The following is a 72,089-nucleotide window of genomic DNA, read 5'->3' as shown; positions in this document are numbered from 1 at the left end:
GATTGCATCTGAAGATCTTATACAGTTAATCGAGGCCGCCTGCCCCTGAAATTTCCATACCCGGTCTCGGATTTTATCTACCTGACACCGGAGAATCTAAGGAACGTAATTAACATGTTCTACCCTAATTTTTAAAGATAATTCAACTTAAATTAACTTCTGAAATTTCAAAGAAGGGCGTGAATTTGTTTTACTTTAATTTTAGTTATTCGTTTAAGTATTATCGAGTTTAAGTAAACGAATTAATTTTCCCTCATCAAGAGGGAAAATTAATTCGCAGTATTAATCGAGTTTAAGTAAACGAATTAATTTTCCCTCATCAAGAGGGAAAATTATCTTAATACTGCGATTGGTTATTATCAGGATAAAATTAAATAGAAAACTTAGAAGTAGATCGAAGATACGAATTGAAGTAGAAACATCACTTTTATTCGAATAAAACGTAGTTTAAATTCCAGATAAATGAGACACACAGAAAAACGGCTTTCGTTTTCGACAGAGATTATTTTAAATTTAATAACTAGAAATCGTGTAATTCTGTCTGCAAATGTTAGATACATCAAGCAATGTCTACAGTTTATCGTCATAAAAATGAAATATAATTACAAATTACATTTTTATAATTACAAGCAAAACGTTCTATGTAACAACGAACTAACACTAAAATTAATTAATAATTTATTTATTTATTGTACAGTAACTGTGAGATATTTCGAAATAAACATTTCTCAGATACAAATAATAAGAAAAGGAACACTTAAATTTCTATTTATGATACTTAAATTTCCTGTATTTGTTCATAACATTTCCAACTTTAAAGAGGTTTTATGCAAATAACAAATGATTTTCTTTTTGGATCGTATTCAATACGCTTTTGGTGAGTGTCGTGGGTCTCAGACATACTTATAAAAGGAATATGTAAGATATAATTAATGTCATCTAAAAGTGAATTATGAATTATGTAACTCATTATTACTATTCTGAAAACAGATCTACAGATAACTACTTAATATTGTAAACGTTTATAAAAATTAGCTTGTCCTGAAATATTTGTGCTAAATTGCACAAGTGGTATGTAACTGCTACAACACCATTTTGCTGTATTAGTGTGGACAACAATGGCGAAGACGTATCCCACATGTTTTCTTTTCTTTATCGAATTTGCTAATTTGACCGTTACAATATTTACGACACTACTACGTATGATAGTATGTGAAGAGATAGTAACAATATGAATATTTAGAATTAATTTTTTTGGTTTCGTAATCAACTAATCTTGATCAGGAGTATCGTCTCCATCACTATTCGTATCTTATTTAGTTTTTAGGTTTTTCCAAAACCAACTTTTCCGATAAATGAATCAGCACAATCGTCATTAGTATTCTAAATCATGATTCATTATTTCCACAAACAGACTTAAATACAATATTTTCGGTTTTTACAACACTGTTTAATTATCAAGATTCAGAAGACTGTTATAATGTTCTATTGATTAGTTCGCAATTATCATTTCCTTTCTATATATATGAAAAAACTTATATTTAACGTTTCTAAGAATACGTATGCACAGATTTATCGCATTGTGTGGCTATTTTCTTTTTTCTACAACAGTATTATTGCATTCTATTCAATTGTTAGTATTTTGAAAACGCAAGTATAATACCCACGTTGTAATTGAGAACTGAACGAAATGTTGACGATAAAAATTTATAATGACGATTGTCTATTAGAATGCAACAGTGTGAAACTCATTTTAGTAATGGTTTAAATTCGATTAATTTTCCTTGTTCATTTCTCAACTTAACACATAACATAAATAAAAACTCGTTAATACTTCAGTTTTTATTAACACGTTTTGTGCTTTACATATACTACAATGTGCATCATTTACTAATTGCCATTGCGATTACACTAATTGTATTTAGATTCACATTGCGTTATTCATGGGCATAAATCAGTGAGTTCAATGGGGGCCCTCGTTGAATGTTTTGTTTTGTTTAATGATTGGTATTCCTATCAAACATCGTACAATGGTATTACAAAGCACGAAACATTATCACAATTATGAAATTCAATTATTTTTATCGTTGAACGTGGAGCAGAAAATGCATTGTTATTTTCGATACAATTTTGAACATTTTATTCAAAACACGCTGGTTTATTTATTGTGTTTTATGTACGAGAGACTTTATAAGATATGAAAGGAATATCGGGTGTATAATTTTGGCGAAATCTGTTTTATTCCAATATGGCATCTTTTTGAACTTCAACTGAAGAAGGATCGAAATTTATTAGAGGTTTTAATTATGTTACTCTTAATAAACAAACATAAGTTTGAACTGTTGTAAACACTTTGTTTCTGACATTGAAAACTATACGCGATAAACTTAGTCGATGGCTTTTATGATTTGTTATTCGAAAAGCCAATGGTAAAGGAATTTGTTTTCATACAACATGGCTAGATGATATGCAATTTACCCGGGACTCGTTACAGAATTGCTAAGTTTCTTAAAAGTTACTATTTTTTACGGAAATTCAGTGCAATTCGAGATGACTTTTTGTTCCATATTTTCTAGTAGAAATGATGTAGTTTGCCACAAAATGAAGAGAACGATTCGGTCTTCTAGAAAATTATTTAATTGAACGTTCCAGTTATTAGACCTTGTTCAAAATAAAAAAATGATTTTTCTCTTTTGAAGTGGAGCAGACTATGTTTGCAAAAAGTCACTTTTATTAGTCGTGTAGTAGATTTAAACTTACAACTGACAATCGGTCCATAGGCTTTATGTGGCGAATGTTAACCTCGAATATGTTTGCCCATATTTCGATTTTCAAAATTCTCCTTTCGACGTCACATCTATATTGTCAAGTTCCACAAAATAATGTTTAATAATCGTGCGTAACGTTTTAACTTCGATCAGAGACAAAACACTTCCTGAGTTATGAAGAGCTCTGCTCTATAAGATCCACCAATAAGACAATAATAAGTAGAATGTATTACAAAACAATAACTCTAAGTTTATGTTTTTCATTATAAATAATTAAATTCTTTTTAAAAACATTAATTTCTCTCAATTAAGTATTCGTTCAGATTTAAAATACCAGAAAATATGGAATGAAGAGAACTTCCCATCTATAATAAAACAGACGTTTTTAGAAGTGTGACAACTATTTAAATAATAAAAGTAAATTAATCAGTGTAACTCACTTTAATGGGAAACTTTTTGGTCACTTTGAAATAATTTCTAGCAGACAAACATAAAGATTCTTTACCAAATCTCTTCATGAAATTCAGAATCTGTTTGGTCAATTATTAATAATATTGTATGTCAATTATACAATAATAAAATAAATAAATAAACCAATAAGATAAGACAGTTTTGAACCAAATATCTATTTCGAATAAATTTTTGAAACCGGATATTTTTGAATTAGGCATGCTGTAATACTGAAGTGGCCCTAAAAACTGGAAGTGTCGCAAATCCGATCCCTTCCAGTCTCAAGTTTCCAGATATTTGGTCCAGTACCGTACAATTAAACTGTCTGACCTTTAATTTCTGTACTAATTTGAGATCACAATCAGCGAATCTTCTAATATCCTGAAAAGACGTCTGCATCTGAAAAACAAAATAAGGCATTTGGTACAATTTCACAATGAATCAAATACATACTCTTGATAAAGTACATTACGCTGGATGTGAAAGCAGATGCAAATACTCCTATTAAAATAGACATAAAAGTTGCTATGACACAAATAATGCCGATGTAGACTTTGAAAATATATTCTATTTTGGAAAACACGAAAATGAAATAAAGCAGACTTGTTTCCATAAGTATACATCCATATATAGTTGTTATAACGTAATTAAATGGACCGTTGAATTGGTCGGTAAAAGTCCAAAGTTCGTGGTGTTGTACCATAATTTCTTCCAATTCCGACTTCAAATTTGGATTATACTTTCTCAATTGATATAAATCCTTTAATACTCTCTTGAATAATCCCATTACCGTAGTCATAATGACGATAAAGTATGCACTGTGATTCACAATATTACCACAGACAAAAGTAATCCAGATCCCGACTTCAACGGTGCAGAAAAGAGCTTCGTATTTGTAATCTTTATTTCTTTCTATTGCGGGATAAATGTAAAACACATTGTAAACGTGACCACAAAATGTGTAAATTACAATGGAAGTTATAACAATAATTTCTGCGAAACTTATAACAGCAAAGATTTTATTTCCGGGGAATATAGAATTTGTTAATTGTATTTTTGAGTTTAGTTTAACTCTTTTTACAATACTAAATATTAATGCGGATGAAAATGTGAAAATTGCAACAGCCAGTTTGATGAAGTTATTTTCCATAGTCGAGTACCAAGAATGGCAAGGTGTTTTATTCGATAGGTGAGGGATTGTCATTGCAAAATTGAGAACGAAATGTATCCAATAAATTGCTTCAATAAAAGAAACATAAAATTTCCACAAAAATTTACAAAAACAATTGTAACTCTTGATGGCTCAAGAACAAGGATTGAAAACATTGCATCCGTAAACCAAAGAAATTGACGTAAATGAAGGCAGAAAACATTGGAAACATAACTCTTCATTTAAATTAACAATGGTGGATGTAACAGTCGATATTACGGTTGACATATTTTTATGTAGCTGTAACAATAGCTTTCATATAAATATAATGATTAATATCCTCGTCTTCTAATAATGTTATTATGGTTTAAAATTTTTCGTTATATCAATAGTTTTTCGAGTGAGTTTCAAGAATAAAATAGTTTTTAAACAATGGTTAAACGTCTTTCTCGTATGATTAGTTCTTAACAGCAAATTCTGAATAGTAAAACAAGAGTCTTGTTCTTTTGTATACGAATTATATTCGATGTCTGCGTTAGCACGACAATAGTCTTTCGAAATCTGAAGTTACTGTTGTACGTGAATTAAATGCGTTCTTACGTAAAACACTTATTATGTGGACGCCAAACATACAAAATCGAATTATATTAAGATGGAAATGAGAAATTGCTTTCTGACTATAAATATCCTCTATAGACAGTGATAGTACTAAATTTAATATGTCATAAAATAAATGAAATCGATTTTTGTCTTCTTCCATTGTATTTCATATGTGTATTTTTGAGTCTTATTTCATTTCGATAAATTTAAGATGGTTTTCTAAAGTATAATTATCTAATTATTTCACTTGTAATTAAAGGTAACTATATAGAATAGCTACGTAATGTTATTCTCGTTCATTATCTATAATTACAAGTAAAATCTTTTGTATTTATATTCTAAAAGAATATTTTAAACTGATTAAAATGGAATACATTTCCAAACAATCGATTTCGGTTATTTTATGGTATATTGACTATAGTACTATCGATGTCTATAAAATATATTTATAGGCAAAAAGCAATTTGATATTATGAACTTAATAGAATTAAATTTTTATTTTCGGCATCATTTTACAATCCATGTTTTATGTAAGAGCGCATTTAATTCGTATAAAATAGCAATCTCAATTTCCAGAATGTTTTTACAATATTTCGTTCTTTGACAGAATATTTCAGATGATTATCTCAGATTTCTCTAAAATAATTTAATTTAGATACCATTCCAACTGCACTTTCATCTATGCTTTTCTATTTCCCATAATTATATAAGTTTAATTTATAATAGTCAAAAAATTGTTTTTTGGATATTAAGCACGAACAATAAATTTTATTATATACGATTTTATTCACATAATTTTCTGGTATTTTGGATTGTTTAAATTATACATTTTATGAATATAAAGAATATTTCATGTTGCATGATTAGTATTACTGCGAATTTTATTATTGGATTACTTCATTGTTGTATAAAATAATAATAATAATAATACCAGCAATAGAAAATAAATAATAGAAAATAATAGAAGTAATAGAAGTAATAGAAAATAACAAATAAAATACGCTTATTAATCTTAATGTTACGTTAACAGTTTAACGTAGTTAGTGTATACAGTACATCAGCTCATGCATCACATGCTGGACGTCTTTCAACTTGGGCACCTGATTGCCTTTCTTTGTGCTACAAAATAATGATAATTGTTTAGTATATATTTCCAGTTACGTATTTTAATATACAAAATTTATAACCTGCAAATAATTTGTAATTATTTACATTTTTACAGTAACAGATTATTCGTTGTTATTTTTATTGTGAATTGATAAATCTCGATTTAAAATACCTTTTACTTAATAGAAATATTTGGCTTAATGACATGAAAATCATATCGTTCGTACCCGACTTTAGGTTATCGAATTAATCGAATAGCAACGAATATCCAGTTTCTGGAAATCAAAATACTACCACAAAGTGGGTGTCGCCTTGACGTGGCTTTGTGGCTTAACGTGTGAAAATTTTATCGAAGTTCTAAAGATAATGTTTTCGATAGACAAAGAACACCAGATACAAATTTCACAAGTATTTTCATGCAAGTTTCGTAAAGCGGTGTTTTGTCACTTTCTAAAACCACACAGAAACACGCGACATTAAATGTGTTAATACCTTCGCTTTATACAGGCGAAACTAGACACACGTTAAACACAAAATGAAGTGCACTAACTTTGGAGGAAATCACAAATATATCGATTTGACCTATAACTAGATACGTGACATCGAGTAACTCGAGTCTATGTTTATCGATGTAGTTAGCCTGGACGAGCAGTTTGAGCATTGATATGTCACAAATGAAAGATTATAAGTGATTTATCGTTGAGAAAAGAAAAAAAAATATGATAAAAAGTACAGATAAAAAAGAAAAGTGTAATAAAGAAATTAAATTAAAGAAAAGGAAAAAATAAGAAATAAAAGAATAGTTACATGAAAGTTGAAGATATCCGATGGCACAAAAGGAAGGAGTTGAGCCTGTTTAATCGAGCATGGTCAGTAGCTGGTATTCAGGTCTGTATCGGACGTGATCCCGGTCTGATACCACTATGTTCCACTATGCTGAGCCCCTGCGGAAAAACCGAATCGCCCGAGCAAAAGACAAAATTGCTTTGTCTCTACCAACCGTTATGCCTACACGACGTTAGTGCTTTGGTCTCCACGTAGAATACGCAAAGTGATACTTGGGATTACGTCAAGTTCTCCTTATATAATATAAGTTGTACCCCCTATAATATAAAATAATTATTTTCGTCTTAAAGTATGCGATCAAAAAAGTTTGGAAATCGCTGAATTAGTATACGTAGAGTTGACATATTTTCGGAAGTTTCCTAAAATATATAAAAAATTACTAAATTCTTTTTCTGCTACTGTCCCATTTAAGCGAAAAATTGTTCCAATTAAGCGTTCACATTATGTATTCCCGTTATTAGAGCTAGGTAACGTGGCACCATCTAGTGAGAATGAGGGACGTTCGTATAACTTTTCTGTAGTTCAACCGAAATTCACCAAAATCTAGAAATATAAAGCAAATATTCCAAAAAAAGCACCCAAAATTGTCGAAATGCTGTTTTGTTATTAAGCGTCAAAGTGGAAAAAGTGGAAACTTTCGTTTTCTTAAATATATCTCTTCTCAGATTGGATTGTATTCTTTTGTAGAATACAATCCAATAATTTTTTGTAGAAAAATAATTTTCTACAAAGGACAACGTTATACCGAGCATTTTCACACGAAATTCACGAGAATCTAACGTGGGAATTATTTTTAAAAACCCGGACAAAAAAGTGAAAATGATACCCTAGTAGCCTGTGCTTCGTTCAGGCAATAACGTTTATGTATTGTACTTTTAAAATCTTACGTATTGCACTTTCAAAAAAGTGCCCGAAAATTTCAAACTTTCTATACTTTTGTGACTTTTAAGAAGTCTAAAAAATTAAAAATTCCAAAACATTGATAAAAATGAAATAAAATTCTTTCAACGGGTCAAGAAAATCAAACAAGTATATAGAGAGAAAAAAAGTTTTTTTTTAATTACATCATGTTTATCCCTAAATGCATTTCGCCAATTTTCTTTGGCCTCTTCAGTAGGGCTTACCTAAGTACAAAAGAATGATCATTCAAAGAGTGTACAATCATAAAGGTCAGACACCGTCTCTTATTGGTTGTTTACAGTCCCTATACCCGATTAGATTTACCCAGCATTCCGCGGGCAAGACACCATTATTCAAATTAACGGCGTTATTCTGTCTGACGATTGTAAAGTGTTCTTTAAATTTTCTTTTTACACGATTTTTTCTTCATATACTATTTTAACATCATTAAGATCGATATTACAATTATGAGTGTTACAATGCAAAAATACCGGTGAGGTGTTAACCTTGAGTTTTATTGCAGCCAGATGTTCGGATAGTCGAACTTTTAACTTCCGTTTTGTTTCTCCCACGTAGAAACTTGGATTTTTACACGTGCATTGCAGTTTATACACCATTCCTTCTTCTTCCAACGGATTTTTTTTAATACTGTCTATTTTCATCAGTTCTGACAACCTATTTTTTGGGTAGCGGCCAATTTTATTAAGTTCTTATAAAAAAATTTTGATATTTTTCATATATTCCTTTGGTATATAGAAATGATATGTACTTTTTTACTTCCTGTTTCTTTTTAACTTGAAATCTGTTCAATATAAAATCATCATGCCACTTTTTTAACAGTTTGCTTGGGTATCTATTCAATAAATACTTTTTGTTTACCGATTCGATTTCTTTTATTCTTACGTTAGATTTTGTCGTTCTAGAATAGATTTTTCTTATTTCCATAATGTATATATTTCGTTTTTGGCTTATCGGGCAATATGATTTAAAATTTATAACTTTTCTGGAGTTACGTGGTTTTCCATATTTTTTATATTCTAGGTGGTTATTAAAGCGTTTAATTGTTATATCCAAATAATTTATTTGTTTATATTTTTCAATCTCATAGGTGAATTTAATACCTGAATTAAGGCTACTTGCTTGTTCTAGTATTTGGTCGGGTGATGTTATTTTACTGTCATATATAAGTATTAAATCATCTACGTATCTTGCCAGAAATTTTATTCCTATAAGATTTGATATGGCTATGTCCATGTCTATCATAAAGATCTCTGCCAATTTCGGGCCAATGAGTTTGAGTTTGAGATGATCTGTAAGGATTTAAAAAAAATTTCCATGATGATTTTATATTGAACAGATTTAAAGTAAAAAAGAAACAGGAAGTAAAAAAGTACATATCATTTCCATATACCAAAAGAATATATGAAAAATATCAAAATTTTTTTATAAGAACTTAATAAAATTGGCCGCTACCCAAAAAATAGGTTGTCAGAACTGATGAAAATAGACAGTGTTAAAAAAGATTTGTTGGAAGAAGAAGGAATGGTGTATAAACTGCAATGCACGTGTAAAAATCCAAGTTTCTACGTGGGAGAAACAAAACGGAAGTTAAAAGTTCGACTATCCGAACATCTGGCTGCAATAAAACTCAAGGTTAACACCTCACCGGTATTTTTCCATTGTAACACTCATAATTGTAATATTGATCTTAATAATGTTAAAATAGTATATAAAGAAAAAAATCGTGTAAAAAGAAAATTTAAAGTACACTTTACAATCGTCAGACAGAATAACGCCGTTAATTTGAATAATGGTGTGTTGCCAGCGGAATGCTGGGTAAATCTAATCGGGTATAGGGAATGTAAACAACAAATAAGAGACGGTAACTGACCTTTATGGATTGTACACTCTTTGAATGATCATTCTTTTGTACTTATGTAAGCCTTACTGAAGAGGCCAAAAAAAATTGGCGAAATGCATTTAAGGATACACATGATGTAATTAAAAAAACTTTTTTTCTCTCTATATACTTGTTTGATTTTCTTGACCCGTTAAAAGAATTCTATTTCATTTTTATAAATGTTTTGGAATTTTTAATTTTTTAGTCTTCTTAAAAGTCACAAAAGAATAGAGAGTTTGAAATTTTCGGGCACTTTTTTGAAAGTACAATACGTAACATTGTGAAAAGTTCTGACTCCATTTGTTTTTCTTAAATTCCTTACAATAACTTTTATGTTTAGCAGGAATTCTTAGTACGGTTTTTAAGGAACTGACTCGTCAAGGTAACTTTGAAATATATATCGATGACTTAGTAATACTTTCCGCAGTTGCCGAAATTGGTATGCAAGTACTAAAGTTAGTAGTATGGATCAACAATACTGTTATATTTAATTCAGAAGACATAGAAAGAAAAAGTATTAGGCTAAGTGGCCAGTAATACGGCAATAGAATGTTTACAAATGAGTTTAAATCACTGACATTTTCCGTGGAAATATCTGCCACCGAAATTTAATAATTCGTTTAAGTATGCCTTGACAGAGATAAGGTTGAAAAACATTAATTTAGCTAAAGAGATATTTTTACACGTTTAACTTCTTTTTTTCTAACCCTACAGTTGACTTGAAATATTGCATTTGATAAATTTATAAAATAATAATGTTCTCAAAAAACTTCGGAATGATAGAATAGTACTTAAATGTCTCTGGTTTTTGCATTAAATACGAAAACATATTTATTGTAAAATCGTCACAATGCAGGATTGCTATTTTAATCATACTTTTAATTTACTTCATTTAAAATATATTCTATTCACCTCAAATTAGTAGTGTCCTGCTCCTATACATCATACAGTCCATTTACAATAGAGTCGCACCTGTCTAACACCTTTTGGTGGAAAATATTTGAATTGAAATAACATGACTCCTGGATTGCATCTGAAGATCTTATACAGTTAATCGAGGCCGCCTGCCCCTGAAATTTCCATACCCGGTCTCGGATTTTATCTACCTGACACCGGAGAATCTAAGGAACGTAATTAACATGTTCTACCCTAATTTTTAAAGATAATTCAACTTAAATTAACTTCTGAAATTTCAAAGAAGGGCGTGAATTTGTTTTACTTTAATTTTAGTTATTCGTTTAAGTATTATCGAGTTTAAGTAAACGAATTAATTTTCCCTCATCAAGAGGGAAAATTAATTCGCAGTATTAATCGAGTTTAAGTAAACGAATTAATTTTCCCTCATCAAGAGGGAAAATTATCTTAATACTGCGATTGGTTATTATCAGGATAAAATTAAATAGAAAACTTAGAAGTAGATCGAAGATACGAATTGAAGTAGAAACATCACTTTTATTCGAATAAAACGTAGTTTAAATTCCAGATAAATGAGACACACAGAAAAACGGCTTTCGTTTTCGACAGAGATTATTTTAAATTTAATAACTAGAAATCGTGTAATTCTGTCTGCAAATGTTAGATACATCAAGCAATGTCTACAGTTTATCGTCATAAGAATAAAATATAATTACAAATTACATTTTTATAATTACAAGCAAAACGTTCTATGTAACAACGAACTAACACTAAAATTAATTAATAATTTATTTATTTATTGTACAGTAACTGTGAGATATTTCGAAATAAACATTTCTCAGATACAAATAATAAGAAAAGGAACACTTAAATTTCTATTTATGATACTTAAATTTCCTGTATTTGTTCATAACATTTCCAACTTTAAAGAGGTTTTATGCAAATAACAAATGATTTTCTTTTTGGATCGTATTCAATACGCTTTTGGTGAGTGTCGTGGGTCTCAGACATACTTATAAAAGGAATATGTAAGATATAATTAATGTCATCTAAAAGTGAATTATGAATTATGTAACTCATTATTACTATTCTGAAAACAGATCTACAGATAACTACTTAATATTGTAAACGTTTATAAAAATTAGCTTGTCCTGAAATATTTGTGCTAAATTGCACAAGTGGTATGTAACTGCTACAACACCATTTTGCTGTATTAGTGTGGACAACAATGGCGAAGACGTATCCCACATGTTTTCTTTTCTTTATCGAATTTGCTAATTTGACCGTTACAATATTTACGACACTACTACGTATGATAGTATGTGAAGAGATAGTAACAATATGAATATTTAGAATTAATTTTTTTGGTTTCGTAATCAACTAATCTTGATCAGGAGTATCGTCTCCATCACTATTCGTATCTTATTTAGTTTTTAGGTTTTTCCAAAACCAACTTTTCCGATAAATGAATCAGCACAATCGTCATTAGTATTCTAAATCATGATTCATTATTTCCACAAACAGACTTAAATACAATATTTTCGGTTTTTACAACACTGTTTAATTATCAAGATTCAGAAGACTGTTATAATGTTCTATTGATTAGTTCGCAATTATCATTTCCTTTCTATATATATGAAAAAACTTATATTTAACGTTTCTAAGAATACGTATGCACAGATTTATCGCATTGTGTGGCTATTTTCTTTTTTCTACAACAGTATTATTGCATTCTATTCAATTGTTAGTATTTTGAAAACGCAAGTATAATACCCACGTTGTAATTGAGAACTGAACGAAATGTTGACGATAAAAATTTATAATGACGATTGTCTATTAGAATGCAACAGTGTGAAACTCATTTTAGTAATGGTTTAAATTCGATTAATTTTCCTTGTTCATTTCTCAACTTAACACATAACATAAATAAAAACTCGTTAATACTTCAGTTTTTATTAACACGTTTTGTGCTTTACATATACTACAATGTGCATCATTTACTAATTGCCATTGCGATTACACTAATTGTATTTAGATTCACATTGCGTTATTCATGGGCATAAATCAGTGAGTTCAATGGGGGCCCTCGTTGAATGTTTTGTTTTGTTTAATGATTGGTATTCCTATCAAACATCGTACAATGGTATTACAAAGCACGAAACATTATCACAATTATGAAATTCAATTATTTTTATCGTTGAACGTGGAGCAGAAAATGCATTGTTATTTTCGATACAATTTTGAACATTTTATTCAAAACACGCTGGTTTATTTATTGTGTTTTATGTACGAGAGACTTTATAAGATATGAAAGGAATATCGGGTGTATAATTTTGGCGAAATCTGTTTTATTCCAATATGGCATCTTTTTGAACTTCAACTGAAGAAGGATCGAAATTTATTAGAGGTTTTAATTATGTTACTCTTAATAAACAAACATAAGTTTGAACTGTTGTAAACACTTTGTTTCTGACATTGAAAACTATACGCGATAAACTTAGTCGATGGCTTTTATGATTTGTTATTCGAAAAGCCAATGGTAAAGGAATTTGTTTTCATACAACATGGCTAGATGATATGCAATTTACCCGGGACTCGTTACAGAATTGCTAAGTTTCTTAAAAGTTACTATTTTTTACGGAAATTCAGTGCAATTCGAGATGACTTTTTGTTCCATATTTTCTAGTAGAAATGATGTAGTTTGCCACAAAATGAAGAGAACGATTCGGTCTTCTAGAAAATTATTTAATTGAACGTTCCAGTTATTAGACCTTGTTCAAAATAAAAAAATGATTTTTCTCTTTTGAAGTGGAGCAGACTATGTTTGCAAAAAGTCACTTTTATTAGTCGTGTAGTAGATTTAAACTTACAACTGACAATCGGTCCATAGGCTTTATGTGGCGAATGTTAACCTCGAATATGTTTGCCCATATTTCGATTTTCAAAATTCTCCTTTCGACGTCACATCTATATTGTCAAGTTCCACAAAATAATGTTTAATAATCGTGCGTAACGTTTTAACTTCGATCAGAGACAAAACACTTCCTGAGTTATGAAGAGCTCTGCTCTATAAGATCCACCAATAAGACAATAATAAGTAGAATGTATTACAAAACAATAACTCTAAGTTTATGTTTTTCATTATAAATAATTAAATTCTTTTTAAAAACATTAATTTCTCTCAATTAAGTATTCGTTCAGATTTAGTATACCAGAAAATATGGAATTAAGAGAACTTCCCATCTATAATAAAACAGACGTTTTTAGAAGTGTGACAACTATTTAAATAATAAAAGTAAATTAATCAGTGTAACTCACTTTAATGGGAAACTTTTTGGTCACTTTGAAATAATTTCTAGCAGACAAACATAAAGATTCTTTACCAAATCTCTTCATGAAATTCAGAATCTGTTTGGTCAATTATTAATAATATTGTATGTCAATTATACAATAATAAAATAAATAAATAAACCAATAAGATAAGACAGTTTTGAACCAAATATCTATTTCGAATAAATTTTTGAAACCGGATATTTTTGAATTAGGCATGCTGTAATACTGAAGTGGCCCTAAAAACTGGAAGTGTCGCAAATCCGATCCCTTCCAGTCTCAAGTTTCCAGATATTTGGTCCAGTACCGTACAATTAAACTGTCTGACCTTTAATTTCTGTACTAATTTGAGATCACAATCAGCGAATCTTCTAATATCCTGAAAAGACGTCTGCATCTGAAAAACAAAATAAGGCATTTGGTACAATTTCACAATGAATCAAATACATACTCTTGATAAAGTACATTACGCTGGATGTGAAAGCAGATGCAAATACTCCTATTAAAATAGACATAAAAGTTGCTATGACACAAATAATGCCGATGTAGACTTTGAAAATATATTCTATTTTGGAAAACACGAAAATGAAATAAAGCAGACTTGTTTCCATAAGTATACATCCATATATAGTTGTTATAACGTAATTAAATGGACCGTTGAATTGGTCGGTAAAAGTCCAAAGTTCGTGGTGTTGTACCATAATTTCTTCCAATTCCGACTTCAAATTTGGATTATACTTTCTCAATTGATATAAATCCTTTAATACTCTCTTGAATAATCCCATTACCGTAGTCATAATGACGATAAAGTATGCACTGTGATTCACAATATTACCACAGACAAAAGTAATCCAGATCCCGACTTCAACGGTGCAGAAAAGAGCTTCGTATTTGTAATCTTTATTTCTTTCTATTGCGGGATAAATGTAAAACACATTGTAAACGTGACCACAAAATGTGTAAATTACAATGGAAGTTATAACAATAATTTCTGCGAAACTTATAACAGCAAAGATTTTATTTCCGGGGAATATAGAATTTGTTAATTGTATTTTTGAGTTTAGTTTAACTCTTTTTACAATACTAAATATTAATGCGGATGAAAATGTGAAAATTGCAACAGCCAGTTTGATGAAGTTATTTTCCATAGTCGAGTACCAAGAATGGCAAGGTGTTTTATTCGATAGGTGAGGAATTGTCATTGCAAAATTGAGAACGAAATGTATCCAATTAATTGCTTCAATAAAAGAAACATAAAATTTCCACAAAAATTTACAAAAACAATTGTAACTCTTGATGGCTCAAGAACAAGGATTGAAAACATTGCATCCGTAAACCAAAGAAATTGACGTAAATGAAGGCAGAAAACATTGGAAACATAACTCTTCATTTAAATTAACAATGGTGGATGTAACAGTCGATATTACGGTTGACATATTTTTATGTAGCTGTAACAATAGCTTTCATATAAATATAATGATTAATATCCTCGTCTTCTAATAATGTTATTATGGTTTAAAATTTTTCGTTATATCAATAGCTTTTCGAGTGAGTTTCAAGAATAAAATAGTTTTTAAACAATGGTTATACGTCTTTCTCGTATGATTAGTTCTTAACAGCAAATTCTGAATAGTAAAACAAGCGTCTTGTTCTTTTGTATACGAATTATATTCGACGTCTTTCGAAAAGACTATTGTCGTTAGCACGACAATAGTCTTTCGAAATCTGAAGTTACTGTTGTACGTGAATTAAATGCCTTCTTACGTAAAACACTTATTATGTGGACGCCAAACATACAAAATCGAATTATATTAAGATGGAATATGAGAAATTGCTTTCTGACTATAAATATCCTCTATAGACAGTGATAGTACTAAATTTAATATGTCATAAAATAAATGAAATCGATTTTTGTCTTCTTCCATTGTATTTCATATGTGTATTTTTGAGTCTTATTTCATTTCGATAAATTTAAGATGGTTTTCTAAAGTATAATTATCTAATTATTTCACTTGTAATTAAAGGTAACTATATAGAATAGCTACGTAATGTTATTCTCGTTCATTATCTATAATTACAAGTAAAATCTTTTGTATTTATATTCTAAAAGAATATTTTAAACTGATTAAAATGGAATACATTTCCAAACAATCGATTTCGGTTATTTTATGGTATATTGACTATAGTACTATCGATGTCTATAAAATATATTTATAGGCAAAAAGCAATTTGGATAGAATGAACTTAATATAATTGACTTTTAATTTTCGGCATCGTTACAATCCATGTTTTATGTAAGAATGCATTTAATTCGTGTAAAATAGGAATCTTAATTTCCAGAATATTTTTACAATATTTCATTCTTTGACAGATAATTTCGGATGATTATCTCAGATTTCTCCTAAAATCATTTAACATAGATACCATTCCAACTTCACTTTCATCTAGGCTTTTCTATTTCCCATAATTATATAAGTTTAATTTATAATAGTCAAAAAATTGTTTTTTGGATATTAAGCACGAACAATAAATTTTATTATATACGATTTTATTCACATAATTTTCTGGTATTTTGGATTGTTTAAATTATACATTTTATGAATATAAAGAATATTTCATGTTGCATGATTAGTATTACTGCGAATTCTATTATTGGATTACTTCAGTTGTTGTATAAAATAATAATAATACCAACAAGAAAAAAAAAATTTAATCTTAAACGTAAAGTATATAAAAAGTTTAGTTTTGAAAACTTTTCTAGATGTCGTGAGAAATTCGCTGAATTGGCTACACTTAGGCCAGGAACACACATGCGTAAAATTGTGTGGCAGAAAACTGAATCAGAAATCAGCTTTTAGTTCAATTTTTTGTTTTGCGCTTTTATGGCAGAACACACATACGTAAAAATACTGGCCGAATAGGAAACACCACTGCCACTAACGGTGCTAATTTTATTAATTTTTTTTCTCTCATATATCTATCCCTTTGTAACTTCCATTTTTTCTCCGCTTCCTCTGCTATAATATAGAAAATTTAAAGTACAGTAAAACCTGTTTTTATGCGGGGGATAGGGACCGCATTAAAAAAACGCATAAAAAAAATCGCACGAAACTTCACGAGGGGCTATAAAAAATAGTTTTCGCAACACAATTAAAAAAATATTTTTTTTACGCGGTCAATAGGGACCGCATAAAAGAAGTCTCACATAGAATATAACTCAAAACCGTACGAAAATAGAATTTATTGACAACAGATGTCAGCACTTGACTGCATCGTCTGGTCTATCGTCTGTTTTACATATTTTTGTCCAGGTGGTGTTTTGTTGACTTAAAAAGTAAATTATTTCATTTTTCGCATATTCATGCGATAATATTACTATAATAAGTTCATTTATGCTATAATAAGTTTATTTAGCTATAATAAGTCAACGTGAGACATGACGAATCGCACGAGACTAGTCGCCAACTATACCGCACAAATAAAAAATCGCACAAAAAATCGCACAAATTAAAAATTCGCAAAAAAAATCGCACAGAAAAAGACCGCATAAAAACAGGTTTGACTGTAATACATTTGTATTCCGAATTCAAATAAAGAAAGTGTTACCAAAATACTAGGCCTAAATATCGATTCTACTAGACCCACCTGTTATTTGAAATTTTGCATCCATAAACGTTGTTTAAATAGTGTTTTTATACATGACACTGACGTGGTCAAACGGATTCGATAAACCCCTCTATTTCATTTATTTTTCGTTTTTTCGAGACTGTCACAATTATAGGGTTAACTCTCATTGCCGCCATTGTTAGAATAAAAATTACGTGTCTACTTTGATGTCACAGAAAAGACTTCTCTTTATTGGAGGAATTTTGGCGTAAAAATTTTACGGCGTAAAAAGTAGAGATATGCTCTACTCTTTTTTCAGTTCTGTTTCAGCCAAAATTTCAGAAAAATTTTTACGCTTTCTGTTTTATGCTAGATTTTATGCCGAATATTACGCATGTGTGTTCCTGGCCTTAGGCTTTACTGACTGCTGTCTAATCACGCCTATTATAATCATGTCTCCAACCACGTCTCTATTGTATTAGTTGTCACCGCGTGCAGTCATTGTAAACTCGTACTGTTGTCATTACATGCTATCGTTGTGTTGTGCTTTTTAGCACCACTATAGTAGTAGTGAAGTGCTTATGTTAGGACTTTTGTGTGTCTGTCAGATTTTTAGAAAGTGAACTAATTAATGAAGCATTTTTCGTTGGAGTCGATTCGTTATTTAAAGGATTTTCTAATAAGGAGAGAAATTATTTTCAGCAATACAAGATTTGACGTTATCAAACAATACAAGTACAAGAAGAATTCATGCGATTATCAACAGATTTATAAAGTTCAGTTGAAAAATGATTTGCGAAGAATGTAAGTATTTCTCATTACAATTAGACCAGTCAAACAGAATTAAATACATAAAAATGCATCACAATATAAGGGCAGATACGGACTAAGAATTTTTATATTTTAATTTTTCTTTTATGTAGAATTTCCATGCAGTAGCTAATCCATCCGCATCTCTTGCCTTAATACAACCATCTCTTAATTTACTTTCATAGATTTCAATCTTTTCTTCTTGCAAAGCTAATTATGGGGATCGCATGGTCTTGAGGATAGTTTGCTTCACTCCATTGAACTACAGAGTCCTCCGCTTGTGCCATACTTGACAAAACTGTGTTGCAGTGCCCTTTATTAATGTCATATCTGTGTTCCTTAAGTCTAGTAGCTAAATTCTTTCTTGTGACTCCAATATAGTCCTACTTAATTCCTAATTGCTGATTTTCAAACGGAATTCTATATACGCCCGCTTTGTTTCTTTCTTAAGCATGTCTTTGTCATTTCTGAACATACTATATAAATTAGGAGCTGTTTTGTACACTATTTTGGAGTGTTTTTTGTTCGATACTTGCTTCACGATGCCCTTCATGTTTTTATTATAAGTGAACTTGGCGATTTTCAACTGATTTGTTTGGGTTTTTAATCTTTTGCCTTCTTGATATCTTTTAATTAGCCGTTCTATTGTACTTTTTTATATCCGAAGTTTGACTCTATTTCTTTGATTCTACTAATCTCCTTCATCCTGCCTAATTCATTAGAGCAATATAAATACGCTCTTCTAATGGGTGCACGAAAAGCTGACAGTTTGTATCCATACGGGTCGTTCGAGTTAGCTGGAATGTAAAGAGGACTGTGTATAGGTTTTATGTAAATACCCGTTGTTATACAATCTACTTTCAAATGTGTGTCTATATCCAGAAAATGTATTCGTTGATGACTTTTTTGCTATAGTTTAAGTTTTAATCCATAATTGTTGGTGTTGTTATTTACTTGTACGAATTCGTGTATTCTCTTGCCGTTTTTCCAAGTAATGCTCACATCGTCCACATATCTTTTGTAAAATACAATATCCATTATGAATCCATTAATAATGTGTTTCTCCAAGTTGCGTAGAACTAGTTCACATAACAATCCTGACATCGGGCTTCCCATAGATACTCCTTTCTTTTGTCTGTATGCTTGTGTATCGAAACTGAAGGACTCACAGCATACTAATTTGGCTAATTCCATCATATCAATCGCAAATGCACCAACTTCCGGTTTTATGTGGAGCATAAATTCCATTAAAGTTTTATAACAGGATTCTATTTTTATGGATGGATATAGGTTTTCAAAATCCATAACTGACCCAACTTCTTCACCAAGTAAAGTTAATTCTTGTAATTTTTTTACTACATTCGTCAGGTTTTGTGCAACGATAACATTGTTGCCTAATTCATCTGAAATGAATCTATGTGAACGTTTTTCCAGAATGTATGTGGGTCCTTTGCATTTCTCCACCACAGGTCTGACCTCTTTGCCTCCCTGCTCTCATTCAGTTCTTTTAAGGATTTGTTATAGTTTTTTCTTTCCAATATAACTAAATGCTTACTTTTGTCAGCTCGTGTTTGGACCAACTCATTGACAATTCAAACCACCGTTTTGTTCGTTTCAGCGTTTCATTTCAAATATTATTGTTCTGCGGCTGTAATCCTTACATGTATAAGTAAAATTGTAATAAATTTTAAACCTATTGTTTTATGCATGCTTGTCGGCTGTTTCTGTACCTGTAAGTATGTTTTTGAAGATGTATTATATATTTGCCAATTATTAAATTTAATAATATTATTGTAAGTTTGATTATTCAAGGATGAAAATAATATTTTTAGCATTTACAAAATGTTCCTTATTTTCGTCTCATATCCCTGAACAAAAGTATGGATATTTTGTAATTGAAATTTGAATTGAATGAATTGGGAAAATTATATGAATAAATACAAGAAAAATAATTTACAATAAACGATTTCCGTTGTAGACAACACAGCCGAAACCAGCATTCAATTTAAACCATTCATAGAGATTAGAAAATATAAAGCTCCATTATGCCCAATTGATGTAATTGGCATAATGCATTCCATGTAGTAAGTAATGTTGTTCAGGTGTAATATTTCAAATATTTATTTAACTTATCAATGATTCATTCCTTACAATAATCTAGAAAAGTAATCTTCCTTGTATCTATATCTAATTAGATCATACTTTTAATATTTTGATTTCACATAAATTTAAATTTACTACCATTTTGAATTACTGGTAGTATTGTTATTATAATAGTCTGTAATTAAACTGTATAACGAAATTCATTGAAAATTAGCTGCAGATTATGTTAACTTAACAAACATCTTTATATCAGAGTGCACACATATTTCATCTTCTATATATATAAATGAGAATGTTTGTTTGTTCGCCATACATTCCTAGGACGTTCGACCAATTACTACGAAACCTCGCAGTTACGTTTATTTAAACCTAACTTAGATAATGCTGTACATCGCATCCCAAAATATCTATTGGATTTCTGTAAATGAATTAATTTCTATCTACATTCAATTTGTTTGCATTACATGTAGCGCCATCTATTGACAAAATTTGACACAAAATAATAAACTAAATACAATTGTTATAAATAGGATATAATTTAAAAAAATATATATATTGCATTCGCTTAATTACCGCGATAATAATAAAGCGTGAAATACATGTACTGAGTAATTACTGCAACAGGTAGCATATGGCACTTGACTGTATGCAAATCAAGTGTTATTTTGTAAAAAATGTATAAGTAATTAATTTTCCACATCTGATGACTCGGGGTGTTTTTATTTTTAAACAGTATTTTCTTAATTCTAATAAGCTCCTCCAGTAGAAGATTGTATAAAACCACCGAACTCTGTTAGTCTGTCGTGAGTTGGGGAATGTCAAACTGGTCGGTGACATGGAAACTGAGCTACGTTCAGTTATTACATATAAAATATCAAGTTTTCTCTAACGAACAGTTTCGTTTCACAATACAGTTATTAGTAATTGGCAAGCGCCAAATCCGACAGAGGGCGCTCAAGATGGCTGCCAAAACAGGTAAGGAACCGACTATGTGTTTGTTCAATGCCTGAGCCGATTCAGTTTCCATCGGTGACGACTACTGCAATGACCAAATGGGAGAAAACAAATCATATTAAATATTTTAAGCAGTATACACCATGTTCCAATATAAAAATATAACTATTATGATAAATAAAACTTTGTTCAGTGTTGTTGTTAGAATTTAATCCACAAAATACGATGTGTCCAGTATCCAAAACGGTTTCACCTTGTACAAGACAACGTTTCCTGTCGATTCCTTACCTGTTTCGGCAGCCATTTTGAGCGCCCTCTGTCGGATTTGGCGCTTGCCAATTTAGTAAAGGAAGATATTTTATGTATTTATTTCTTAATAAATATCTTCCTTTTAACATTTTCCTTAACCTATCTACGTTTATGTAAATTCCATTGATTCTGTGATCTAAAAAATATGTCGACCGTAATTGCGATTTTTAAGCCCAGCGTTGAGTATTTAATAAATACGTTGTGTATTTAAAATATTTTCAAATTTTCGTGACTTGAAGTACTTTTTTCTAAAACGTCTGTGGGAAACAATAATATAATTGTCCATTCAAATAAACAATAAGTATTTCATTGATCTCGCTAATTCCGAATCCGATGTCCCGAATTCTTATCATACCATTTCTAACCGCAACGTTTGCCATTGGAATTCTAACTACGGTTTCCCTTCGATTTTAGAATAGCAATCTGCTGATGAAGAATACGGAAGGAACTAAGTTGATACTTATGTAACCCAATTTTTAACATTATTAAATTCCAACGATATCGTTCTGTTGCTTACTACACAGACACAGACGATGCTTACTACACATTCAGTTTTCAAGATGCATTAACTATTGCCGAAAAATCTTTACTGTAACGAATTATTTACCACTAAATTATTAATTTTACTTCATTACAATTAGTACGCTGAATGAAAAATATGATGACAGGAAACTTTTTAGTTGTAAGACCCAGATGTATAAAATTAACAGAAGAAATATGTTTGCAGTGTTTTTTGTCTTCAGTTACGTCAATGGCGACGGTTTACGGGTGGAATTTTTTTAATCCTTGTTCTTGTCTCGTAAGGAATGATTTGATCTTGTGGAAAATTGTAAAGAAGTGTTTTATTTCCTTTATCGAGTGTTTTTATTGGGTACATTTTGTTCTTACTTTTTTTATGACAATACCTTACATATCGAATAAAACACCTTGCTATTCCTGGAATTCGAATTACAACAATGACATCTTTATTAGAATATTCTCTGCTTTAGTTGCATTAACATTAGCGTTAGCATTTAGTATTATTAAAAGAGTTAAACTAAATTCAAAAATAAAATTAAGAAATTCATATCGCTTCTCCGGAAACGAACTGTTTAATGTAATTAATTATATACGAGTTATCGGTGTGTTCGTAATCGTAACTATGACGATAATGTTTCAATTTATAAACATTTTTGTAGTTTATCCAGCTTTAGATAAAGGGAAATTCTATAAATACGAGCCACTTTTCTGTTGCATTCACCTGGGAATCTTTATCAACTTAGTTTTTGGTGGTATGATATATCTCGTATTTTTCCTTGTTTTGCTTTTTCTAATAATAATAAACGAATTCGAAAAGCTGTCAGAAGATTTATGCTTGTTAACGAAAGACAATTCAAATTTGAAATACGAATTAGAACTAATTATAATACAACACGACGAACTTTGGAATTTCACCAATCAACTGAACGGGCCATTTAATTACGTGCTGACAGTTTTGTACAGCTCTTTATTAATCGAATCTGGTTTAGTTTTGTTTATTTTCATCTTTACTGAAATGAAATTTGCTTTGAGACTGTGCATTTGTGCATTGTCTGTTGCATTAAGTCTTGTGTGTATTTTAACCGGATTCATGCCGTCTGCTCTTACGTCTAATGTATTTTTGTTAAAAATTACATTTACTGGGTGACATGAAATAAATTATGTACTATTATTTCAGATGCAAACGTCGTTTCAAGATATCCGAAGATTCGCCGATTGCGATCTCAGATTGGAATAGAAATTAAAGGTTTATTTGGACTAATAATATTTATTACATTTTATTTAATTATTTTACGTTAATATATATAAAATATCGTGCAGATTCTGAATTTTATGAAGAGATTTGGCAAAGCATCCCTTTGTTTATCTATGAATAATTATTTTCTCATTAATAAAAAATTTCCGGTAAAAGTAAGTTCTTTTTATTAGATTTCGCAACGTTGTAATTACATTTAATTCCTTTATAAATACAAATTGTTTTTTCATCTTTTAAATATTTCAGATGGAAAGTTCACTTCATTCAGTGTTTACTGGACTTTTGAAAGTAAAGACATCTGCAGCACTAAAAAGTCATTAATATTAATACGTTTTATAATATACAGGTACTCCTCACTTTACGACCGAGTTTCGTTCCGACGACTATGTCGTTAATCATATGTGACAAAATATTTATTAAATAAATGTTAAAGAAAACATTCTTTCATTAATACAACTGACTGAAAATTAGGAAGAGAAATCAGATTTTATGGTCTCTCATTAGACAGACCGATATGTGGACAATCCGCGAAAATATTGAACATGATCTTAACATTACTTTGCTTCAATTATTTAGAGTTCATCGACCTGTTTGATCACCGCCACGTAGAAAATTATAGAATTTAATTTCTCACAAATGAAGTTTTCTAGATAAAGGCAATCGCACTATCGTTCTAGATAAAGACAATCGCTTCTGTGATGTGAATTGAAATGAGAACTTGACTATATTGGCCGCGGCGGATTAGCTTTGACTTTCAATTTGGAGAACCCTGATTAGAGTTTATGCATAATGTGGTACTGCTCTTCAAGTGGAAGAGGCCCCTGTTGATCATTAGGTGATGGAATACCGGATAGGGCTGTCCCCACTTAGCTTCATGTGAACTTCGGTATAATGGCCCTTTCGAGCCTTAAATTCTACACAAATATAAGATGGCATTATGTTCATTATAGGCATTGTTATAAAACGCAACATAAGTGAAATACTACTTTTTAAAAATGTATTTTAGTAAAATAATTTCGTTATAAACGAAATTATGTTTATATTTCATATGTAGAAATAAACATATTCATATTCATTAAATTATGACTCGAATGTCATCACGGTAATACTCGTAAGTGAAATTTTCAAACTATCGCGACATTTTCTGTAAATTCGGACGATTAAACTCATTTTTATTAATATGGATCTAATATGGAGTAATATAAAAATCTTCGTTAGTTTAATTCTAATTTATTAATAATTGTACACAGTAAACAATATTATAACATAAATTATTGTATATTTTATAAATCACATCATAAATGCTAATGAAAGCTGTAATATAGACAATTAATAAATATTACCGGTATATGAAAACTTTCCCATTTTCCCTTTTCTGCTGTTTTTGCAAAGTTTTCTCCTACAATTTTTTATTTTGTTTGTATTATTATTATTTTGATAAATCATCTGAAATTTTCTATTAAAGAATGAAATATTTTGAAAACTTTCTGGAAATTGAGATTGCTACATTACAGGAATCAAATGCTTTCTTACATAAAACTTGGATTGTAAGGATGCCGAAAATAGAAATTCAATTATATTAACACTGTAATACAATTGATATGCTTAATATAAAAGAACCACTTATATTATAATGAATATCCCAAAATGATTTCTGCCTATAAATAGTTTCTATAGACATAGATGGTACTATATCCAATAAATCATAAAATAAATGAAATCTATTGTTTGGAATTGTGTTCCATTTTGATAAATTTAAGATATTCTTTTAAAAGTTTCTTACTTGTAATTATAAGTAAAGATCGAGAATAACTTTACAAAGCTATTATATATCGTTATCGTTAATTACAAGTGAAATAATTCGATAATTATACTATAGAAAACCATCTTAAACTTATCAAAATAAAATAGGACTCAAAATATACAACTTTGAAATACAATGGAGAAATACAACAATGGATTTCATTTATTTTCTGATAATCGTTGGTAGTATATACCAACGATTCTATAGAAATCGTTGATATATAGTACCAAGGATTTCTATAGAATATATTTATAGGCAGAAAGCAATTTCGGATATTAAACTTAATATAATTGGATTTTGTATGTTTGGCGTCCACATAATCTGTGTTTTATATAAGAAGGCGTTAAATTCACGTACAACAGTAACTTCAGATTTCGGAAAGGCTAATGTCGTGCCTCCGCAGACATCGAATATAATTCGTATATAAAATAAGAAGACGCTTGTTTCAGTATTGAGAATTTGCTGTTAAGAACTAACCATACGAGGAAGACGTTTAACCACTGTTTAAAAAGTATTTTATTCTTGAAACTCACTCGAAGATTGCGAAACCTCCTCCAACTAATGAGGACCCGAATGCATGTTTAATAGATTACATTAATTAAATAAATGTTTTCGGTGTCACTTTCAACATTACAGTTTCAAAAGAAGTGAATGCCAAGTTCATCTAACCCATTACGATAATTTGGCTCTTGTGGATGTATAGTGTTATAAAAACGTTATTATAAAAATACATCTCCATTATCCGGAAAAATGCAGTAACAATTTTGCCATTCATGTTCTAAATTCAGGTATTTAAATTTATTCTTTACACCAATCGATAAGAGCAATTAAATTATTTCTAATTTATTAGATCTATTTAAATTACGTTGTAATATATTGATTTTGCATCAATTTCAATTTATTACCGTTTTCGTAAAGTGGTAATATTGTTCTTATTACAATCAGCCAAAAAATATTTGCATAAATAAATGCTACGCAATGAGTCGCCTATTGTGGCAAACAGCGGGTTTTTATTAGAATATACTTACTGCATTAACATCTACATAATGGTGTAAGAGCGTGAGCTTCATTTTGTTATTACATATACAAATTATGAACTATTGATATAACGAACAATTTTAAACCATAATAACATTATTAGAAGACGAGGATATTAATCATTATATTTATATGAACGCTACTGTTACAGCTACATAAAAACATGTCAACCGTAATATCGACTGTTACATCCACCATTGTTAATTTAAATGAAGAGTTATGTTTCCAATGTTTTCTGCCTTCATTTACGTCAATTTCTTTGGTTTACGGATGCAATGTTTTCAATCCTTGTTCTTGAGCCATCAAGAGTTACAATTGTTTTTGTAAATTTTTGTGGAAATTTTATGTTTCTTTTATTGAAGCAATTTATTGGATACATTTCGTTCTCAATTTTGCAATGACAATCCCTCACCTATCGAATAAAACACCTTGCCATTCTTGGTACTCGACTATGGAAAATAACTTCATCAAACTGGCTGTTGCAATTTTCACATTTTCATCCGCATTAATATTTAGTATTGTAAAAAGAGTTAAACTAAACTCAAAAATACAATTAACAAATTCTATATTCCCCGGAAATAAAATCTTTGCTGTTATAAGTTTCGCAGAAATTATTGTTGTAACTTCCATTGTAATTTTCACATTTTGGGGTCACGTTATAAACATGTTTTACATTTATCCCGCAATAGAAAGAAATAAAGATTACAAATACGAAGCTCTTTTCTGCACCGTTGAAGTCGGGATCTGGATTACTTTTGTCTGTGGTAATATTGTGAATCACAGTGCATACTTTATCGTCATTATGACTACGGTAATGGGATTATTCAAGAGAGTATTAAAGGATTTATATCAATTGAGAAAGTATAATCCAAATTTGAAGTCGGAATTGGAAGAAATTATGGTACAACACCACGAACTTTGGACTTTTACCGACCAATTCAACGGTCCATTTAATTACGTTATAACAACTATATATGGATGTATACTTATGGAAACAAGTCTGCTTTATTTCATTTTCGTGTTTTCCAAAATAGAATATATTTTCAAAGTCTACATCGGCATTATTTGTGTCATAGCAACTTTTATGTCTATTTTAATAGGAGTATTTGCATCTGCTTTCACATCCAGCGTAATGTATTTTATCAAGAGTATGTGTTTGGTTCATTGTGAAATTTGATTAAATATGTTAATTTGTTTTTCAGATGCAAACGTCTTTCCAAGATATTAGAAGATTCGCTGATTGTGACCTAGAATTAAAACAGAAACTAAAGGTCAGATAGTTTAATTCTACGGTAATGGACCAAATATCTGGCAACTTGAGACTGGAAAGGATCGGATTTGAGACACTTCCAGTCTTTAGGGACACTGCAATTGAAGTCGTGCAAAACCGAAACAAAAAAAGGTGGAAATACAGCTATTACAGCATGCCTAATTCAAAAATATTCGGTTTCAAAATTTATTCGAAATAGATATTTGGTTCGATAGTAAATTAACTTGTTTGTTTATTAATTTATTTTATTATTGTAAAATTAATATGCAATATTATTAATAATTGATCAAACAGATTCTGAATTTCATGAAGAGATTTGGTAAAGAATCTTTGTGTTTATCTGCTAGAAATTACTTCAAAGTGACCAAAAAGTTTCCCATTAAAGTGAGTTACACCGATTAATTTACTTTTATTATTTATATAGCTGTCATACTTGTTAAAGCATTTGTTTTATTTTAGATGGGAAGTTCTCTTCATTCCATATTTTCTGGCATACTAAATCTGAACCAATATCTAAATCAGAGAAATTAATGTTTTTGAAAGACCCCCGCAGTGAATTCTCGTCAAAAATAATAATTTTTATGAAACTTAACAATTCAATAACCAGTCTTTTATAATGTGTCAATTAGACCGATTCTACATTTTATAAAGGAAGTGCAATGAAGAAAACCATAATCTCAAAGCAATTTCTCCAAAGCTGCAGGAATTCAAAGATGTACTGTACAACTGTAAAAATCAAATGTAAAGTTATGTTGCGAAGAAATATTGATGTATCTTTAAAACTAGTAAATGGTTCCATAGGCGTTCCGTAGGAATTGGTGTTTCTTTCAAATTAATAAGGCAGTTTTTTTAGGTTACCAGGCTTTCACACTGCTCAAACTACAATCATAATGCAAGTAAATAAAGGAACAAAACAAAGTGAAAATACATGATAAATACATGTGACTGAACTAATTGCAGTACTGAAGTATTCTAAAATATTTTATGAAATTGTTCCTTTGAGATTTATTAGGTTAAAGGTTAGCAAAAACGTATCGAAAGACATACTTCATCAGAAGGCAACTGTTTATAATGTTTGGAAGTCGATGGTTTATCCAAATTTGAGAATTTTTTTACTCTTTCATTATCTCCAATCTGTTTCTGCTAATCAATCCAACTGCTATCAATATTGGCAGATCTTTCGTTTCATCAATTTTCTGTAAAAAGTAACAGTTTAATGTTTCAAAGCACTTTATGTAAGTAAAATAATTGATTTCTCTTTTAGTTTCCGATTAATATAAACGATTGACAGTAAACAGTACTTTGTTATATACGCGTTAATAAAACTTTTGTATTCTATTTTACTGAAATTCACATTTAAATTGTATATTGTGATATAACATTAGTTTGATTAAATATCTGCGTATTGATATGCAACTGTTACTAACGTTGAATGTACTAATAATAATAAATTGATATCAAACTTAGAAAAGAAAGTTTGGAGGGTTAATTTATAAATTTTACTTTATACTTTTTATATCTTAAATACTTAATAAGTTATAAATTTCATTGTCTGCCTTGAAAACAGAAAGTCGCAAATATTACGGTTATCAAATCATGAAGATTAGACAAGAATACCTCACACTGTAGACAACAGGTACACAGCATATCATTCTCATATTTATAATATTCCGACAATATGAAAATCTTTTTCTCATGCTCATTGGATCACATAAATCCATTAATCGATTAAATAATGATTGGATGGTCTCTAATTAATTGATTACTTTTTATATGATCAGTAATAGTTCCAATATTATTACATAAATTACCATTGAAGTAGATGGAGCGTCATCAGTATGACTGTTCTTATGCTCTACCCAATTTTTCTTCGAGTTTGTACTAAAGGACATTGATGACATTCGAATAGTGTTTCAGAAGCATGTGTAATTTTTTGTCCATCATTTTCTTTAACGTGTTCCTCAAGAGATACTTTCGTTGACGAGATTGATGCGGGAGAGTGCAAAAATATCCTGTTCTAAGATAGCAATAGGATGTGACGTCTGTGTCTTCGAAATTCCTACATAATTGAAAAATACGATTAACTAGACAATTTCATTTAGAGTTTTCTTCTTATTTTTTAAATTCCACTGGAGAGAAGATCGGTATTCTAAGCCGATAATTAAAGACAGTAGATCATTATACGCATTGTTTTATAATCATGCGATAGAAATAATTTAACAAATATTAATTAAATCGCTTTATCAATCTTCAATTATATGGTCAAGTTCATAAATACATGTAAATGTCCAAAGATATTTACATTATACTAAAAAGTATTAAATCACAGAGGAATATTAATATAAAAGTATTTTAGAAGCATTGTTTCCAAATAAGGGTATCTGCAATTGAAAAACCCAATTGATTGAGATTTAGGGTAGTACGTTCAGCATCTAATCAGATGAACTTGGATGGATTACGGCAGGGGTCCCCAACCCTATGCCCGCGGGCACCATAGCGCCCGCCGATCGTTTTGTGTGCGCCCGCCGCTGTGCGACCACAATAAAAATAAAAATATTTCAGTTTTCAATAAAATGCTATGTAAAAGTTTTTTCATTTTTAATGATTAACCACACAAAAGTAAAAATGGCATCCAACACAGATAAAAGCACAAAGCGAAATGCGACCGATCTCTTTTTCCTCTCGCGCCAAATTTTCGCCAACCAAATTTCCCATACCTAAAATGAAATTAATCGGTCCGTTTCTATGGTTGCTGTGACAATGCAGACATTTGTCTGGAGCTCATTCAGCGTTGCCATATTTGGCCACTTTGCGCCAAATTTGGCTACCCTTTTTTTAGTTTGGCGTAAAAAATATCATTTGGCGCATTGGCTACTTTTTGGGTTACATAAATTTGACATGGCTACATTTTTGGCTACATATTATTTATAAATATATTACTTGAATAAAAATCACTTTAAAATGGTGTTTCGTCGTTTTTGATTAATTACAGACCCACATAAAACAAATATTTGTTTTATTATGTTTTTCAAATTATGCTTTTTTTCGAATACATTTTTGTTTGTCTCCTTTATAATAAATGAATATATCTATTTTTAAGTAAAAATTGAAAGTGTCTGTAGAATGTATTTTTTTAAATATCCTTTTTCGTGACAAAGTTTTAATACTTATTATTATAATCTAGACATGTTAATCCTTAAATAATAAAAGTAGAACAAAAATAATAATTTTCCTATTTCAAAGAACTTCTCAAACCATAGTTATTTAATTTGAAAGTTGACTGACATTTCTTTATTAAACTAATATGTGCATTTTGCATATATCATGACCCTTCATCAATTTGGTTTTAGGTTTTTCTGTTTTAAAAGAATATTTTAAGCAATTTTAACTTTTTCCTTTTTAAACTCCCCCTCCGTAGGCACTAAGGCCTTTTTAAGCAAGCCCATTATGTATTCGGCCACCATACAATTGGGCGGCCAGGTGATGAGGGACAGGGCCCGACATATCCGCTTGGACCATCCTGAAAAATTCCTGGAGATTTTTCAACCCGATCGGATTCGATCCCGGGTCTCTCCAGAGGGGGTAGTTTGGAGGGATTGAGATAGAAATTTTGGATCTTCAGAACGACATTATCCTAAAATCCATTTTATCAGATGAGAATTTCTGGAATATAGTTGAAAGAAACAAATTTCCATTCTTGAAAAAAGCAGCATATAAAATAAAATCGTTTTTCGGTTCCACATACTTGTGTGAATCATTGTTTTCGACAATGAACATTATAAAATCAAAGTACAGATCACGACTTACAGATGAACACCTTGACGATTGCTTACGAGCAGGAATAACATCATACTCTTCTAATTACAAAGCTAATGGCCAATGAAATGCAATGCCAAAAATCACATTGACTTTGAGATTTATATTTTTTTATAAAGAATTTTTATACTTTGTAGATTTTGTATGCATTGTTTAGTAATTACTTGTTTTATAAAAATTATTGTTAATATTCTTGTGTATGTTAAATTACATTTTTGGAATTAAATGTTTTTTGTATATCATGTGTATGTATTATTAACTATGTCCAATTCTAAATTCGCCTTGAAAAAATAAATGGTGCCCGCCGTCCGACCGGTATTCTAAAATGTGCTCTTAGGTACAAAAAGGTTGGGGACCCCTGGATTACGGTGTGGGCCGTTATGTATAATACCTAAATTCACCAGCGACGCATTGCTCTGATTTTTATGATGATAATGGGATTGTAGCTGGACCCAATTTATGACCAAGAAATAAACATAATCGTTTCACTCATTGATTTCACAATTATGCATTTTTGTCGTGTGTAACAGCTAGAAAAGTAATTTTTATAACATAATATTCCAGATATAAATACTTTTTAAAGCATATGATATTTTTACCTGAGATGTTAATTCTTCTTTCAGTTGAGTGCTTTCGTCGCTTATAAGTAGTTAAATTTAAATTATTTGCAAATTTTCTTGAGCATTTGTCACATTGAAAAGGATATTCTCCCGAGTGTTTTCTTTTGTGAATTTGTAAGGCGTAATTTGTGTGACTTCTCTTCGGGCAATAGTCACACATATATTTTTCTACATCATTGTATCTTACTGCGAGCTAATCCATAAAATTGTTTTAAAAATGTAATAATTATACATGACGTAAAAGTTTGGGGTGAGAATTAAAAATAAATTTATTATTCGAATATGTTTTACAAACAACGCAAGGAAAGTATTAATATTTTACTTAGAACAAATTAATGTTTTATTTCATTAAAAAAGAAATCGATATAAACCATTCGATTTTCATAGTAGTCTTTAGATATTTTTTAAATAATCAGATTTGAAGAATTCAACACTTACCATTTTTATTTCAATCCTGCTTTCAATAAACCAATAATTTCGGTTAAAGTATTATTAAAGAATAATTATTAAAATTCTATTGTTTAGTTATAAATTGTTGACTGTTTTAACATAAAATATTTAAGAGAAATTCAATCGAAATACCGTCAAACTTCGGTTTTCGAACTCAATTAATTTCTGAAAGTTGTTCGAAAACCGAAACATATTTTCCCATAAGAAACAATGTAAAATAAATTAATCCGTTCCCGACCCTCAAAACAAAGCCTATTTTTATACCTTTCTTTGCTGCATCGCAGCAAAAAAGTTATAAAAATATTATTAATGAAATAATATTTACAAAATTCATGTTGAATTTATAACTCCTTCAGTCCTCTGGTGGTAGGTGTGAGTCAACATGAAAATTGTAACCATATGCAAATAAAGTGGATAACTCGTACCTATTACCAGAGGGCTGAAGGAGTTTTAAATTGGATAAGGATAGTATGGTGAAAAGAATTCTTTGTGGTTTTAATGTGAAGGTGTCAGATCCTCTAATAAAAGGCTGACACTGGATCGTTTTTAACTTTGTGAATTTTTACCTATTTTTACCATTGTTTAAAAAGTTTATTCTTCAAAACCATTATAATTGTTACTTTTGTCGTTGGATTAAAGGATGTAAAAAGAGACTCGAAAGTATCATATTTTTTGTGAATAGTCTAAACTTCAAATAAATGAAAATAATATTTTCCGAGTTCTTCAGCCTTTTTGGTTATAAGTTCATAGTTAGGCATTACTAGGCCAGTTTCAACTGCCTCGCCATGTTCATAGCTTTTTCGGTGTTAGTTAGTAGTTCTTTCGAAAGAATTCTTTGTTAGCTTTAATCATATTATTGGCTTCATTAAGGTCGAAACTTGGCAAATTTTCTTCCGTATTCCAATGGCACTGATAAATTCGTGTAATGTTGACATATCAGAATGAAGATGCACTTGTAATTTACAAATAAATTATAATTAGTTTTTATTCACTGCAAATTAATTAAATTTGTGTCTCTCGTAAAACATCGATTAGAAAAGCCAAACAGAATGAAATTCATTCCGAATTAAAGTTTGTTTTTTTTAAATGAACATTCGGTATAATCGGTAATCACATTCGGTATAATCATAAACTAATATTAGTGACGATATAATGTGAAATGTACATAGAGTGACCAAATAGGTCAATGCTTAAAATAAACATTAAATCTACTTCGTATCTGTTTTTATACAGGTAAAACTGAAAAAGTCGATGTACCAGTACCCGTTACTGTTCTTTGACCTCAATTGTAATGGTTTATCTATAACTGATAAATTTAGAAATCAAAAAAGAATTACGAGTGATATAATTTATTAATTGATACGTTATTGTATAGATACAGACAGCTCGAACAAAGATCATTTATATATAGCAGGGTGTAAAAATATTTGTTATCCACATTGGCAATGAAGAGTTTCAAGTGATATGATACTGTTCTATAATGTTCTTTGATGTTAATGTTTTATTATACGTTACGTTTTACAGCTATGCAAACAAGGATAAAAATGAAATCATTCTTTTTCATCGGATTATGAATTGATAGAAAAGGTCGTACCACTGAGCTAATACCATCAAACTTGTAATCTAAATCGCCAATAGCTTTCAAGTTATATTTTCTTTTAATTTTTTTTTTCACTTCTGAATGAATTTCAGATATTCACAGAAATTCGCGCGTGTGCGTTATGGCACCCACGTGTAAAACTTCAAACGCTGGTATCTTCTGAAAAGTGCCTTTTTCGGAAAAAAAAAAAGAAATTTCAAATGAAATATACGGACTATGCATCGTAACACATGAAACTAGAGAATAACGTCTGCATTCACGAAGATATTTACGTTGATTACTCTCTAACGAGATATTGGAAAGTATTCACGAAATGTTAATTCGTGTCGTTATTTGCGATACCAGAAGTGTCGTCGTTTAACATTTCAAAATGGCGAACGTAATTTAGTTTTCGACTATTCATCGATTATAGTTTTTACACTTGTCAAATTTTACATTGATTTTATTTTTAAAAATGTGAATTTCATTTCAATCGAGGAACACCGATTACAATACTTAAAGGCGAACTAAGAGTGCGCACGCCATTGAAGTAAATATTCTTGTTTTATATTAAGTTTTGCGCCACACTGGCAATTTAGGGTCCTCGATATGGCTCGAAATTTAAATTATTACTATAGTAATAAGTTTATAAAGGATTGGTATGAGGTCTCTTGTAAGTGGGGGCGCAGGAAATTGTCTTTTCTGTCCATAGGGTAACGCGCCACTTAGAAAAACAGTGATATTTCTAACACTGTCTGTCTTCCATGATTACCACCACTGAACAAGTGTTCAGGAGGAGAAACATTTTAAATCTTTTAATAGATGTTTAAAATGTTTAGATAAAAGACCCGTAGGTGCACACAGGGAGGAAAAAATAAAAATTCTTTAAGCCCTGTGGGAATTATTAAATTTTCGTGTTCTTAATTAAATTATTTGTTAAGTAATTTAATTAACAGTTCGTCACCAGGCTTGCTTATTATATATATATATATATATTTTCCTAGTCCAAAGTTTAAGGTCTCTAATCTAAATATGGAGTTTAGATTACGATGTTATTGATATGAGAATTGTAGCATTATGAGCAGTTGGTTAGAGAAGTGAGTTGCATTCTCCTTTAAGTCGTATAATATAGAACGATTTAACAGATTAAGCTCAACAGCAATTCGACAGGATACTTGTCTTGCATAATTATCAAAAATATACAAGGTTATTAATTAAACCTTTATGTTACAAAAGATATAAAAATGGAAGCGACCAAAGACTACTCTTGGAACGAGAAGGAGTTACAGGAATTTCGAACGGCTGTTCTAAGTGAGTATCTTTTATATATTAATAAAACGACTTTGATAAATTATATATAAAAAATTTAGTGTTTGTTCTATATTTAAGATTATATTAATGATAACATTTCTAAATTATCGAATTAATAAACATTTATGTTATCTAAATTATCATTAATAAATATTTACGTCAATCCAAATGTAATATTATATAACCTTTCGGCGTTTAATACAACGAAATATATTTCTATTTTAAAACTTGTATTATTTTACATTAAATGTATTTAAAGTTATTTATTTTTAACGACGAGCAGATTTTTTTTTATTGTAATTAATCATTCAAATAATTTCTTGTTTCTCTTGAGTGATAAACATTCTACAGATAATGCAAAAAACACTTAATATTTACAACGAACTAAATTAAGAACTAAATAATTAACTGACAAATCTAATTGTATTAAAGTAAACTGGTTAATTGTTGTGACTATATTTGCTAACAGTAAACAAGGTAACTCAAATGTCTCTACATAGAACACACACTACCAGAAGAGATGTAATGTACTGTACTTCCGATATGCGCGTAAAATATGCTCATAAGATGATGTGTGAAAAGGACGTTATATGCATTTCTTCAAGCACCACATAGTGTGTATGACCATTCAGTTAAATGCTCTCCATTAAGTCACTTGACTTAGAAGTAATTACACTTTATATCGAACCAGTGTATATTAGGATCTATTAAATTTTTTGGAGAAAATGTTTTGAATTTGACTATAAGAAACTGTAGCACGCGTAAAAAGTATGGAAAAAGTGAATTCAAAATACTGTGTATTATTTTAGTACAAATTAATAACAACATATTGGAAAAGAATGTTCAGAACAAGTGTTTCCAGCATTGAGGTTTAACAAAAAAAAGAGCGTAAATTAAAAACTTACAATAATTTGACGAAAATATTGTTGTCTTCTACTTGAAAGACACTAGAAAATTTTTTTACACTCAATCACTTCAGTATGTGCACCAGTAATTACGTTTCAGATGTCCAACGTTTATTGCACTTCAAACACGTACTCAATAACAAATGAGGTGTAACATTTTTCACACCCTGTCAGATTCTGAATCTCAGATTAAAGTTATGTACAGTTGAACAATAAACTTGATTATTCTGCAGGAACAGGAGGAGTAAAAACCAATCTACAGTCTTGGAAACTACGTTCAGAAATTGTTTTATCTAAATCGCAAAGTGCAGAGAAGCCACCTCTTATTCAAAAATGCTGCCAGTAAGAATAAATAGCATAAGTTGCAGCATGTCCAAATAACTTTTTCCAGTCACTCTAGCCTATTATCTGGTCTTTCGCACGTGCATCATCATGCGAAGAAGTGCATCTATTTTGCCAGTTTTTGCGTGTGCTAGTAACCGCAGCGCCAAAGTATGGTATCCTACACAAATAGCAACAAATGTCAAGATAAAATATCTCCAAACTTCATAGAGCTAATAACAAATAAGATATGTACCATTATCAATCTCGTGGATTATTTTGTTACTTCAGATAACAGGGTAGTCCCGATAAAGAAGCACGACGCAGCGTTATCTAGAGTGCTCTCTTAAGCAAACTTGACTGTATTACAATGTATCGCATATGTTGCCAAGAATTTAATAAACACACACTAAAGTCTTAAACCAACTCTTTTGTATGTTTATATGAGCAGCGGCAGATGGGGCCATCAAAAAGTTGGGTAATTTTTGTAGACGTGAGTGAAGTACAGTGTTGACGTCTATTTTGTTTTAATATTTGAGGATGGAGTAATGATTAAGAAACGAAATTTGGCTTGGGGACTTGTTTTTAAGGGGCATTCAGGCTACTAAATTTTCGTAATTAATGGTCGAGCGCTTGGGGATATAGAGGGGTGTTATATCTTATCGCGAGCGGAGTTGGACTTAATAAAGAATTTATTCATTATTACGATTTACAATTTTTTTAATTATAAAACTCATCTCAACCTTGCAAATTTAGCTTTTTGCCTTTTTATAATAATCAAAAATGTAAAAATTTTTATAACACAATAGAATATCAGATGGTACCACATATACTATATACAATTTTATTTATTATTAACAATGTAAAATTTTGTAAAAACCCGGAAAGTTACAATGAAGATCTAGCTTTACGTTAATCCGTCTCGAGTTGGTTCTTAGGACTCGAGAATGTTGTTACGTTGGTTCGTAGAAAAACACACCTCCACACTCAAATTATACACTATTTACAGTTTATTTACGATAGGTAGAATATAAAAGTTTGAAAACTGTATTTACGAGATAATAACAGGTGGTGTCTTACATAACGGATTCGGACTACACAACTTATGAGAGGCTTAGTCACTTGGGGAGTTGGCTCAACCGTGTAGCCGTCCTATCTTTACACTAACTCTTTCCAGAGGAATTTTAGGAGGAAAACACTCTCTGTACACCCTGCGGGCTTCCAAAGTGTCAGAGACTACCACGTATTCGGTCTCTCGCCCCTCTCTCTCTCTCTCTCTCGCTCGTCCTACTATTTAAAGAGTTTTTGGACGACAACTTCCGACCAATCCACGGTCCTTCCCAAAATGTGGGCTGTTATTTGGACGAAACTAGTTCACCATAACGTCTGTCACTTGTTTACATTTTCTCTAGCAAGCTAACATGTGGCAAACACATTGCCCGACTTCATGCAAATCCAATAAACAAAGACGATGCTCTCTTTGTTTCCCCTCCTGTTTACAAATACAACTCCAGTTGGGACCAATTCACAAGGTTGTGTCACTTTTGTCCCTACTCTGTTAAACGCAATCCTTTACAGTTACAAAATACGGCTGTTAAGCAACTATTCTGTTTATAACTGTTTATAAACAGATTACTTTTAAGTTGAAAGCTTCTTATATTAACTGAGTAAAAGATTTAATACTGTATTTTGTAAAAAAAGTTTTTAGCATTAAGATTTAATCGTTTATATCTAATGGATTTTATTATAAAAACTTGGACGAATACTTTCAAAACTATGATTGCATTTTGCATGGTTACATTAGAAGAGGAACAACTGAAATGTAGGAGTGACGACATATTTCTTTTGAGTTTTCTACGAGCAAGAAAATACGACAGAGAAAGAGCTTTGAAATTACTCAAGAATTATTATGCAACAAGGAAGAAGTATACAGATATATTTAAAGACCTTAGGCCTTCAGCGTTGGAATCATTTCTACAAATGGGTATGATGTGTATCAAACGATTAGAAAACGGTCAAGTCTTGGGACTCGGTAGAGTCAGTAAGTGCTAATCTTTTAATATTTCTTTATTTCTATTAGTACTAAAGTGTGTTACATAACACGAAATTTATTTATTTATAGGCCATTGGGATGCAACTAAAGTGAGAGCAATAGATGTAGCTAGGTGCATATTACTTCTTATAGACATGGAACTAAATGACCATCCTATGCAAGTTAATGGCCTTTACGTATTAATAGATGTGAAGACATTTTCGTGGAGACATTTTATTCAATTTACTCCAACATTTATTTACTTATTATTATCGTCTTTATATGTAAGTACAGCCAAAAAACGTATACAACGTATACAAATTAATATATTATTACTTCATGTATAAAAGTATACACCAGGGTTTCATATTTCCCGGCTGTTTGCTTGTCCCGGGATTTCGAGAAAAATGATCTATTTTCCGGGATACAATTAATTATTTTTAAGATAAAAAATATATTTTGAAATCGAATGATATAATTATTTTTCATTGTTAAATAATTTAATTTGTCCCGCAACCCCCAAAATAATAATATTAATAATGTTTTTGTAGAAATTTTCATAAATAGAAAAAAATTATTAATGTTTGTTAGCAATTTCTTACAAAAAATTCCTTTGGATTGAGTTGAAAATTAAAAAAAAATGGAGCTTAGATGAAACTTTTAACCTAGAAGGCAATATTCATGTTTTAAATAAAAAGTAATAGAAAATAATATTGTAAATTCATATAATAAGATTTTAAAAAGCAAACATGGTCAATACTCCGATCACTCAATCTGATTCTTATTTCAGTAATAAAAAGTTCTGTTACCGAGACTGCCCTTCCTGATTCAATTGATGTCTGTGGCATCGTCTTTAATGCATTTTAGAGAAAACAGATGTTACGTGTTTTCTCACCCGTACCCTTTAAGATTTCTAGTTTGTTTTCGATATGCGTTGCAATATTTATTTTGCCGTCTAGTATTTTTGATTCGTTTACCTCGGCTGCTTTAATAGCGGCCTCAAACTTATAGTCCGATAATTTCGCAGTTCGTTTGGCTTTAATAATCAAGGTGATGAAGAAAAACTACATACTTGCATAATTTATTTTCGTTTGTATCCTTGCCCAATTGAACAACCTGGCATAATGGGCACGGTAAAAAAATTAAGACAGCATCAGCTACTGGGTATGGTAAAAAAATTAAGACAGCATCAGCTACTGGGTATGGTAAAAAAAATTAAGAAAGCATCAGCTACTGTGCATGGTAAAAAATTAAGACAGCATCAGCTACTGGGTATGGTAAAAAAAATTAAGAAAGCATCAGCTACTGTGCATGGTAAAAAATTAAGACAGCATCAGCTACTGGGTATGGTAAAAAAAATTAAGAAAGCATCAGCTACTGTGCATGGTAAAAAATTAAGACAGCATCAGCTACTGGGTATGGTAAAAAAAATTAAGAAAGCATCAGCTACTGTGCATGGTAAAAAATTAAGACAGCATCAGCTACTGGGTATGGTAAAAAAATTAAGACAGCATCAGCTACTGGGTATGGTAAAAAAATTAAGACAGCATCAGCTACTGGGTATGGTAAAAAAAATTAAGAAAGCATCAGCTACTGGGCATGGTAAAAAAATTAAGACAGCATCAGCTACTGGGTATGGTAAAAAAATTAAGACAGCATCAGCTACTGGGTATGGTAAAAAAATTAAGACAGCATCAGCTACTGGGTATGGTAAAAAAAATTAAGAAAGCATCAGCTACTGGGCATGGTAAAAAATTAAGACAGCATCAGCTACTGGGTATGGTAAAAAAAATTAAGAAAGCATCAGCTACTGTGCATGGTAAAAAATTAAGACAGCATCAGCTACTGGGTATGGTAAAAAAATTAAGACAGCATCAGCTACTGGGTATGGTAAAAAAATTAAGACAGCATCAGCTACTGGGTATGGTAAAAAAAATTAAGAAAGCATCAGCTACTGGGCATGGTAAAAAAAATTAAGACAGCATCAGCTACTGGGTATGGTAAAAAAATTAAGACAGCATCAGCTACTGGGTATGGTAAAAAAATTAAGACAGCATCAGCTACTGGGTATGGTAAAAAATTAAGACAGCATCAGCTACTGGGTATGGTAAAAAAAATTAAGAAAGCATCAGCTACTGTGCATGGTAAAAATTAAGACAGCATCAGCTACTGGGTATGGTAAAAAAATTAAGACAGCATCAGCTACTGGGTATGGTAAAAAATTAAGACAGCATCAGCTACTGGGTATGGTAAAAAAATTAAGAAAGCATCAGCTACTGGGCATGGTAAAAAAATTAAGACAGCATCAGCGCATTGCATTCAGGATATCACAGGTTTAGACAACATTTTCAGAGTCCTGTCACAAATAAACTACAATTAATTATTAGCCAATCTGTGACAGGCTATAACAGGCAAAAGTTTAAAAAACTAATGCAGCAGGCTTAAAATTAATATAACAAATGTATTCTGACAGTTTATGTGTTAATTATATACTTTCTACTTTGAAAATTTCTTCAACCTTAATACAAAATAAGTAAAAAAGTAAACTTTTAAGAAATTTGCGAGATTTTCCGGGATATTTCACAGGTTAAAAAATCCCGGGATCCCATTAGAGAAATACAAGTATACGATACAAATTGAATAAAAATAAAATAATTTAACATTTTGTAAGGTACTATTAAATACTTAATAGTATCTAATAGGATTTTGCAACGATAAATTTTAGTTCAAAATTTTTCCGCTACAGGATAAATAGAGCTGAAAGAAAAGAAGTCTGGTACACGTAGCCAGATGAAGCCAAGATGAGTATAAAAATGCTGACAACTAGTGAATAATAACTAAGATGGTCATCACTTTCAAAAATCTTTCACACAATGCAAAAATCGTTCACATTGACATAATCATAAGTAATGTTATTAATATTTTAGCATATTTTATTAAACTTTAAAATTTTGTTTTATCTGCCTAATGAAAATATGGTAGAACAACGTGCGGTTTGTAAATACAATTTATCATTAAACAATGAATTTGCAATATGTAATACAATATTGTAGAAAAAAGAAAGTATGGAAAGCTTCCACGTTCCAGTCAAGTGTTTGATGTTTTTGTGGTATATTCATATTTGTTAAGTCTGCCTGAACGATGATACAAAACATATGTTTGATCACTATTTGCTCAAATGCTTTGTTTCCACTTATTCGCTTGTACAGTAGAGCGTCGATAAGTGGAACCAATTGGGGACTGGGGTTCTTCCAGTTAATGATTTGTTCCAGTTTCCGACTTTGTACGAAAAAATACATTAACCTGTCCGATGTTCAAATTTTTCTCCGTTGCGTGTCGCTTCGTGTTGAATTTTCGTCGATTTTAAGCCTAACGAAAATTTTTATAATAATCATCGAGGCTATCGTATCGTTAAAAATTATTTCTGCATTTTGTACAAACAAAATAAATATATTAAAGAATATAAAAAACATAAAAATTATACTTTAGAAGTAAATTTAGTATCAAAAACATTCGATTTAGCACGACACAGTCCGACTGAAAATCGTTCCACTTTCCGGCCATTCCACTTACCGACGTTCCATTTATCGACGCTCTACTGTATTTGTTCTTCATTAACAACGTTACTCTTAACACGTTTTTTAATATGATCATTAATATTAATTTTGGCAGAAGGGGTTTTCTATCAATATTAGTTGTGTTAATATTTAAAAATATTAAAAAATTACCTGTAAAGAATCATGCATGCTACTACTATTACTTCCATGTATTCAAATACCAGTATACGAAGATAAATTTTCCGGCTTTGTTCGACTTTTTGGAAGTTTTTTTAATATTTCAAGTGTCATAAAATAGCAAATTTCATTTTACATAAATTTATATACAAATAATAAAATTAATTTTTAAGTCATTTTATATAATTTTGACGATTTAAAATAAAAATATTTAGCGATTTTAATATCGATAACAGCGACTGCATCACATTTAGAAAGAATATTTCAAAGAGTTTTCTTTTTTCAGCAATCTATTCCATTAAATTACAAGGGCGTTCACTTTGTTAACGTTAATAAATACCTTCAAGCTGTCGTAGCAATGGCATATCCGTTTCTTCCATATAAATTAAAGCAGAGGGTAAGTATTTTCCACTTGAAATTTTTATATAAACAGAGATTTTACTATTCCTTAGTGATTTGCGTTTGGAGAAAATAATTTATACTTTGCAAAGACAGTAAAGAATTTTCTTGGAATCGCGTTGTGTAAAATATCCAGCAACGAGTTGCGTGACTTTCCTGGCAAAAAAATTTAAAGTCGTGATGACGCCACTTGTTGTGATATTTCTTTTAAAAACTCTGTATTTATTAATTATTATAAAACGAGAAAAAGTTTAATTTTGTAGCTAGGGAGGAGTTTTAGAAAAAATTGTAAATGAGTAAAAATTGTATCATATAAAATCTTCATTAAGTCAACTCACTCGAGATATGCCACATGGCACCCTTTATCTCTCCACCCACTTAACCTTTCCCGCCTTTTGATTTCTGTCGTTAACACGTGACCCTTTCTTCTTGAGCTAGAAACTTCTGTTTAAGTGTTGCCAGATCTCGAAGGTTTTGTTCTAGTGTTGCCAGACACCATTACACGTAATAGTAAAATACATTATTTAACTGAATTAATGCCTCTTATATGATTCTCAGACAGGGAATAATGTAAGAGAATTAAGACGAATTAAGTAATAAAAAAAATTTGTCATAAAAAAGAAATGCGAATTAAAATATTTAACTTAAAATTTCACTATTGTGAGCTGATATGTGTTGATTAATTTTTATATTAATTTCAGAATAAAAATATTCTACATTTTGGATCAAACGTAGAAGAACAAAACTATAATAAAATTTTATAATATAAAAAATCCTATTTATAAAAATATTTTAGTTTCATATTCACGGATCCAATATGGAGAAGCTCCACAAAGAAATCGAACCAAAATATCTTAATGCAGAATTTGGTTGCGAATTATCTCCTTTTGATGCATCTGAAACTAACCAGAAGTTAAGAGACATAGAAGAACTCTTTGTTGAAAACGAAAAATATTGGACTGAAGAAAAAAATACCTGAACGTTTACATCGGAAAATGTTCCGTTTGATGTAATATACCGAATTCTGTATGTAAATTCACAATTGAATTATTTCGTTATTAGTATTTCTTTTGATGATATAAATGAATAATAGAATTTATAATAGAATTTTTAATATGAAAATATGAAACGAGCAATTATTTATTCTGATATCATCAGAATGCTGGGCTGCAATTTTTAATCATATTTTAAATTTATTTCATGTTAAATTTATGCTTTCCACCTAACATTAGTAACATCTTACCCCTGCACATAATACTTTTCCTGTTAGCAACAGAGCTCTTCATGATGTCATCTAACTCCTTTCAGCGAAATTTTTGAATTGAAATGACGTGATTTCTGTTTTTCATCGGATGCTCATATACAGTTAATCGGGTCCTTCTGCTTCTTATATTTCTAAATATGAACACGTTATTTCAATTCAGAAATAATTTTTCTCTAAAAGGAGTTAGATAGATGACTAGTACGACTCTATTCTTGAAGGAAAAGTATGGTGTACAAGGGGAGGACACTACTAATTTGAGGTGGAGAGCATATACTTGAAATTAAATAAATTAAAAGTATGATTAAAAATTGTTGCACTGCTTTGTGTCGATGTTTTTAAAACTTGCATTCTTGTGGCCTAAACAATTTCCGTTATTTGGAAAATGATGATGTCAATGAGAATTGAAACTGGTAATGTAAATGTTATATAAACGAAAATATTCTTTTTGTTATGGTCAATGACTACGTTATACCGTAGTCTTATCAAACAGAAGTCTTTGAATGTCAATCAACGTGCAATAATCAACATAAGTATAATTATGCTTAAACATTTCCATTAGATCCACAATAAGTGCATGTGGTTTTGAGGTGATCTCTTTTGTAATATTAGCTTAACTAGCAGATGAGCCCTGCGTTGCCCGGGCAAAAAATAACAACAGATGTTTAGATTATTAGATTCTCTCGTACATCTAATCCTTATATTATGTTAAATTATAGTATTTTATTTATATGTACAAAAGTTTATCGCACCGAGTGAGCAATGTAAGACATTTAAAAATTTTTTAAAAATTGTGTACAGTAGACGAATAAAGGACCCTTACATAAGACAATCTTTGTAGTTATTGACGAACGTTACAAAACTCAAGCTGCTAATAAGCAACAAACAAAGAACATTATTTAAGAACATTAAAACAAACGCGGTAATTTAAAAACGGGCTGGATGGCTTTTCCAGCTTGGGCCCATTGCACAGCCTACACTTACGCCTAAAGGGCTAACAAGGTGAGGAAGGTGGCCAACTAGAAGCCAACTGCATGGCAACCAAGACAAATAAATTCTGAAGGAACTGCGTAAAAATTCAATACAGCTTGGGAACACTTGCACACTTCAAGTTATATACAATGTGATCAAACTGCATATACTACTAACATATTGCATATATATTACTAGATTATTAGTACATGCTGCTTTATACTTCTGATTTGTTTACTCAGTTTCGTTAATCAGTCTGAAGATAATACAGAATTTTAGGATTGATTGGGTAAGGCAACTTGTGAGCGATGTGCCAAGGGGGAAGTGCTTCTGGGAGGACTTTCTATGTGAAACTAGCCATACACTGAAATACAGCTGTACTTCACTAAACATTCTGTGACAAACTTATATACAGACTTGCCAAAAATCAGTTAACTTTTGTAAATACTAAATTACAATTAATTATGTAGCTAAATACAGTAAGAACTATAGTTAATTTAACTGCTTTTTTAAATCTTTACACAAATTTTATAAAAAAGAACACTCTTTTAAGTAGGATACATAATTACAAATATACTGAAACACACGACTTTTGGACCACTCGGTACAATCATAATGGTACATCATTTTCGATAAAATTTGAAATACTGTGTTTATAGAATGACAGAATAGATATATAATTTATATAAACACTAAAAACACTAACAATTAAAAACGATAACCCAAATATTATTGATCTTTAACCTGATAAATCCGGGAAATCAAAGTGGTTAAAGTACCCCAAGTGTGGTAGTTAGATATTTTCTACACTCGTTTTCATTTTTGTATAAATTTTAGTTATTTACCAACAGTCAAGACGTACGATGATGATCTTTCAGGTAGAAAGCCAATAAAGAATTTATTGTTTTAAACATGAAAGATGAAGAAATTTGCTGTTAACAATACCCCAAAAGCGAATTGCCTCGTATAAAATATTTCGGATCGTCCAAATCCATATTAGACGCAATCTGATTTATAGTTTAATGAATTTATCGAGATATTATCTAACTTGGAGACGAGGATAATACAATTGTTTGCATATAATTATAAGTACAATGTAAACCTACAGTGATTTAGGCAGATTTCATATGTAAAGAAGAGTAATCTATAGGTCAAACAGTACACGATAAGATTAAAGATAAAAGGGTTTTCACCTATGTTTTTAGAGAATATCGAATTGTGGGAATTAGGGTACTCCTCATACCAAATTACTTGTCATCTGACCGTTCTCGCCTGATTAGGAGGCAATGTTGGTAGAAAAGTTTAAAGTCTCTAATCTAAATATCTAGTTTAGGTTAGGATGTTATTGACATGAGAAATGCAGCACTATATGCTGTTGGTTAGATAAGTGAGTTAGAGAACGGTTCAGTCGTATAAACAGGATAATTTAACGGATTAAACTCAGCAGTAATTTGACAAGATACTTATTTTGCATAATTATTAAAAAGCTACGGGATTAATAGTTAAATTTTTATATTACAAAAAAATGATATAGAAATGGAAGCGATGAAAGAATACACCTGGAACGAGAAGGAGTTACAGGAATTTCGAACGGCTGTTCTAAGTATCTTTAACATATTACTTGTTGTAACAATATTTGCTAGCTACGAACAAATAAATAAAATATTTCCATAGAGAACACAGACTACATGAAGGGATTATTCTACTTGTCATATCCCTATTCGCACAAAAGATAGACATCAGAACCTGTTTTTTGTTGTTTGTTTTTATGGAAATTATTTTAATGAATTTTCTTGTCTGAAAATTTCATAAATTATAAATTTTTTAATTTTTATAATGTAGGCCTATACTTCGGTATATGTTACATGCAGATTTTGTAAAACCTTTCATTATTCAGTTTTGTAATACACAAACTGGTACTTACTAACAACAATAAAATTAATGGCAAATGGAAAACAATATTCAGATACAGTAAAATTACGTGACGATGAATGATTTATTCAATACAATATTTATAGTTTTTTACATGAGATGTATGCATTTGTTTATTTGTTTTAATTTTATCAAATGTAAATTTAGAAGTGTTTCCTCACCTTTCAACAATAAATAAATAATATTTGAATATTGTTTTTGATGCCTTTAATTCATGCTGTGAGACGTGTGAAACTAAAATGTTCACTGGTCCATTATATAATTTTTTTGTAATCATAGCGGCAGGGCTCCAATCCATATATTTCCCAAGCTGTTTACATAAATCCTATCAGTCCATAAACATGAACAATCGTAGACAGAATAAATAGACAGTTGTGACGGCCTCGCTTTTCAGCATAGCCTGGAAAGCAAAAGGAAGAAAGGGAGGGGAGGGGAGGAGAAGGGAGGAAAAGAAATGAAGGAAGGAAGGAAGGAAGGAAGGAAGGAAGGAAGGATGAAAAGTGGTTGGGGATCACATAGGGCTGATGGGACCATTTACATAAACACAAACAACATAAATAACCAGTGCTGCTAAGCAGTTGACTATCAATACAGCAAATGAGTATATACAAAATATTCAGGAATGCATGACAATTTACAGTACCGTATTAATGGCTTAATACACTTGGAGTTAAGCCCTTACAAAACGTGTAATGAGAAGAACAGTATACAACAGATTAATCTCGCCAATTTATGAACCCTACCTTAATTGATACCACAGAGACCGCTGAACAAAGTTACCACTTAACAAAACAGCAGCGGTACCTTTGACTACAACATGGGGATGACCCCTGGGTGCACTGTTAGCTGAGAATTTTAATCTTATATACAAAGTCCACAAAAGCTTTATAAATGTCTTTCTTTTTGATGAACAAATTCAGAAGACATGGCCACACTTCGAGTTTAGCTGAGACTGCTGCGATGAGACTATGGTGTTCCATGTTGTAGAGAGTGCACCTATAAAGGAGATGAGCACTATCCTCCAATTCTTCGAGAGGACAGGGGCATTACCCGTTACTCTTATTTAGGAAGCGTGCCAGATACGCACGCAAGTTGCCATGGTTGGTCAATAGTTGAGTAAGCTCATATGATGGGGTGAAGTAGGAGAATTTCGCCCTTTCCTCCAGCGGAAACTGGAGCAGGAAACTGTGCATAGTCCTGCCAGTGGAACTATTATCCCATTGATGAACAATCGTCGACAAGAAGATACAGAAGTTACATTTCTAAATTAAAAATTTTTTTATATAGACCACATGTTTTATGCATTAATATATAAATGTATTAATGCATAAAAGCCAACAGACATCGCTTAGCATGTTTTAATTAAAAGTATTTAATTAATTTCTCTTGTACACGAAACAAACGAGTGTTGAGAAAGTCAAGATACGTAAGATGGAATACTTTAAGCAGATTAGTTGCAAGTTGAAAGCTCCTTATATTAACTGAGTGAAAGATAAAATATTTTAGAAGTCTCGAACACAAATTCGTGTTAATAACAACCACATGGCTTTTTTCCACATTTATTTAGTCGACTAAATAAAGGTGGAAAAAAGCCATGTGGTTGTTATTAACACGAATTTGTGTTCAAGACTTCTAGGAATAATACAACACAGTTTCACAAAAATCATAAAATATTTTGTAAAAAATTTCAACGTTAAGATTTATTTATTTGCATATAATGGCGTTTATTATAAAAACGTAACGCGAAAACTTTAAAAATTACAATTGTATTTTTCATGGTTGCAAAAGAAGATGAGCGGCTGAAATGCAAGACTGATGACATATTTCTCCTGAGTTTTCTACGAGCAAGAAAATACGACAGAGAAAGAGCTTTGAAATTACTCAAGAATTATTATTCAGCAAGGAAGAAGTATAAGGATATATTCACAGATCTTAGGCCTTCGGTATTGCAAACATATTTCGAAATGAGTATGATGAGTTATAAAATATTAGAAACTGGCCAAGTCATTGGATTCGGTAGAGTCAGTAAGTTTTAATCTTTTACTTTATTATTATTTTTATCATTAAACTGTGTTCTACAACATAAAACTTATTTATTGTTAGGTCATTGGGATCCAAGTAAAGTAAGACTAATAGATTTACTTAGATGTGTATTACTTTTCGTAGACATGGAACTAAATGCAATGAATGGTTTATATGCATTGATAGATGTGAAGGCATTATCGTAAAGACATTTTATTCAATTTAATCCAAGACTGATATACTTAATAGTATCATCTTTGTATGTAAGTATAGCTAAAAATATTTTTACTTTATAAATAAATTAATAATTGTTTTATTTAAGTGTACACAATAGAAATTGAATACAATTGAAATGATTGGACCGTTTTGAATAACATTACAAAAATCTTAATTGTAACAAACACTTATTTATTTTGACAGTGTCACAACGACATTTTCACAACATTGCAATTATTCGTCACAATGTTGTCTATATAAATAGTGCATATATATCATACTTTTCCTGTTACCAATAGAGTCATATCGCTCATCTATATAACTCAATTTTGGAGAAAACTTTTGAATTAAAATAACGTTACTTTTGGTGTAAACCAGAAGTTTGTGTGTAGTTAATCGGGGCCTGCTGCTAGGCGAGAGTTTTATCTATTCTAACTGCGTTCTCGAGGATTAAGGAACGACAGACAACGAACAAAGAAACAGACACCAGCGAAAATTTATGGGAGTAAAATTTGAAAATTGCCGTCCAGTTATACTGAATTATTATTTTTGTTTTAGTATAAATTTTATAATCATGTACCGAGTGTTTCAGAAATGTGTGTAGAACAATGAAAACTTTGTAGAGAGAAGTTAATTTTGAATCGAAAATTCTAGTGCCATTTTTGAATTAAAATGATTTTTGAGTTATAAGACTACATACCAAAAAACAGCACAATAGTTTTAATTCAAAATTATTCTCTGTACAAGCTTCTCAGTTTTTATACACAATTTTGAAACACTATGTGTATCACGAGTTTGTAATTAATCCTAAGTATATCAACGGGTAGAATACTGCATAATATGATAACTAAATATGATGAAAATTGTAAAGTGTACAACTGTTCAGAATAAAATTGTAGTATGTTGTAGTATGCTGTATATTTTCTACAACAGTAATTGATGTATGTGTATAGAAATTCTTTGTGTAATATATTATGTTATTCATAACCTTCCAAAGTATGAAGAGGCTAAAAAACTGCGAAGTATGTTATCATCTCTTACTTTTTGAATTCTTTTGATGCACAATTAGGAAAAATTTATTGGGCAGCAATAAGTTTCATCCTGACAACTCGTGTTAAACCTTCCATATTTAGAGACTGCCGTTCAAGGTTTTTAACAATTTGTGGATGCAAAATTAGCTGTCATATAAGTTAACTCGTTCTGTATCCACATTACATCATCTGGATTAAAACTAAAAACAACTTTCTGAAAATTCTTTGCATAGTGTTCAGCGGTAAGTATCCATAAACAGTACCCCACTTTGTCAAGACTGATTCAGGAGGAAATGCTACCCAGAGATTATGTGAGAAAATTCCTGTATACTTGATGATGTTTTAAAAAAACGTTTCTGAAGTTACAAATGAGTTTATTCACGAATTTCACGCATTTTTCGTAGATACGACCTCTTAAGATGGTTGTCCACCAAGTGAGTTGGACCATCTTTGGAAAAAACGTCTTCAAATCATCACCAGATACAGTAGTCGCGAAAAGTAGAGCTACCCTTGACATATGTTTTAAAAATGCGACCTCTATTTTGTTTACCAATTAGTACATAATTAGTATTGTGATAGTTAAAAAGAGCAAAAAAAAAAAAGTCAAAATACTCAATTACCTCAAACAGATTTTATTTTAAATCTGATTTACAAAAAAAAACCGAAGTTTTTAAATTTTACACTGTGACAAAATTAGAGCTAACAGAAGAAGTATGCAGATTTGCCCAGTATTTTTAGGACAAAATATTAGTATTTTGTGGCGTAACCACAGCTTCTGATTACTACATCATATCTACATTCCATTGAATGAACTAAATTGTCAAGCAGTAATTTGGGAGTCTCATACCATGCTTTTTGAATGGTAGACCACAATTCATCCGGATTCGAATATGTACGCTGGCATATACGGCGTTCAACTTCATCCCAAAAATTCTCTATGGGGTTTAGGTCTGGCGATGGGTCTGACCATGTCATAAAATTCTTTGTTTTCTGTTAAAACCAATGCTTTACCAAATTTGCTGTGTGTTTCGGGTCGTTGTCTTGTTGGGAGATCTATTTCCTTAACATTGAACGACGTGCATGAAGAAGCATTTGATTCTGCAATATGTCCTGATAAACGATTGGATCCATTGTTCCATTAATTCTATGAATTGGACCGATTCCCTTTGCAGAGAAACATCCTCATAGCATTATGCAGCCTCCACATGCTTTATTATAGGAATTATGTATTTTGGATCATATCACTGGTCGTCTGACATATCGTATACCATCACTAGAGAAGACATTGAATTTATATTCATCACTCCATAACACCTTGGATCCTTTTGTTCGCTCCAAGTGATGTGTTCGTGGGCAAACTCTATTCTCAACTTTTTGTTTTTTGCAGAGATAAGTGCTTTGCTGGTCATCTCCCATGTAATCCGAAACTAGTCAAACATCTTCGTACAGACCTCAAGCTTATATCTGGATTACCCACTTCACGTTTAATATGTGAAGCAGTTAAACCATGGTGTTGTTTTTTTTGGTCTACCTGACTTTTTGACAGAAACAATGGTCTCATATATTTGAAAACACTTTACCACTTTCGAGACAACAGTGTTATGCACATTAAAAACAGCAATTTCAGTAAAGGTCTTTTTTTCCTTCAAACACACATCTACCATTCTTTGTTTGATATCATTTGATAATTGTATTCCTCTCCAAACGACTTAGTGGACTCAATGGAACGTAGATGTGATGCAGTGATCAGAAGCTCTGGTTATGCAACAAAATACTAATATTTTGTCCTAAAAATACTGCACGAATCTGCATACTTCTTTTGGTAGCTCTATTTTTTTGTCACAGTGTAAAATATAAAAACATCGGTTTTTCTTTTGTAAATCAGATTTACAATAAAATCTGTTTGAGGTAATTGAGTATTTTGACTCTTTTTTGTGCTCTTTTCAACTATCACAATATTAAACATCCACAAGAGCCGAATTATCGGGCTAGAGTTGGCTATAATAAATAAATTAATTTTTAAAACATGTGTCAAGGGTAGCTCCTCTTTTGGTCACTACTGTATAACCGTATACGTATGGCGCATGTATGGCACATGTCTGGCGCAAACAGCAACAAGTTCTTTTTAGGATGGTCACAAACTTTGCGGCAAATTATTGAAATAAATCTGGCAATCGTGCAGTGATTTACCCATACACAATGCATCGTAAACGTATATCTTTTTTCTACTTCATTGTACAATACAGAATGAAGAGCTCTAACAATGAAATCAACAATATAACTTTCTGAAAGGTCCTAGCACTTATCCAGATAAAATTTCTGTATTTTTCAAAGTGTGTAAAATGACCAATTAAATTTTATATAATTGTATACAAAAATAATTTAACTTTTAACTAATTCTGAAGATTTATTATTAATAAACGTATTGTCGATTTTTATTATCGATAATATTAGATTTTCCTGTGTTATATATATATATATACCTATATCGCATCTTTTTATTTACAGGAATATTTCATTAAAATGAGTTTTATTCAATTTTTTTCTTCTTTTTAGCAATGTATTTTGGTAACTTACTAGGGGATTCACGTTCTCAACGTTAACAAATACGTGCGTGCTATTGTAGAGATGGCTCTCCCGTTTCTCCCTTATAAATTAAAGCAGAGGGTGAGTATTTCCTTCCGGTGTAACCATAACATAATGCGTGAAAGTAACATACATTTACCGATTTTTAATGTTTCTGATATAATGCTTGGTTATGGAATGATTTAAGAGAATGAAGTCAAGAAGACAAATAAGTACATGCATACATAATAAACAAATGAATTACTTCACATTTTGAGTAAAAAAAAAATGTGAATTTATATTATTCATATAAAATTTCATGTTTGTTAACCGAATTGTGTTGACTAACTCTTACATTAATTTTAGAATACAATTAGTGTAATTTAGAAAGAACAAATCTATAATAAAATATCATGATATAAATGAAAATACTTTTAATTGTTAATTTCTTTCAGCTTCATTTTTACGGGTCAAACATGAAGAATCTCCACAAAACAATCGATCCAAAATATATTCCTGCAGAATTTGGCGGCGATTTGTTTCCTTTCGACGTATCTGAAACTAATCGTAAGTAGAGAGACATGGAAGAATTCTTTGTTGAAAACGAAAAATATTGGACAGAAGAGGAAATATCTGAAGACTGAAATTAGAAAACGTGCTTTTTTAAATAATGCGGTATGTAGGTTGGTTATGATTATACTGAATGCTTCAGGTAAGAAGGCAGTGTGACCGGTAAATTTGTTTATATTATTTAAATCGAAACATTGAAATTATTTTGTAATGTATTCTGTATAAATTTATTGTCAGAAACTGTAGCACTAATCACGATCTGTTAGATTGATAGTAAAAGATTGGCTTTATTGTAGAGATTTTGAAACATTTTGCAAATGTATACAGCAACTTTCATATAAATATTTATAAATACTTTTTTTATTTATCTTTTAAAAATTTTTGAAAGTGAATTATTTGAATCCATCTCGAAAACGCTACGAATAAGTAAAATTATTCTGTCTTCTGATTATAATTTGAACGACTTTTTGAATTTTTGACAAAGATGTACTTTTTATACAAGGTAAACAAGGGATAGATGACAGAAAAAGTTTTGTAAGCTGGGAGTTTTAACTAAGTTTTATTGGGGAAAAAACTGACGTAGTGTTTCTCATAGTAACAAACAAAAGAATGTGCAAAATAATAGTGTTTTCCGAATAAGAGATTAAAAAACAAATATAATTTACTGCTGAATTACCGTTTTACTATTACAAGTGTTGGTTATTTGGTAAACAGTACATAGGTGAGCCCATTATCAGAGCCTACTCTTGTTATTTTAAGCGCTGAACCGGATTAGATGATGAACACATGCAATTAATGTATAAAGTAAAACGATGCACACGTATAGATAAGTTGTGTTATAGTCCATCCTTCCACACGTATTCTTCTGACCCTTTCATCTTACATTGACTCTCCAGCTCAGGTTGATCCACGTCTATTCTTTCGCTGCGCGGACTATACTTGAAAGCCATGCTTTCTGTCTTCGCAGTTTAAACGTCATTGCTGTAAAAATATGTGAATAACCCGAATGTCTTACTTTCTAACTTAATTTTTTACACATTTACTGTAGCCTTTAAAATTTTAATATCAGCAGAAGACTTTTGTTTCGTGCATGTAATACTTTAGAAGCTTGAATAATGAGTGTACCCTGTTGTAAGTTTTGATTGAAATCATCGATTCTGTGAATGAAACTCTCGGTTTACGGTGAATGAAGCACTCGGTGTACGGTTAAGTAATGATTCAAGTAATTATTTGTACGACAATGTTAAAAATAAAAGGGATGGAAATAAATACATAAATGTTTGTTAATCAGTTTCTATGAAACAGCGTTGTGCCAGATTATTGAAAATTCTAGATTTCTGAATATTTTCGGGAAATTCCGTAAATTTTACGCAATACAATCATTAACGTACAGTACATATACCAGCACGTGCTGCTTCATACTTGCGTTTTGTTTGTGCACTTTCTAAAATCAATCAACAAAGGAAGATAACACAGAATTGTAGATTGATTGAATAACGCAACCTGGATTATTTGTAAAGTGGAGAATGCTTCCAGGAAGGACTTCTATGAGATACTGGCCTTAATAATTAAATATAGTTGTTGAATACAATTGCTTTAGGCTTATATAATTAGACTCTTAGGAAAAAAAATTGTAGTGTTCAAAAATAATATTAAATTACGTTATATAAGAAGAAGAAAATGTTATTTTCGCTGTCTCAGTTCATTGTGATGTAATGGGATTAGATATGTTTATTTGTTGTGATTTATTGATAAAAGGGTCAAACCGTGCTAAATACCCACGATATCAGATGTATACCAAATTCTATCAACAAATCTAGCAACTTAAATTATATTTAATTACAAGTTTGTATTGACACTTAATGTTACGAATTCAGTGAAAATAATTTGCATAAAACTGCTCTGAAAAATCTGGTGTAACTATATCATATTTAGAAATACACGCTTAAATTTAAATTTAAATCAATGAATAATCATTTAAGATATATTATTAGAATACTGACGATTACAAAAGTGATATAATGTTTATGATAACGACATTATCTCTATTACGAAAATATCAATCATTAACGTTATTGATTATATTATTTTTTCTAGTTTAAAGTGCATGGTCTAGATATGGAGTTTAAGATTACAACGACGCGTCACAATTTACCTCGATAGGGCAGGGGAATCCGGGAGACTTGATCATTTAGGATAGTTGAACCGGTTCATATATTTTCATTAAATTCTGCCTGCTTGCGGCTATGCACGCAGCAAGCAGGAAAGTATTTTAATTCGCTTCTACTGTGAGCGAGGCAGACATGTTTATTCTTTTTGATGTTAAAAAAGTTTTTGATAATGTCATCGTTATCGATTTATAAATCAAAGTTTGTACAAATGTATTGTGTTAAGTACACCATACGTTAACGTAGGTTTAGGCAGTCGAAGTTTCGGTCAGGAGATTTGAACTTATACAAATTGGTGAACTGACAGAACTTTTTCTCAGAACGAACTGAATGCTTCTACTGTAAACTTTTTAAACAGTCTTTAGCTACAATTACTGCTTTTATTGTTTCCTTATTCTTAAGAATGGCACATACCTTCGACGAGGCTACTTAAATATGGTGGCCAAATTCGCCACTATTATGTTTTGCAATAAGTTCCTGTTTCATTTCAGTCGTTGATACTATGGTTAGTGTAGGGATTACATATATAGTATAATCAAACACTACAAAAATAAAGTGAATAAAAGCACCTAAACACACGAGCGTTACTTAAGGGATATTTTCATAGCGAGAGCAAAAGATGGCTTAAGAGCACAACAGATGGTGTTACTCAATGGGTGCTTTGATTCATTCAATGCCATGCTCATTTTACTTGATTAATTTATTATACAAGAAATGAAATCAGTCGTTTAAAGTATAAGATAGTAAAACTTTAGATTTTTCGTACTAATGTGGTTCTGATTTACAGAATAAAAAAATAAACCAGTAACAAGTTGCTCAACTTTCCTGGCAACATTTAAAATTTTGGTGGCGCCATCTGTTATCATATATTATTTTAAAAATATTTTAGATTTTTAACTATTATAAAATGGCAAAAAGCCTAATTTTCACCAGCAGGATGAGTTTTATAAAAAATTGTAAATACAGTCAAACCTGTTTTTATGCGGGGGATAGGGACCGCATAAAAGAAAATGCATAAAAAAAATCGCGCGAAACTTCACGAGTGGCTATAAAAAATAGTTTTCGCAACACAATTTAAAAAATATTTTTTTTTATGCGGTGAATAGGGACCGCATATTAAAAGTCTCACGTAGAAAATAACTCGAAACCGTACGAAATAACTAGGAATTGCTTTTTTAACTCCTTGGGCTTTTTTCTGCAACACCTAATGGGGAAAAAATCCTCTAAGAATTTTAATTTTTATATTAATTAATTATTTCTACTTAAATACGAATCTAACATTAAAAAGTTAAAAATAATCGTTAAATAATGATTTTATTTGATAAATATAGCTGCAGGAAGTGTTATTTCATTTAACAAGGCGTGAAATTTCACACCTGCAGTCTAAAGCTGGAGGGGAGCTAACTTACCGCATCTGTTCAAATATAACATAATATTTATGGTTTTTATGCTATTTAAATAAGAGGGGACCGAAATAAACGTATGAGAAAAAAATTTTTCTGAATAAAAGATGAAAAAACCTGCTGATGTCATAGAAAACAACCAATAGAGTTTTTAAAAATTTTACAGAAGTCAATTATGTTCCAATTTAATTGAAATTTTCATATACCGCACAAAAAAAAATCGCACAAAACAAATCGCACAAATAAAAATCGCACAAAAAAGACCGCACAAAAACAGGTTTGACTGTACTAATAATGAGTAAAATTGTCATTGAGTTCGAATCTACTGGATTCACACGCGACCACCTTTATCTTCCCACCCCTCGACTTTTAACCACCAGAATTTAACAGTGTCAATCTCCCTAAGAAACATACTTCTCCACAAAATTTCAGAATTTTTCGAGAAAAAACACAGGATTTATTAAGCTTCAAAGAGGGTGAAGAAAATCGTGCCACACAATAACATCCATACGTACAGAAATTACCTCCCGCCCATTGTTTTGCATTTCTTGACGTTTCAAGGTGGCTTAAGAAGAAAAATGTAAAAATTTAGAGTGGTCATTTTCTGACTGATCGCCATACTTTCTCACTATTATGGGAAGCCGGCTGGAATGTAAAAAGGAAAAATAAATTGTGTGTGTGGTAATTAATATCTCAGGATGGAATAATCATTAAAATGCGAAATTTGGTATGGCAGTTTGAGTGTAACGAATATTGATACTGTGAAATTTTGATAGTGGTAAGGTCGTTAGAATGGAAAAATAGAGGGGTCATAGGACATATTTCGAACTTAGTAAGGTTTTTACTCGTTATTAGCATTTACAATATTTTATAAAACTGGTTGTTACACTCAAAATTAAGCTTTTTATTCATTTTATTATAATTAATAATATAAAAAGTTTTTAAAATGATATCTCACAACTGTCGTAAAAGTTACAGAACTCTGCTGAATTTTTTACATTCTAATATTGAATAATAACGATATAATTAAAATCACAATGTTGATCTTATAGTACAAAAAATTTTATATTTTCTAATATATTATGAGTCGTACGTTATCATTGTCATAATATCAAATACATGCAAATTGTAAAGATTAAAATGTTCAAAAAGTAGAATCTAGTGAAAGAAGTAAAGAAGTAAAATGTTCGACCAAATGGTTAAGAGGGATCTGGAAGGAATCTATGTGGATCGATAAACCTTTAAAATATTTTTGGGCGTGTTGTTTCTAGATTACTCACCAATCGACAATTGGCTTAAAAAAAGACCTCCAAATACCCGCAGAAAGTAAAGAAAAAGTAAAGAATATTGGGACAAACAATAATTTTGGCCAAGTGGAGTTTTCCAGGTTTTCTTCACATGTTAAACACCTAAATATGAGCCAGTTACCCTTAAAAAACCTAACGGGATGCATCCCCATAGACAGATCACCCAAGTGTTGCGTTGCTGTAACTAACAAAACAAAACCGTTAATAATTTCTTTTAAAATTAATGTTAACAGATCGATAATCACTAACTCTGTCGTCAATAATAAAAAAAAAAACAAACAGTGAATACATCAGTCATTCAACGAGTTTTTGGGGATATTTTAAAACTCTTTCCACCCTGGCACTAATAGGTTTTTTTTAGTAAGCCCATTATGGGTTCAGCCAGGCCCACAATGGGGCAGCCGGGTGGTAACCTGGGGGTAATGGGACAGGACCTGAAATATCCGTATAGGAAATGTATAGATAAGGCAAATGACACTTTTGATGGTAGTTAATTAACGCCAAAGGACAATTGTTGGCTTTATCTACGAACCAGTCGAGAGGCCCATCGGGGTATACATACTAAATAACAAATAATAATAATAATATACTGAGTATTATACTGTAAAATTATAAAATAATATATATTGTTAATTTAAATAATAGCTATGTGCGCCCCTAGTGGCCGTTTTTGGCATACCGTTACAAAAAAACGAAAGAATCCGGTTTTTCAGCTTTATATAGTAGATTATACTGACTCATATTACTATTCCTAACACAGAGTAAATAACAAAAACAGATATGGAAATTTCTTTCAAGTCTCACTTCTGGCTGATTCTTCTTCACGAGAACCCTCTAAATTATTGATAATTATTAAAATATTAATAAACTTTTATGAATTATTTTAAAGATTTTATAGCATGTAAAATAAAATCAAAATCTATAGAATTTGTAGGAAAGCTCCAAAACCTTTATGGATGCATAGCATTATGCCTGTCCTACGAATGTGTATGGATTCTGTGTTAGATAAAGCCCTATGGTATGTTACGCGAATTATTTAATATACTTTTATGTTAAGCTGTCATAAGAAAAATTTGAATTTATGTATGAATTTTGATATTTAATTGACTGAAGAGGGGCATTGCCCGAAACGTGGTACCATACATGTAACCCGTATCAACTAAATAAAATGGAATATCGCGTAGTGTTGAAAAAATAACGCACCTTGTGTTTGTGAATTAATATTAATTATAATTGTATTCGATCGCTTTTTCTCTTTATTTTTTAAATTAACTGAGTGGTTTTGTTACAGACTTTCTATTCCGAATTACAATTTTCTAGAACCGCAGCAAACCAAATAATCACGCTAACATTGACAAGTGTTATTATTTCTCTCCCTCTAATATAAATGGATTTCAAATCATCTGTCTTAGTGATTCGTCTTCTAGAAAGAATATAATACTTTTAAAAAATAAATATCCCAATAAGATAATTCATTATGATTATTTAATTTAGCAACAGATAGCACCTAACGCCTGTCTGTAGTACCAAATTACTTAGCATTCACTGAATATTCTGCAACAAACTTATTTGGCAATGCGCAAAAGGCTCCCATGTTTCCTCACCACGGAATCGAAGGGTCAGTACTACTTTGATAATGCCACATCAGTATTCTAACACCAATGTCTTTAAGGACAGACACAGAAAGCCTTATGTTCGCTTATTCGCGCGAGCGGTCGCGTTTGTAGGTGCTGGGCTCGGTTGGAGCTTGGAGATGACCTGAGCTGCAACCGGAAGAAGTGAGTGGACTCCACTACGAATTTAACAATTAACAATACCCGTTTATTTACATAGAAATAATATACATAAGTTGTATAAGGAGCTTAGCTTACTGCTAATTCTATATGACAATTAGAGAAGAAAGGGAATCATCGTTAATATCGCGGGTCCCCCACTGCAGAGAAAGGAAGTTTACAATCGTCCGCGTGTCAATAAATACCTTAGTATAATCCAGGTTGACCCTTGTTAAGAATCAAAGGATCGGCGGATCGATGTCCTGCTGGTCTGAAAGGTTGTTTGGGAGATACTTCGACGAATCAGAAAAGTGCGAAATTCTCTGAATGTCTTAAGATAGGCAAAGCATTGGTGAAACACACGACTTTTGGACCGCTCGGTAGAATCATAATGCTACATCAGTCTCGATATAATTTGAAATACTCTGTTAATAGAATGACAGAATAGATAATTATTTAATACAACATTAAATCTAGCTCCATCTATCTATTTTTTAAACACACACAATATAAACAATAATCGAAATATTGTAGTATTTATGAAACCGTGCCGGTGCTTATTCTGCAACTTGAACACAAACTATATGGTGTATTTTCTCGGACACATGGCAATATTTCATCACTAATTTTTCTTCAGTTGATCGTGCCTCGGTGGAGCGACACGTCCTCCACCGCACGATCAACTGAAGAAAAATTAGTGATGAAATTTGCCATGTGTCCGAGAAAATACACCATATAGTTTGTGTTCAAGTTGCAGAATAATCGAAATATTATTGATCTTTTACCTGAAAAATCAGGGAAATCAAAGTGGTCAAAGTTCCCCAAGTGTGTTAGTTAGAGATATTCTACACTTGTTTTTATTGACAAGACTATCGTATTGTTTATAAAATCGTACTGCCTTTTGATGTTACCAGCTTAAAGGTATTAAGGAGTACATGTCAAGGGTTGATATTTTGGCATAGAGTATTAGGTGCCCAAATCATTTGCTAATAAATAAAATCAGACTTGTAGGTAGTCAGGGGACTGAGAACAAAGTCAAAATAAAATACAAAATGGCGAATCTCTTCTACAAACAGACAAAATAGACACCTCACCCCACCGAAGCCACCCATAGTGGGGAGAGTACCACCCATAGTCGTTCTAGGAAGTGAACTCTGATCTTAGGGCTAAACACGTAGTATTTTCTTTGTTAAATAAAATTTGTAATCTAATTTTGTAAATTTGGAAGTGCTTCAAATATTACGTTAAAACAGGGTTATAGGTCGTTACAAGTGGGTTTTTTTTAACATTATCTAGTATAGTAAAATCGTGGGACCGATAAAAATTTGACGTGTAGGGCAGAGCCGATACAAATTAAGTAAATTACCAGTTTCTCAGTTAATTTTTACCGGAAGAACAGAAGACCCAGAACACGTGGTCGAGGTCAACAGACAAGGTAAGACCGAACCCAGTATTGTTTGTGCAAAATAAAAAAATAAAATCGGACGATACAATAGCCACGATTATTTTTTTTCATAAACGGGATATTTTCGTTAGGCATCGACAAAAATTCAACCCGGGCCGACACGCAACGGAAAGAAATTTCTACATTGGATAGGTTAATTTCACCAAAAATACACCTTGGACGACCTCGTGGTAGTGGCCGGCGAAATTTGAACGATCGCGCTCAAAACCAGCGATACCAAAGATTGGAAAATGAGAACGAGACCCGCCTTGAGCGTCAAAGTGATTGTGCTTAGTAGTGAGTCTCCGAGACGTAGTCTTGTCCCAAATACGGTTTTGCCGTTTTACTTGTTTTTGTATAAATGTTAAATGTTTAGCAACCGTCAAGATAAAGGACGATGATCTTTCAAGTAGAGTCAATGAAGAATTGACTATTTCATACATGAAAAGTTAATAAGTATCCTCTTAACAATACTCCAAAAGTGAATTGTCTCGTGTAAAATATTTCGGATCGTCCAAATCAATCTTAGGTGCTATCTCATTTATGGTTTAATGAATTTATCTCGATATTCTCTAACTGGAAGACGAAGATAATACAATTGTTTGCATATAATTATAAGTACAATGTAAACCTACAGTGATTGAGGCAGATTTCCTATGTAAAGAAGAGTAATCTATAGGTCAAACAGTACACGACAAGATAAAAGATAAAAAGGTTTTGACGTATGTTTTTAGAGAATATCGGATTGTGAGAATTAGGGTGGTCGTCTTATCAAATAATTTGCCATCTGCCCGTTGTCACCTGCTTGTGAAAAGATATTGGTGTTTACACACCTGGCCAAACATATAGTGATAATTAAATAGGCCGACAGGGGGAAGATTTTTTACTGTTTCAGCCTGTGTTCACGCTTTTTCTAAATCACGTGCTTTTAATTAAATTCTTTTAATACTTTAATGTTTCTGAAACGAAAATAATGAATGTAAAGTTAAATGTGTCGGAATGTTCCGGTGAGAGATTGGGTGACGTTTCCTCAAAAAACTTTTTATGATTATTTGACGAAATTGAATGACACCGAAAATCCAAACACACATGTTTCTACAAATGCTTCACACGAATATAATGAAAGATGTCCGATTAACAAACGAAAAACAATTTTTTCATCAGTTATCCTAGTCCAAAGTTTAAAGTCTAAACTAACTTTCTGGTTTAGATTACGACGTCATTGATATGAGAAATGCAGCTTTATATGCAGTTGGTGGGATAAATGAGTTAGAGAAGGTTTAAGTCGTATAATACAGGATAATTTAATAGATTAAACACTGCAGTAATTCGAGAAGATTTTTTTTTGCATAATTATTAAAATTCTACGAGATTAATAATTCAATTTTTATGTTAAGAAAGATATTACACGAATGGAAGCGAGAAAAGAATATACTTGGAACGAGAAGGAGTTACAGGAATTTCGAATGGCAGTTCTAAGTGAGTATCTTTTGCATATTAATAAATATATTTTGATAAATTATATAATGAAAGTTTAGTGTTGTTCGATGTTTAATATTATATTAATGATAACATTTCTAAATTATGGAGTTCATAAACATTCATTTTATCTTACGTCGATCCAAATGTAATATTATATAAAATTTCAGCGTTTAATACAAAGAAAACATATTTTTATTCAACACTAAATATATTTTGAATTATATGTTTTTAACGACGAACAGATTCTTTTTCGATTGTAATTAATCATTCAAATAATCTCTTGTTTCTGTTAAATAATAAATACGCAGCAGACAATCTAAAAAATACTTAAAGTTTACATTTGAATACAAAAACTAAAATTAAGAACTAAATAATTAATTCATAAATCTAATTGTATGAAAATAAACATGTTAATTGTTCTAACTATATCTGTTAGCGATGAACAAAGTAATTCAAATATCTTCACAGACTACATGAAGTGCATATTGTACTTGAAATATTCGTATTCGCACGTAAGACAGACTCATCATAACTTGGTTTTTGTAGTTTATTTTGATTAAATTGAAGACCTACTTTTCTTGTTTGAAAATTTCATATATTATAAACTTTTTAATTTATATACCGTACATGTTATATGTATTTTCTGTAAACCTTCCATTGGTCAGTTTTGTAATACGAACAGCGAGAACGTTTCTAACAGAACCATATCGAGTAGGTTTTTGGACACAGGAGAAGCAATTATGTAATAAAAAAGATAGATGTCTTTGTCTAAAGTACATATGAGAAGATGAGATCAGCTAGCGTGTTAGATGACTTTAGTTGTCTGTTTTTATTCTTCTTGTCCCATTACAGAAGTTCACAACTTTAGGTGTGATAATATTCACATTTTTTCAGCTACTCTTCGCAATTTATTTCTGGAAAGAATTCACAGGCATTTACTAATTATACGAATAAACAATAAAATTCATTTCAAATGGAAAATAATATTCAGATGCAGAAAAATTACGTGATGATGAATTTTAACTTCTCCAAATAAGTTATTTATGGTTCCCAAGGTATGTATCGTTAAAAACTCCCGTAGATAATCTTGTTACTTCTGATAAGAGAAGCACGGGCATGGTCCCTATTAGTCCCGTGTTAAAATTTTACCATCGCCTCTTGCTCACCACATGATTCATGCATTAACTTGTAAATGTATTAATGCATAAAAGCAAACAGATACTGCTTAGGATGTTTTTATTGTAAATATCTAGTTGATTTATTTTGTGGACGAAAGAAATGATTATTGTGTAAGTCAAGATATTTAAGATGGAATACCAAAAACAGATTAGTGTCAAGTTGAAAGCTCCTTATATAACTGAGTAAAAGATAAAATATTTTGTAAAAACTTAACGCGAAAACTTACAAAAACTATGATGGTATTTTTCATGATTGCGAAACAAGAGGAGCAATTGAAATGTAGGACTGATGACATATTCCTTCTGAGTTTTCTACGAGCAAGGAAATACGACAGAGAAAGAGCTTTGAAATTACTCAAGAATTATTATTCAGCAAGGAAGAAGTATAAGGATATATTCACAGATCTTAGGCCTTCGGTATTGCAAACATATTTCGAAATGGGTATGATGAGTTATAAAATATTAGAAACTGGCCAAGTCATTGGATTCGGTAGAGTCAGTGAGTTTTAATCTTTTACTTTTTCATTATTTTTATCATTAAACTGTGTTCTACAACATAAAACTTATTTATTTTTAGGTCATTGGGATCCAACTAAATTAAAACTAATAGATTTACTTAGATGTGTAATACTTCTAGTAGACATGGAACTAAATAACCATCCTTTGCAAGTGAATGGTTTATATGTATTCATAGATGTGAAGACATTTTCGTGGAGACATTTTATTCAATTTAATCCAAGATTGATTTATTTAATAGTATCATCTTTATATGTAAGTATAGCCAAAAGTAGCTTTATTTTATAAATAAATAAAGATATTAATAACTTATCTGTTTAAACATACACGATACAAATTGAATAAAGCTGAAATGATTGAACCTTTTTGAATAATAATACTAAAATCTTAATTGTATCAATTATTTACTGTGGCATTGTCACAATGCCGGGCCGCAATTTTTCTTCACAATGCTGTCAATTTTAATAGTTCCTGTACATCATACGTTTTTTGTTGACAATAGAGTCATGTCGTACATTTATAAAACTCCCTTCTGGAGAAAAGTCTTGAATTGAAATAAAGTCACTTGCGGCCTAACCCGGAAGATTGTATATAGTTAATAGGGGCCTCCAGTAGGTCTCGACTTTCATCTATTCTGTCCGCATTCTCGAGCATTGAGGAAGGACAGCTAACGGACAAACGGACAGAAGACAGTGTTAATTTATTGGACTGCAATTTTCAAATTGCAGTTCAATAAATAAGTATGATTGGGCTGCAAATTATTGACCACGATTATCTTTGTTTTTAGTATAAATTCTATAATCATCGTATACTGAGTGTTTCAGAAATATGTGTAAAACAATGAAGGGAAGTTAATTTTGAGTCGAAAAGTCTAGTGCCATTTTTGATTCGAAGCGTTTTTTTAGTTACATTTTAATTTAAAATTAATTTCTCTACATCCTCTTTATTTTTTACATACATTTCTGAAACACCCTGTATGTTATGAATTTGTAACTAAACCGCGGAATATGAAGTTGTAGAAAACTACATAATATGCACCTAAATGCGATATAAAGTGTATAACTCTTCTGACAAAAATCGTAATATGCTGTATATTTTATTCGACATTAATTGATATAGGTACAGAAATGCTCCATGTGATAGGTATATTATAATCTGCCAATGCACTAAGAGATTTAAATACACAATGTATGTTATCGTTCCTCACTCTTCTCTATAAGTTTTGAATATTTCTGATGCACAATTTGGAAAAATTTATTGTGCAGCAACAAGTTTCATCCTGATATCTCGGGTTAAACCCTCCATATTTAGAGACTGCCCTCCAAGGTTTTAAAAATTTGTGCAATGAATGCAAAATTAAATTTTTCACAAGTTAACTCTTTCTGAATACCGGGAATTTTCTGGAATTTCTTCAATACACACGGCATCATCTGGGTTAAATCTAAAAATAACTATTTCAAAATTCTTTGCATGGTGTTCAGCGGTAAGTATCCATGTACCTACAATACCCCACTTTGTCAAGACTAATTCAGGAAGAAATGCTACCCAGAGATTATATGAGAAAATACCTGTATACTCGATGATGCTTTTAAAATACGATTTACAAGCTACAAACAAGTTTATTCACAGATTTCGCGATATTTTCATACACGCGACCTGTTAGGATGATCTCCACCCAGTGAAATAAGCCATCTTAAAATCATCGTCTTATTTAACCGTATATAAAGTGTGCAGGTATGCGCAAACAGCAACAAGTTGTTATATTTTTGAAATGGCCACTAAATTTGCGGCGAATTATTCTAGTAAAATCTTGGCAGCCGTGCAGTGATTTGTCCGTACACAGTGTAAAGTAAATGTATCTTTTTGCTACTTCATTGTAGTATACAGAATGAAGAGCTCCAACAATGACATGAACAATATGTCTTTCTAAGAGGTTCAACAATTTATCCAGATAAACTCTCTGAATTTTTCAAAGTGTAACAGAAGACCAATTACCTTTTATATAAATATATACAAAAATAATTTTACTTTTAAGTAATTTTGAAGATTTAGTATTAATAAACGTATCGTCGATTTTTATTATCAATAACATCAGATATTCACGTGTTTTATATATCGCAATTTTATTTACAGGAATATTTCAATGAGTTTTATCTTAATGTTTTTCTTTTTTTAGCAATGTATTCCTCTAACTTACAAAGGGATTCACATTGTCAACGTTAACAAATACTTGCATGCTGTTGCAACAATGGCTTTCCCGTTTCTCCCTTATAAATTAAAACAGAGAGTAAGTATTTTTCAAGTGAACTTTTAATATGAATAAAAAAGCTTTTCACTCGAATTTGGTGATTTGGATTTAGAGAAAATGATTTGCTTTTTCTGAAGTTTTGTAAAATATAAGTTCAGGAAAAATCGATTCATTGCAGTAGTTATCTATACTACTAAAAATCTGAGGTTGTTTGTTTCGTTGCAATTAAATACATAGATAAAAAACACCGCAAAATACCACTTAAAAGAAGCCCATATGCCAAATGAGAACAAAAAAAACTAAAACTAATTTCGTTATAATCAGGAAACAAATTACCGAGTTATCATCGGTTTTTCTTCTCATGATGCTCTTTAAAATTGCCGATTACTGTTTTATACTTATATTTAAATTTTCTGACGGTAAACTGTACACGAACTTTCGATTTGAACCGGAAGTCATGATATTTCAATTACGAAAATCTCACTAGAACAGAGTTAGTTAGTTCGAGTCTGCGATAATACGACGTATTTTTTGAGGGAAATCTATAAAACGAGATGTGCAGAAGCATTACACATCTCTAAAACGCTGCCCAAGTGTGGCGAGTGGATAAAACCACTGAACACTGGTGTTAGTTGGTCATGGGTTCATTCATTGTTAATGGACTGGCCACGTAGACTATCCGAGTTTTCATCACGTTTATAAGACCTTAATAGGAGCCAGTTTCTCATAAAAGATTTTTGAAAAAATCGTCCATATGTTGTGATGCAGTATACGAGAAAAACTATAAAACGGTACTAACACCTATAATTGTATCTTCTATTCTTTATAAGTTTTAAGAAGGAAATGATTAATGTGTCACGGATTGTCTAGTAAATTATTACTTAAATCTGATTGTAGTTTTTTTAATTTCGCTTCTGTACCTTAAACGTACTGAAATGAATACTTTTAATGAAGATTATTTTAGAATAATTTTCGACTAAAATACGTTAATAATTACCATCTTTCTAGTTATGCATAGGTAACTTGTTTAAGAAAAAATTGCCAGTCACTACTGTCAGATTTGATGGCGAATTCAACGTAGAATTTGGAACCAAGCGAACATAAACCTGTTTAAAACATACACTCTACAAATTAAATTCTGACGTTATTTGAGTAATAAAAAATCGAAGCTTTGTCTTGCTATACCTAATATGTGAATTTAGTCCTTCATTGCTCTGCCTCCCTATTGTGTCCCTTATCATTTTTGTTTCATTGTATTACTAGGTATGGTGTAACTAAAACGTAATGCGTCAAAGTAACACACATTTATCAATTTTTAATGTTTCTTATGAGATGCTTAGTCATGGATAAATTGAAAAGAATAAAAACGAAAACAATAATAAACCGTTTAACGTTTTCAATAAATGTAATAAATGTAAATTTAAATTATTCATATCAAATTTCACATTTGTGAGCCTAATTCTGTTGACTAACTAATCTAAAACTAATCATTAGTTTTAGAATATAATTAGTGCAATTTAGAAAGAACAACCCTGTAATAAAATATTTTTAATTGCATATTCATTTTAGCTTCATTTTCATGGATCAAACATGGAAAATCTTCACAAAGAAATCGATCCAAAATATCTTCCTGCAGAATTTGGTGGAGATTTGCCTCCTTTCGACGTATCTGAAAGTAATCGGAAGTTGAACGAAATGGAAGAATTCTTTGTTGAAAACGAAAAATATTGGACAGAAGAGGAAATATCTGAAGCCTAAAATTAGAAAATGTTCTGCTTGAAATAATGCATTCGGTATTCGGTAGGTAAATGTAGATTACGAATGTTATGATTATATCGAATGCTTCGTGTTAGAACTTTAATATGAAGACAGTGATTAGCAAATTCGTGTATATTATTTAAAACAAAATATTTAAATTATTTTGTAATATATTATGTATAAATTTATTGTCAGAAACTGTTGGGCTGTTCACGCGATCTGTTACATTCATAGTAAAAGTTTGGCTTTGTTGTAGAGATTTTGAAACATTTTTTCAAATGTACAACAACTTTCGTATAAAAATTTATAAATACTTCTCTTATTTATTTTTAAAAATTTTTTGAAAGTGAATTCTACAATTTAGATCCATCTCAAAAACGTTAAAAATAAGTAAAATTATTTGGGGTTCTGATTACTTTTTGAACAATTTATAGAACTTTTTACAAAGTTGTACTTGTTTTATAGGGTAAACCAGGGTTGGATGGCGAAAAAAGTTTTTAATTCTGCGAGTGTGAAAATAAATATTATTGAAAAAAACTGAACTGTAATAACAAACAAAACAACGAGCAAAATAATAGTGTTTTCCGAACAATAGATTCGAAAAAACAAAATATAATTTCCTGCTAAATCACCATTTTATTATTTCAAGTGTGGGTTATTTGGTAAACAGTTCATGGGTGAGCCTACTCTGTTATTTTTTACCGATTACAGTGTAGACTCATTATTCAAACTTCTAAAGTCTTCCGCTGGTATTATGATTTTTAAGGCTACAGTAAACGTGTAAAAAAGTTCTGTAAGTTAGAAAGTGAAACATTCGATTTATTCACCTATTTTTATAGCAATGATGTGTAAACAGCGCAGATAGTATCCATGGCTTTCCACTACAGTCCGCGCAGCGAAAGAATAGACATGAATCAACCTGAGCTGGAGGAGTCAACGTCAGATGAAAGGGATGGAAGGATACATGTGGAAGGATGGACTATAACACAATTTATTTATACTGTGCAACGTTTTATTTTATACAGTAATTGCACGTGTTCATCATTAATCCGGTTCAGCGCTTAACCCCTACATAACTTTGTGGAAAATATTGTATTATATAAGAATATTTTAATATAAGCTGTAATGATAATGTAAGGTGTTGTAATTATATATATACAAGTATACGCAGATTTAAACAGGTATTAATCTTCAAAATCGTTTTGATTTTTATTCTTATTAGTCGAATTTTTACATATAAAAACGGGTTAAGGCCGCACTTTCGACAGGAACAGACTTGTGTATATATAGAGAATGGGTTGAAAATAATTAGATATTGTGATATCATTATAATATTTTTGTAATAATATCGAAGTCATAATGATATTTGTTGAATCATGTAAGAGTATTAATGAAATTTTATTGAATTGATATGAACACTGAACAAAACAGGCCGCACGCGCGGTGGCAAAAAGGATGGCTAACCGCTTGTCTGTTCGAAAACGAGCACAGATTGCTGCACACTGGGGTTGTGGAAATCATCGAGTACTGAGATGACAGCATGCGACAAAAGATCGTTGTGCCACAACCTGTCCGGAATCAATCAAAAACTATCATTCGAAACATAAAATGACCACAAGTTCGGTTTGCTGAAGCAGAGATATGGCCGTTTATCCACATCACTATGTCAGTAAAACATGTCTTTGGAAAATGCCCACAAGGTGTTCATCCGTATTGATATATAATAAGTTACGAGTCAAATAAATTTCATTACTTTAGAAATTTAGAAATTATAGTGGTTTCTCTGTAACTAGTTAATTTCCACCATCCAGTATATACACATACTTTTATTACTGTATTGTTATTGAATTTAGTTATAAAGCAATTACTTTTTTAAAGTAATAAAACCAAAATCGCTAAGAAATGTAATAAATTTAAATTATAAATTTATGTATTTATTAAATTACGAAATTGTGTATATTAAAACAGTATATTAGTAAATACTCTGAGTATGCTATTTCTGTTAATGTCGTTAAGGAAACAAGTTTATAAACAATCGCGTTGTAACATTAACTGATTGATAATGATAGAGATTTTCCGAATATTCTTCTTTAATATCTAAAGTTATCATTAGGGTCAAAAACAGCTACAGTAGAGAGTCGAAAATCGGAATCAATTGGGGACTGGGGTTGTTCAGATTAGTGATTTGTTCCGATTACCGATTATGTTCGAAAAAATACATTAACCTGTCCGATGTTCAAATTTTTCTCAGTTGCTTGTCGCTTCGTGTTGAATTTTTGTCGATTTTAACCCTAACGAAAATTTTTATAATAATAATCAAGGCTATCGTATCGTTAAAAATTATTTCTTCATTTTGTACAAACAAAATAAATATATTGAAGAATATAAAAACATGAAAATTATACTTTAGAAGTAAATCTAGTATCAAAAACGTTTGATTCAGCACGACACAGTTCGACTGAAAATCGTTACAATTACCGGCGATTCCGATTACCGGGGTTCCGTTTAACGACTCTCTACTGTATTAACAATAAACAAACAAAAAATTCTTAACAATACAAACAAGGAACTTCTTCATCTTTGTTGAAGTAGGATGAAGAAGGCATTAAGAAGCCCAGTGCTTTCTTTTGTTAACTTTTTGTGAAAATCAAAACAAATTTGCTGTGAATTTTGACTGTAATTTTATGATTGGAACCAGAGATTTTGTGAATGAAGCATTTGGTGTACAGACAAGTAATGTTTAAAAGTAATTATATGTATGGTAATGTTAAGAATTAGAGGGGATGAATATAAATACATACAGGTTCAATAATCTGTCACCTACGAGACAGCGTTGTGCCAGATTATCATAAATTCTAGCTTTCTGAATATTTTCGGGAAATTCGATAAATTATACGCAATGCAATCATCAATGTACTGTACATATATCTGCACGTGCTACTTTACACTTGCGTTTTGTTTATGCACTTTGTAAAATCAACCAGTCTGAAAATAACACAGGATAGTACGTTGATTGGACAACAAAACGTGGACGATTTGCCTAAGAGTGACTGCTTCCATGAAGAATTTCTAAGATACTGACCTCCATTTAGATGTTAATAATTAAATATATATCTGATGCAATTGCTGTAGGCTTATATAATTAGACTCTTAAGAAAAAACATTGCAATATTCAAAAATCATATTAAATTTCGTTATATAACAAGAAAAAAAAACTATTATTTTCACTGTCTCAGTTCATTGTGCTGTAATGGGATTAGATATGTTTGTTTGCTGTGATTTATTGATAAAAGGGTCAAACCGTGCTAAATACCCACGATATCAGATGTATACCAAATTCTATCAACAAATCTAGCAACTTAAATTATATTTAATTACAAGTTTGTATTGACACTTAATGTTACGAATTCAGTGAAAATAATTTGCATAAAACTGCTCTGAAA

The 72,089-nt window shown here is 30.9% G+C and overlaps 3 protein-coding genes across 6 annotated transcripts; all 3 read left to right on the top strand.

The window, feature by feature from the left end:
- Positions 1 to 35,341: 35,341 nt before the first annotated feature.
- On the top strand, positions 35,342 to 43,781 carry LOC136972026 (clavesin-1-like). Of its 4 annotated transcripts, none has more exons than XM_067266581.1 (5): positions 35,342 to 35,410; positions 38,444 to 38,677; positions 38,759 to 38,952; positions 42,689 to 42,799; positions 43,598 to 43,781. In XM_067266581.1, exons 1-5 carry the CDS (start codon positions 35,344 to 35,346, stop codon positions 43,778 to 43,780), a joined length of 789 nt encoding a protein of 262 aa, XP_067122682.1. In that variant the 5' UTR covers positions 35,342 to 35,343; the 3' UTR covers position 43,781. The 4 variants fall into 4 exon arrangements, with proteins under 4 accessions (XP_067122682.1, XP_067122681.1, XP_067122680.1 ...); XM_067266580.1 differs by having other exon boundaries at positions 38,441 to 38,677; XM_067266579.1 differs by lacking the exon at positions 35,342 to 35,410 and having other exon boundaries at positions 38,247 to 38,677.
- Positions 43,782 to 46,570: 2,789 nt separating this feature from the next.
- LOC136972017 (clavesin-1-like) lies at positions 46,571 to 61,917 on the top strand. Its single transcript, XM_067266570.1, has 7 exons — positions 46,571 to 46,637; positions 48,758 to 48,991; positions 49,070 to 49,089; positions 52,816 to 52,902; positions 53,256 to 53,367; positions 61,357 to 61,455; positions 61,841 to 61,917. Exons 1-7 carry the CDS (start codon positions 46,571 to 46,573, stop codon positions 61,915 to 61,917), a joined length of 696 nt encoding a protein of 231 aa, XP_067122671.1.
- A 988-nt stretch (positions 61,918 to 62,905) lies between these two features.
- LOC136972025 (clavesin-2-like) lies at positions 62,906 to 68,653 on the top strand. The gene is made up of 5 exons (XM_067266578.1): positions 62,906 to 62,943; positions 64,390 to 64,623; positions 64,702 to 64,895; positions 66,817 to 66,927; positions 68,458 to 68,653. The coding sequence occupies exons 1-5, from the start codon at positions 62,931 to 62,933 to the stop codon at positions 68,644 to 68,646; spliced, it is 741 nt and encodes a 246-aa protein (XP_067122679.1). The 5' UTR covers positions 62,906 to 62,930; the 3' UTR covers positions 68,647 to 68,653.
- Positions 68,654 to 72,089: the final 3,436 nt, after the last annotated feature.

Source organism: Centruroides vittatus, unplaced genomic scaffold, assembly GCF_030686945.1.
Source record: "Centruroides vittatus isolate TY-2023 unplaced genomic scaffold, ASM3068694v2 contig_2747, whole genome shotgun sequence".
In the NCBI taxonomy this organism is placed as follows: Eukaryota; Metazoa; Arthropoda; class Arachnida; order Scorpiones; family Buthidae; genus Centruroides; species Centruroides vittatus.
The sequence above is the reverse complement of the archived record's forward strand: the minus strand, read 5'-3'. Positions and strand labels throughout refer to the sequence as shown.

What these genes read in the sequence shown, in the direction of transcription:
- LOC136972017 (XM_067266570.1), top strand. Translation starts at nt 46,571, where the DNA reads ATGGAAGCGATGAAAGAATACACCTGGAACGAGAAGGAGTTACAGGAA. An exon ending in CATTGGATTCGGTAGAGTCA is followed by an intron (nt 48,992 to 49,069) that starts GTAAGTTTTAAT and finishes ATTTATTGTTAG; the next exon opens with GTCATTGGGATCCAAGTAAA. An exon ending in CTTATAAATTAAAGCAGAGG is followed by an intron (nt 52,903 to 53,255) that starts GTGAGTATTTCC and finishes AATTTCTTTCAG; the next exon opens with CTTCATTTTTACGGGTCAAA.
- LOC136972026 (XM_067266579.1), top strand. Translation starts at nt 38,371, where the DNA reads ATGGATTTTATTATAAAAACTTGGACGAATACTTTCAAAACTATGATT. An exon ending in CTTGGGACTCGGTAGAGTCA is followed by an intron (nt 38,678 to 38,758) that starts GTAAGTGCTAAT and finishes ATTTATTTATAG; the next exon opens with GCCATTGGGATGCAACTAAA. An exon ending in CATATAAATTAAAGCAGAGG is followed by an intron (nt 42,800 to 43,597) that starts GTAAGTATTTTC and finishes AAAATATTTTAG; the next exon opens with TTTCATATTCACGGATCCAA.
- LOC136972025 (XM_067266578.1), top strand. An exon ending in CATTGGATTCGGTAGAGTCA is followed by an intron (nt 64,624 to 64,701) that starts GTGAGTTTTAAT and finishes ATTTATTTTTAG; the next exon opens with GTCATTGGGATCCAACTAAA. An exon ending in CTTATAAATTAAAACAGAGA is followed by an intron (nt 66,928 to 68,457) that starts GTAAGTATTTTT and finishes TATTCATTTTAG; the next exon opens with CTTCATTTTCATGGATCAAA.